The sequence below is a fragment of the Polypterus senegalus genome, chromosome 4 (genome assembly GCF_016835505.1).
Source record: "Polypterus senegalus isolate Bchr_013 chromosome 4, ASM1683550v1, whole genome shotgun sequence".
Lineage (NCBI taxonomy): Eukaryota > Metazoa > Chordata > Cladistia > Polypteriformes > Polypteridae > Polypterus > Polypterus senegalus.
This window is the reverse complement of record NC_053157.1, coordinates 249,700,380-249,772,468: the sequence shown is the minus strand read 5'-3', so window position 1 is coordinate 249,772,468 and position 72,089 is coordinate 249,700,380. Positions and strand designations below refer to the sequence as shown.

At 41.2% G+C, this 72,089-nt stretch overlaps 3 protein-coding genes and 1 long non-coding RNA gene across 4 annotated transcripts in view; 2 read left to right on the top strand and 2 right to left on the bottom strand.

The window, feature by feature from the left end:
• Positions 1-19,122: 19,122 nt before the first annotated feature.
• On the bottom strand, positions 19,123-49,944 carry LOC120529031 (tripartite motif-containing protein 16-like). The gene is made up of 6 exons (XM_039753092.1): positions 49,372-49,944; positions 36,108-36,209; positions 33,398-33,631; positions 32,348-32,374; positions 28,723-28,753; positions 19,123-19,664 (listed from the first exon to the last, which is right to left on the bottom strand). Exons 1-6 carry the CDS (start codon positions 49,942-49,944, stop codon positions 19,123-19,125), a joined length of 1,509 nt encoding a protein of 502 aa, XP_039609026.1.
• Positions 28,756-32,307, bottom strand: LOC120528454. The gene is made up of 3 exons (XR_005633528.1): positions 32,215-32,307; positions 29,567-29,755; positions 28,756-28,788 (listed from the first exon to the last, which is right to left on the bottom strand). It is a non-coding gene; the product is annotated as an uncharacterized LOC120528454 (long non-coding RNA).
• A 6,031-nt stretch (positions 49,945-55,975) lies between the features above and the next one.
• Positions 55,976-70,815, top strand: LOC120529030 (E3 ubiquitin/ISG15 ligase TRIM25-like). The gene is made up of 4 exons (XM_039753091.1): positions 55,976-56,554; positions 63,491-63,586; positions 68,858-69,014; positions 70,790-70,815. Exons 1-4 carry the CDS (start codon positions 55,976-55,978, stop codon positions 70,813-70,815), a joined length of 858 nt encoding a protein of 285 aa, XP_039609025.1.
• An 895-nt stretch (positions 70,816-71,710) lies between these two features.
• Positions 71,711-72,089, top strand: part of LOC120529029 (tripartite motif-containing protein 16-like) — an 8,872-nt gene continuing 8,493 nt past the window's right edge. The window contains exon 1 of the mRNA XM_039753090.1: positions 71,711-71,755. Within this exon, the coding sequence (XP_039609024.1) occupies positions 71,711-71,755 (45 nt within the window). The remainder of the gene's footprint in view (positions 71,756-72,089) is intronic.

Sequence of the window (72,089 nt, the reverse complement as noted above, 5' to 3'; positions counted from 1 at the left end):
TCGGGCTAGCACTACGCTCAGAATTTGAAAAAGCAACCACCTTAGTTAGTTGAGCCATTGACGGCGTCACTTCTTTGTAGCTAATTCGTTACTTTCGTGCTCCACAAAATATTGTGAAGTATTAATAAATGAAATATTTCAATACTTGATCGAATAATAACAACTGTTTTAAGGATTTCACCTTTTCTTTCTCAAATGTGCTTACCTATATCATGGCAAAGTACAGGGATAAACCTTTATTTTCCGTCTACTCCATTTTAATTAAGTCAAACCAAAGAAAACATTTAAGGCTATTAAATGTGATCTCAGGGAAAGATGAGGGTTAATTCTAATACTAATAACAGGAGCGATTATGATGATACAGTGCAAAAGTAAATACTAATTGAAAGAGCTGGGAATCCATGAGTGAGGCGTCTTATTTTGTTCAACTCTTGCTATCGTATAGTGCATTCTGCTTGTCGGCGTTAGTTATATATATATATATATTTATATTTTTAGACATCAGACACTAGAAGTTGCTGACGAACCCTTCTCTTCGTTGTCAGTCTGTAGCAGCGAAAAAATAAAAGCAATAAGAGTTATAACAGACGTCATTGAAGTGGATCATGAGTTTGTGTAATGTTAATGAAAATGGCCAGGAGGGGTCACTAAAGAGGTGAGTGTCAAATGCTTCGAAGCTTCGGTACGATTTCCGACACAATTGCTTCAAACGTTTTAATGCTTCATGAGGCTTCACTCCGCCCATCATACTTATTTCAAATGCGCTCGTCACGTGATTTTGGGACTCGCTAGCGTGATGACGTCATTGATATCTGCGCAGTCAGCAGTCGATTTGGTTAATCCTTCAACTGCTTAACTGCTTTGGCTCAAAGCGTAAAAGCAATTTTCCGTGCTATAATGGTAAGCTTACAGTAGGCCTGTTGCTCATGAAAGTGTTATTTTTTTTTCTTTTTAACCATATAAAGTGGTATGCACTGTCACTTAGTCAGTCAGTCAGATCGTTGTATTTTCATGTGGGATGCTCCTTTTAAAATATTATTTTAAACAATTGAGACTGCAATTAACATGAACAAGTGTTTTTATAACTGTAGCCGCTTTGCGTAAGGTGAAGTCAGGCACGGGTAAGACGCGTGTCGAAGAAATCTCTCAGTCCAAAAGTTCGTTTTAAAAATATTTAGTGAAAGTTAAAGGCAAATAATCCGTACAAGAATAGAAAGAAAAATAGTTACACACAAAGAATAAAGGCAAAAAAGGGAAAAATGTATCTTCTATAAACTTATTTTTATTAGTTTAGTCTTAGTTTTTCTTATGAAGCTTTGGTTACTTCTGTACTTAAATGTTATTTATTTCTTCTTCTTGTATGCTTTAAACATACGGTTCAAAACTTAGATCTTTTAATTTATGAGTTACTTCACACTCAAAAGACCCTTAGGCCGTTGGCACTTAGATATGCGGCAAGCTCACCGTGCATAAGCACGAACGCGAGCATAAAACGAATTCTTTCAAGGACACGGTTAAAAAACCGTATGCCTGTATACCTTACACAAAGTAAGGCTAAACACTTACTGAAGAACATTGTTTACTCAAAAACTGTTAAGAAATGACAGGAAAATACCAACTCAATTCTATTCACGGGGGTTTTAGGAACCTCCCATATTTTATGCATTATCATCTAATAAATATTCATACATTTTATAGAACTAGGAAAATGACTCTTACAATAACTGTTATTTTTAAAATCCATAAGACATAGAACCTGCATCTGGCCCAACTACCTCTTCTACTGAAGTATGTCAGGATTTCCTCGACTTTTTGCGTAACAAAATTAAAGATCTAAATAATTCAACCAACATTAATACATCATCTGTTTATATCTCTCCCTGTTCTCCCACTCCATCCAGCTCCTTCTCTAAGTTCTCACCAGTCACATCTGCGTTTGTTAATAACCTGCTTTGTAAGATGAGGCCTACTATTGGTGTACTGGACCCCATCCCCAGCACACTACTTAAATCCTGCCTTCAAGCCATAATCCCGACTGCTACAACAATAATAAACTCATCCCTTGACACTGGCTCTGTGCCGCTCACTTTTAAAATTGCTTCTGTAACCCCAATGTTAAAAAAGTCTGTTCTTGATGCTGACAATCTTAACAATTTCTGGCCTATTTCCCACTTACCTTTCTTGTTAAAAGCTCTTGCGCGTGTTGTAGCCCCCCAGCTCACCAATTACTTAACCACTAATAACTTGATGAAACCCTTTCAGTCTGGTTTCAGGACACAGCACTGCCGTGAAACTGCTCTGCTACGGGTAACCAATGATCTGCTTATGGCAGCAGACTCTGGACAAACCAGCATATTAATTCTTTTAGACCTCGGTGCAGCATTTGACACTCTGGTCAGACGTGACATTCTACTGTCCAGAATGGAGAACATGCTGGGTATCTCTGGCACTGCCCTCCACTGGTTCAAGTCCTATCTGACTGATAGGCAAGAGTTTGTTAGTCTTGGCAACAGCAGATCCAGCTCAGCGCCAGTCACACAAGGAGCTCCTCAGGGCTCTGTCCTCGGCCCTCTTCTCTTCTGTATTTATATGCTTCCCCTTGGCCATATTATTCGTAGCTATGGACTGGGCTATCAATTTTATGCAGGTGATACTCAACTCTACTTCAATGTTAAAAGTGGAACTTCATCAGAGCTTTCTCAGCTCACAACCTGCCTCAGTGAAATTAAAACCTGGATGGAGCAGAACTCTTTAAAATTAAACTGACCTCCTGCAAATTGGGACTAACTTGCAACTTAATAAAATGAGCTTCTTCCCAGTCCATCTTGGTGGTGATCTCACCAGACCTGCCTCTACTGCAAAGAATCTTGGTGTCATTTTTGATTCCTCCCTCTCTTATTCTGCCCACATAAATCACATTAAGAAACTTTCTTACTTTCACCTCCGTAACGTATCCCATGTTTGCTCCTTCCTCTTCTTTTCTAATGCTGAGAAACTTGTCCCTGCTTTTATCACATCCTGCATTGATTATTGTAACTCACTGTTGGCAGGTGCCCCTTCTAATCTTATATCACAGCTCCAGTTTATTCAAAACTCAGCTGCAAGAGTCCTCACTCAAACCAGCAGCAGCGAGCACATCACACCCATCCTGCTCCGTCTTCACTGGCTCCCTGTGTGTTAAGAATCGAATATAAAATCCTACTAATAACCTACAAAACCTTACATAACTTTGCGCCAAACTACATCAGTGACCTTCTCCATCATTATGTGCCTGTCTGCTCACTAAGGTCCTCTGATTCTGGTAATCTTGTTGTGCCCCACACTAATCTACACTCCATGGGTGACAGCAGGGCCTTCAGCTGTATAGCGAGTGCCCAGACTCTGGAATGACCTACCGAAATGAATCAGGTCAGCTGACTCCATGAATTCTTTTAAAAAACAACTCAAAACTCATCTGTTCAGGAAGGCTTTTAGCTTTACTTGACTTTATTACCCTTCTCTCAGTTTACCTCTCTGTCAAGATGCTCATGTAACCTGTGTGTGTGTGTGCGAGACCATCAATTATGTTGTCTGTTAGGCTTTCTCTGAATTTACTGTCTTAATCTTCTTTATTTATTTATCTGGTTTGTACAATGCTATATACTGTATACCCTGCCATTCTATCCTAAATTTTGTGAAGTGCCTTTAGCATGGGAAAGGCACTATATAAATAAAATTTATTATTAATATTGAACACTGACCTTAATTGAGGCAAGTGAGGCCTGCAGTTCTTTAGACGTTGTCCTGGGGTCTTTTGTGACCTCTCGGATGAGTCGTCTCTGCGCTCTTGGGGTAATTTTGGTCGGCCGGCCACTCCTGGGAAGGTTCACCACTGTTCCATGTTTTTGCCATTTGTGGATAATGGCTCTCACTGTGGTTCGCTGGAGTCCCAAAGCTTTAGAAATGGCTTTATAACCTTTACCAGACTGATAGATCTCAATTACTTCTGTTCTCATTTGTTCCTGAATTTCTTTGGATCTTGGCATGATGTCTAGCTTTTGAGGTGCTTTTGGTCTACTTCTCTGTGTCAGGCAGCTCCTATTTAAGTGATTTCTTGATTGAAACAGGTGTGGCAGTAATCAGGCCTGGGGTGGCTACGGAAATTGAACTCAGGTGTGATACACTACAGTTAGGTTATTTTTTAACAAGGGGGCAATTACTTTTTCACTCAGGGCCATGTAGGTTTGGATTTTTTTCTCCCTAAATAATAAAAACCATCATTTAAAAACTGCATTTTGTGTTTACTTGTGTTATATTTGACTAATGGTTAAATGTGTTTGATGATCAGAAACATTTTGTGTGACAAACATGCAAAAGAATAAGAAATCAGGAAGGGGGCAAATAGTTTTTCACACCACTGTATATAGGCTGAATAGGACCGGAGAAAGTACAGTCCCCTGCGGCGGTCCTGTGTTGCAGACCACAATGTCAGACCTGCAGTTCCCGAGACGCACATACTGGGGTCTGTCTGTAAGATAGTCCACAATCCATGCCATCAGGTGTGAATCTACTCCCATCTCTGTCAGCTTGTCCCTAAGGAGCAGAGGTTGGATGGTGATGAAGGTGCTAGAGAAGTCCAAAAACATAATTCTAACAGCACCACTGCCTCTGTCCAAGTGGGAGAGGGATCGGTGTAGCATATAGATGATGGCATCCTCCGCTCCCACCTTCTCCTGGTATGCAAATTGCAGAGGGTCGAGGGTGTGGCAGACCTGTGGCATCAGGTGGTGAAGCAGTAGCCGCTCCATGGTCTTCATCACATGTGACGTCAGAGCAACAGGCCATAAGTCATTCAACTCACTAGGACATGATACCTTTGGGACAGGGGTGATACAAGATGTTTTCCAAAGCTTCGAGACTCTCCCCTGTTCCAGGCTCAGATTGAAGATGCGCTGTAGAGGACTCCCCAGCTCCAGCGCACAGGCCTTCAGCAGTCGTGGCGATACACCATCTGGACCTACTGCTCTGCTGGCACGAAGTCTCCTCAGCTCTCTGCTCACCTGCGCTACTGTGGTTGTAATTGTGGGTGGGGATGTCTCTCCTATGCTGGTATCAGCAGAAGGATGGTTGGAGGATGCAGTACTCCGAGTTGAGAGTGGGTTAGGGTGGTGAAACCTATTAAAGAAGTTGTTCATCTGGTTTGCTCTCTCCACTTCTCTCTCGATGGTGGCACACCGCTTCGAGCTGCAGCCAGTGATGATCATCCCATTCCACACTTCCTTCATGCTGTTATTCTGCAACTTCTGCTCCAGCTTTCTCCTGTACTGCTCCTTCGCCGCCCTGAGCTGGACTCGGAGTTCCTTCTGCACGTGCTTGAGCTCTTGTTGATCACTGCCTTTAAAAGCCCTTTTCTTGTGGTTCAAAAGGCCATTGATGTCACTTGTAATAAATGGCTTGTTGTTAGCATAGCAGCATACTGTTCTTACTGGAACCACAATGTCCATACAGAAGTTGATGTAATCAGTTGTGCAGTCAACAGCCTCTTCAATATTCTCACTATGTGACCCCTGCAGGATATCACAGTCTGTAGTTCCAGTCTCTCAGCGCCTGCTGTTCCTCAGGGGAGCACTTCCTGAATGATCGTGTGGTTGTAGGTAGCTCCTTCACTCTTGGTTTGTAGTGAGGCTGAAGCAGAACCAGGTTATGATCTGCTTTCCCAAGAGCAGGCAGCGGGGTGGCACTGTATGTGTCTTTAACGTTTGCATACAGTAGGTCGATAGTCCTATTTCCCCGGCTGTTACAGTCCACATACTGGGAGAAGGCAGGTAATGTTTTGTCCAGCGCTACATGGTTAAAGTCTCAAGAGATTAGCACAAGTGCCTCAGGGTGCTGCGTTTGTAACTTAGCAACTGCGGAATGAATGATGTCACTGAGGGGGGATGTAAACAATGACAACAATCACGTGTCCAAACTTTCTGGGCAAGTAATAGGGACGCAGACTTACGGCCAACAGTTCGATGTCTCTGCAGCAAGTGAAGATTTTAACGTTTAGATGTCCTGAGTTGCACCACTTTGTATTGACATAGAGAGCAACTCCCTCTCCTTTATTCTTACCACTGGTATTTGCGTCTCTGTCCGCTGTAACTGTTCTAAACCCGGGTAGCTCCACGTTAGCATCTGGGATGGTAGTTGTTAGCCAAGTTTCACTAAAACAAAAAATTTTGTCAAAGTCACCCAAACCTGACTAACTTCAATCTCTATTAACATTTACACAATTGATACTTGTGAACACTTTTATCTTTCCACTGAAACACACATTCTGAGGATGAATTAACAATTCCTATATGTTGCATGTCAACTGACATCGGCCTGTATAAATAGGCAGTGTGAAATGATGAGCCAAGAAGTGATGTTGTCCTTAGGGCCAGGATAGGAAGTGATGTCGTCCTCGCGGCCAGGACAGGACATGACATCCTCAGAGCCAAGGTGGAAGTGACGTCTTTGTATTCAGGCAGGATTTCGTGTGTCTGGTCTGCGGGGACAAAATAAGAGGGTTGAATCCTCCTCGCCACCCCCTGGCTGGCATGGAATTCTCTTCTTTTGGTCCTTGTGGCTGGCTCTCATGCACACGAGTGTGACATTGCTATACCCCTCGGGTCAGGCGTATCTGGCCGTGAGGTCATGACACCTATAAAGGGCATTGACCTGCAGGAACCACAATGCTAAATGACCAAAAACTTGTATGGCTGTAGTTTCAGAAACCACCTTATGACACGAGGGTTCGACTCCTTGTGTAAGGCCATCCACTGTAGTGGTGCATGGTCTGTAACAAGGGTGAACTCCCAGCCCAAGAGGTAATACCTTAGCTGAGTTAATCTCCCATTTAACAGTCAGTGCTTTTCACTCCACTGCCGCATACCTGGTTTCTCGGTCCAGTTGTTTCGGTTCCGACTCAGGTACATGACAGGGTGTTCAATTCTATCGACACTCTGGCTCAGCACAGCACCTAGGCCTGTGTCCGAAGCATTAGTCTGGAGGATGAAAGGCAAGGAAAAGTTAGAAGCCTTCAATATCAGAGTTGACGTAAGAGCTTGTTTCAAGTCACAAAATGCAGTTTCCAATTTATCATCCCATACCACACAATTCCGCTCTCACGGAGAGATGGTGCACAATCCAGCGATAGAACCCTGCCAATCTGAGAAAGGCTTGGACCTGCCTCTTGGTTTTCAGAATGGGCTAATTTAAAATGTCATTGACTTTGGAACACTGTGACCTTACCGTACCCCGGCCCACCAGGTAGCCCAACTACTTGGCTTCGACCAACCCAAAAAAACATTTCCTTGGGTTAATTCATAGAACGGCTTCTCCTGGTACCCGCAATACCACTTGTACCTGCTGTAGGTGTTCCTTCCAGGTGCTGTAATAGATGACAACGTCATCCAGGTAGGCAGCACAGTATGCGTTATGGGGTCAGAGCACTTTCTCCACCAGACTTTGGAAAGTTGCAGGTGCCCCATGTAACCCAAATGGAAGGACACAATACTGCCAGTGTCCACTAGGGGCACTAAATGCTGTCTTTTCCTTTGCTGAATCTGTTAAGGGAGCCTGCCAATACCCCTTAGTCATATCAAGAGTGGTCAGAAATTTAGATTATTCTAGCTGCTCAAGGAGGTCATCCACTCATGACATTGGCTATGCATCATTTGGGAGACCTGGTTAGGTGTATTAAAGTCATTGCAGAACCTTCAACTCCCTTCAGGCTTTCCGACCAATGCGATGGAACTGGACCAGGGACTATGACTTTCCTCTTTTACACCTAGTTCCAGAATCCATTTGATCTCCAGCTCCACTTCTGCACGTTTTGCCTCAGGAATTCAGTACGGGCATTATCGGACGATTACCCCGGTTCTGTCATTATGTCATGTGCAATGAGGGAGGTCCATCCCGTGTTTTCACTCACTACCTCAGGGATAGACGAGACAACTCATTCCAGCTCTAATCTTTGACTGATGGTCAAATTAGGGCCAAAGTTAAAGTCTACTTTATGAGCAAAAAAAAAAAGAGCAGGGCTGTCCAGAGGAGAGATATGGATCCTTCCACGGTTTCAGCAGGTTGACATGATATACCCACACGTTTGGCCGACAATTTGGTTGTTTCACCAAAATATCGACAAGCCCCTTCCTCTTCTTAACTTTGTAGGGGTCTTGCCAATGTGCCAACAATTTAGAGTGTGAGGTAGAAACAAGTACCATGACATGATCTCCCCGCTGGAACTCCCAAAGAGATGTGCCATGGTCGCAACAACAGACCTGAGCTGCTTGCTCCTTTTCTAAGTGATCTTTTAATATAGGCCAGATTTTAGTGGACCTATTGCGTAACTGCACAATATACTCCATGATGTTAGTAGAAGGGAGGGCCTCACTCCCAACCTACCTTTAGGATGTCCAATATGCTCTGAGGTTATAATCCATATAATAATTCAAAGAGTGAGAACCCCATAGAAGCCTGTGGGACTTCCCAATAGGCAAAAATGATAAGTGGGAGGAGGATCCCAGTTCCTCCCATCCTCACTGACCACCTTGCGTAACATCTGTTTCAGAGTCTGGTTAAACCTCTCTACAAAACCATTGGTTTGAGGATGATACACCGAGGTTTTCAAATGTTTGATTTGCAGTTTCCCTGAACGTTTCTGAGGTGAATGGCATCCCTCCATTAGGACTTCTTTAATGATGCCACACACGTAAAGACCCCTACCAATTCCTGTGTGATAGTTTTGGAGTTAGCTGAGCGCAATGGAACAGCCTCGGGATATCGCATCGCGTAATTCACTAGGACCATTATATATTTATGTCTGCGTTCCGAGGGCTCTAAGGGTCCACCAGGTCGACCCCAATACGTTTGAAAGGGACATTGATCAGGGATAGGGGAATGAGAGGAACACGGTCCCTTCTGGGAATCTGCTGTAGATGGCATTCCAGACAAGATGCGCAAAAATGGCAGACCTCCTTCATTGATTCTCGGCCAAAAGAATCTGAGCTTGATACGCTTGTGTCTTTTCGGGGCCCAGATGGACTCCCATGAGACAGGTAAGTGCCAGTTCATAGACCTGATGCCGGTAAGTCTTGGGTATTAACAACAGGACCCATTCCTCCCCCTCACTACCCCATATAAAAGATCATTACTTAGCACAAAGTGTGGACCTTATGGCATAGGATACTCTGTATGATAGCTGTCTATCAGAACTACTACATTTTTAGCAAATTTGAGGGAGTCATCATTCCACTGCTCCCTTTTAAATGTGTCTGGGCTCTGTCTGAATTCAAAATGCACACCTGTGAGAGGGTCAGAGGTGACCTCAAGGGGCGTGGTTCCCCAGTGCTGTCGCGGCGCTTGGAGATGTTGTATCAGCGTGCGACGGACTGGGAGTCTCCATGTCAATGTTAGAAGCCACCGCCTGTCTCTCTAATGGGTGTAAACACGATGTGGAGCCAGCCAAAGATGTAGTTGCTGCATCCATTAGTAAACCCAATAAATGTTTAGGAGTGGTGAGGGTTATACCGCTTTTACTATTTGACCAGTCTCGACCAAGTATAATTGGGAACTGAGGATTTTCTATAACTGCAACCACCAGCTTTTTTACGCTTCCCCATGACTGATAAAGCAGGGAACTAATTTATATTGTCGGACGTCCCCATGTATACAGGTTAAACTCGTCTTTAAGCCATTGTCACGGTAAAACCAAGTGGCAAGCAACGATGGAAACGTTACTGCCTGAATCGAACAACAACTGGTGTTTTGAAACCATTTACAATCACATCTCCTGTATACAAGAATGCCAGAGGACTAGCAAGAGCACACTCACCCCCACTCTGTCTTACCACAGACCCCTTTGTCACTGCATGGAGACAGCCACTGCGTATCAGGAGGTCCCGAGGTCTGCTCCGTCGTGTGGCTATGGAGCTCAGGTATAGAGACACTAGCATGTCTAGGTTCACACAGGTTCTTTTCTGGTTCTCCCGGGTAGGTAGCCTCTCATGATGTCTCTATTATTTCTATTAGGTAGGCCATGTTTTTAATCAGCTGTTCCCAGGCCGGCTGGGCGATCTCACTGGGAAGTGCTCTGAGCAGTAATGCACAGGCTATTTGTTCCACAATCTTCCACAGGCTATTGTGACCTGGCCGTAACCAGCAGCCGACTTTAGTCCTTAATTTTATGGCCTGAGGAGCAGTCGGCAGGTGGGGTTTAAATTCTCACTGAATCATCCTCCTCGCCTGCCAACCTGGGGCACCCCCACAGTTATACAAGGATTTTCCTCCTGTGGAGCTCTGTTGAGCGGCCCCTCCTCCTGAGAGCCCATACTCTCCTTTCTGAGCCTGGCTCTAAACTGTGGGCCCTTCGTCCACCTGCCCAGGGCTTCAGATTAAAGCTCTGGGTTGAATCACCCCTCGGTTCCCCCCTACCCATGCCAATTGACTCCAACCCGGCAACTTAGGGATGGTACTTTCCTACCTGAGTCCTTAATGACTGGATCTTTAGATGTTGTGTCGAGGCTCTCTTGCATTTCTTCTCCTGTCTCTTTACAGAGGCCATCCTGCCGACTACGCCACTGTGAAATAAAGTGCCTTGACACAAAACAAAGGTTTGGGGCAGCAACCTGTGTACTTGACCTTGGCTGCAAAGCAGTCAACATATTAAGCACAACAATGTACAGAACAGAGTCAAAAACAGAACTGATAAACAGAGGAAGGGAGGTTTTTTTTTTTTAATTTTATTAATTTTATTGTAAGCATTCCATACAAATAAATCAATTTTTACAAAAAAAAATAGGATGAAAACAACAACCCTCACCCCTAAGAAAGAGAGCATGGCCAACGGAGTACAATTTAAAGCTTGTAAACATATCTAAGTTGATTAGTTTAAAAGGGCAATGGAGATGAATGGAGAAGAAAAAGAAATGCGGATAGAATTGCTTCTTCTGTGCTTTAAGAGCTTATTCTAAAATATTACTGATTAGATCCTGCCAGGTTCTGAAAAAATTCTGTACAGATTCTCTAACTGAAAATTAGATTTTTTCCAATTTCAAATAGTATAACATATCGGTTTCCCACTGACTTAAAGGAGGAGAGTTAGAATTCTTCCAGTTTAGCAAAATAAGTCTGCGTGCCAAAAGTGTAGTGAATGCCATCACAGTTTGTTTGTCCTTCTCCACTTTAAACCCATCTGGAAGAACCCCAAACACAGCTGTTAATGGGTTAGGAGGGATTGTGACCCCAAGGCTGTCTGAAAGATAATTAAAAATTTTGGTCCAAAATGATGTTAATTTGGTGCAGGCCTAGAACATGTGACCCAATGAGGCTGGGACTTGATTGCAGCGTTCACAGGTTGGATCTTGACCTGTGAACATTTTGGACAGTTTTAGGTGAGACAGATGTGCTTGATATATAATTTTGAGTTGAATAATTGTATGCTTTGCGCATATGGAGCTCGAGCGAACTCTCTGCATTGCTACCTTCCACTCCTTTTCTGATATATTGATTAAGAGATCTTTTCCCAGTGTCCTCTTGGATCGTAAAATAATTTTATATATTGCAGAGATGGTGTCCTTGAAATTGAGCAATATTTTTTCAAGCCTGGAGGAGAGTGCCAGATGAGGAAAATCGGGCATGTTCTGTTTAACAAAGTTCCTAATATGAAGATAGTGAAAGAAATGTGTAACTGGGAAGTTAAATTTGGATTGTAATTGTCCATAGGATGCAAAGATGTTGTCTATATAAAGATCTCTAAGCAATCTAATCCCAAATCTTTTCCAGATATTAAAAACTGCATATGTTTGTGAGGGTTGAAAGAGGTGATTCTCTTGCAGGGGTGCCACAGATAGAAGCTTCTCCGTCTTAAAATGCTTTCTATATTGGTTCATATTCTGAGTGAGTGGAGCACAATTGGATTATTAGTTTATTGGCGATAACTTGCATTTATTGGGGCACAGAGCAGGGAATATAAAGAAGTACTGCAGGATTTTACTTTTATTGCGGACCAAGCCTGTGTATGTTCATCTATTTGTGTCCAGGTTCTTATCGCTTGTATATTTGCTGCCCAGTAATAAAACTGGAAGTTAGGTAGAGCCATGCCGCCTTCTGCCTTCAGTCTTTGTAGGGTCGCTCTTTTGATGCGTGGATGTTTTGAATTCCAAATAAATGAGGTTATTGTTGAATCTAATTGCTTAAAATGATTTATTAATGTATACTGGAATGTTTTGAAATAAAAAAAGAAGCTTAGGAAGAATATTCATCTGAACAGTGTTAGTTTTTCCAACTAGAGTGAGATGAAGGGTTGGCCATCTATGCAAGGCTTGCTTAATTTGTTCCATACAGATAGCAACATTTTGTTGATAAAGAGCTTTGTGTTTATTTGTGATGTTTACCCCTAGGTATTTAAACTGATCTGCAATGATACAATAGAGTGTCTTATCTAATATTATATCCTTGTGAATTCACTGGAAAGAGTACACTTTTAGTCAAATTAATTCTGAGACCAGAGATCTTTTGAAATTCTGTGAGTGCTGTTAAGACTTCAGGCACAGAATTTTGTAGGTCTGATATATACAGTACCATATCATCTGCATATAATGAGATTTTCTGTTCCAGTCCTTCTCTGATAATCCCCAGTGGTTCAATGGCGATTGCAAACAGTAGCGGTGATAAGGGCCATCCTTGTCTGGTACCACATTCTAGTTTAAAGTAGTCTGAACAAATGTTGTTAATACAAACTGAAGCTTCTGGATTGGTATACAGTAATTTAATCCATGCACAAATGTTCGGGCCAAACCCAAATTTCTCCAATGTTGTGAAAAGGTATTTCCATTCAATCATATCAAATGCTTTTTCTGCATCCAATGATAATAATATTTCTGGGGTATTTGATTTAACTGGTGAGTATATTACATTAAACAGGCGTTGAAGATTGGAAGATAAGTGTCGACCCTTGATAAATCCAGTTTGATCTTGTAATATTATCGAAGGCAGCACTTATTCAGGTGGATCTACCCATGTCTGGTCCTCGGGGACAAAATAAGAGGGTTGAATGCACCCCACCACCCCTAGGCTGGGCATGGAATTCCTTTCTTTTGGTCTCTGTGACTGGCTCCCATGCGCACATTTGTGGGCCAATACCCCCAGGCCGCCAGAGGGAGCCCTCTCTGCGACAAGGAGATACCCCAAATTCCAGCAGGGCATAATGGACTATGTAGTTTTAATACACAACCCTGCTTGATAATGTCGGGGCCGCCAGGAGATGCTGCAGGGAGGCTCAGAGATGTTTATTTTCCCTATAACTCGGAAGTACATCTTAGGCACAGCATCAGAGGAAACGACGTACTTCCGGGATGAAAAAGAAGAGTTTTGAGCTGACCCGGAAGTGCTAGGATTTCACATGGACGGATGGTTCAGAAACACTTCCGGGTCAAGGACTATAAGAGACTGTGTGAGATCCCAGACGGGTGAGCTGAGTCGGGAGGAAGTGTGGCAAAGCGTCTGGGAGAGTGGAGAATTGATTATTATTGGTTATTATTGGAGTATTGTATGAGTATTGTGGAGTGGAGGGTGCTTTGTGCACATTATAGTTCAAATAAATATTATTATTGGTCTTTTATCTTGTGTCTGGCATCTGGTCTGAGGGTTCAAGGGGGCGACAGTGCCCCCATCTGTCGCAATATATATTTTTTATTTTTTTATTATGAAACTAGCTGTTCTACATATCTAAGATGGGTTGAATTCTAAGTAATCAATGAAGATCTCAGAGGTAATGTTTGCAGTGCACTATCTGTTGGAATGTGTTTTGAAATTCATGTTATATAAAATGCATTGCAATTCTCTTTCCAACTGAGTGTATCACAAATATTTGTAGTAGTACAATGAAATAGAACAAATGTTTGTGATATGCCATCAGTTGGAGTGACAAATACAATGCGTATGTCTACTCTATATGCCATTCTATTTCCAGAGCTGAATCCCAACATACTGCCACAGGTCTGGACCAACAGTTGTGTGCCAGCAGGGAGGTTTACAGGCCGGTATGGTGCACAGTAATCACACTCACCCTAACACACATTCTGTCATAAAACTGCTGGCCGATATCAGTGGTGACGTCTGGTGCTGCGGCTCTGCAATTGGATGATATTGATTTGTATGGGAGTCATAAAAGCAGTGCTAATGTTTGTGAGGCACCATCTGTTGGAAACACAGAGACAAAGCGACAGGATGGATACACAAACAGACTCACAGACACTTGTCCTTTTATTAAAGAGGTTTAATCATTAACAAGAAGTACTAATATCTTTAGAACATAGAAAACCTGAGATATGATCAGAGGAATTCACAAATCAAAAGTTATCAAATGAACAGATTTGACAAATAAAGGCTGTCCTTATTTTTTTTTTAATTAATTTATAAGGAATTCAAATTTTATGAACCCTGAATCAATAATGGCGCAGTGGTAGCGCTGCTGCCTCTCAGTTTGGAGACCCAGGTTCGCTTTCCAGGTCCTCCCTGTGTGGAGTTTGCATGTTCTCCCTGTGTCTGCATGGATTTTCTCCAGGTGCTCCGGTTTCCTCCCGCAGTCCAAAGACATGAAGTTTAGGTGCATTGGTGGTCGTAAATTGTCACCATTGTGTGCTTGGTGTGTGTATGTGTGTGTGCGCACACTGCGGTGGGCTGGCGCCCTGCCTGAGATTTGTTCCTGCCTTGCACCCTGTGCTGGCTGGGATTGGCTCCAGCAGACCCCTGTGACCCTGTAGTTAGGATATAGCTGGTTGGACAGTAACTGACTAACTGCCTGAATCAATAACAGGTGAATGTAATGCCTAATTACAAACCAGATGAACAACTTCTTTATCAGGTTTGACCACCCTAACCCACTTTCACCTCAGAGTACTGCATCCTTCACCCATCCTTCTGCTGATACCAGCATAGCAGAGACATCCCCACCCACAATTACAGCAGCCCAGGTAAGCAGAGAACTGAGGAGACTTCGTGCCAGTAAAGCAGCGGGTCCAGATGGAGTATCGCCACGACTGCTGAAGGCCTATGCATTGGAACTGGGAAGTCCTCTACAGCGCATCTTCAACCTGAGTCTGGAACAGGGGAGAGTCCCGAGGCTTTGGAAAACATCTTGTATCACCCCAGTCCCAAACGTATCACGTCCTAGTGAGCTGTATGACTTCCGGCCTGTTGCTCTAACGTCACATGTGATGAAGACCATGGAACAGCTGCTGCTTCACCACCTGAGACCACAGGTCCATCTCACTCTCGACCCTCTGCAGTTCGCATACCAGAAGGAGGTGGGAGCGGAGGATGCCATCATCTATATGCTACACCAAAACCTCTCCCACTTGGACAGTGGCAGTGGTGCTGTAAGAATTATGTTTCTGAACTTCTGTAGTGCCTTCAACACCATCCAACCTATGCTCCTCAGGGACAAGCTGACAGAGATGGGAGTAGACTCACACCTGGTGGCATGGATCGTGGAGTATTTTACAGACAGACCTCAGTATGTGTGTCTCGAAATGCAGGTCTGACATTGTGGTCAGCAACACAGAAGCGCCGCAGGGGACTGTACTTTCTCCGGTCCTGTTCAGCTAACATACATTGGACTTCCAATACAACTCGGAGTCCTGCCACGTGCAACAGTTCGCTGACGACACTGCTATCGTGAGCTGCATCAGGAGTGGGCAGGAAGAGGAATATAGGAAGCTAATCAAGGACTTTGAGAGTACAGACCTATAAATACCTAGGATTGCAGCTGGATGATAAATTGGACTGGACTGCAAATACTGATGCTCTCTGTAAGAAAGGACAGAGCCGACTATGCTTCCTTAGAAGGCTGGTGTCCTTCAACATCTGCAATAAAACGCTGCAGATGTTCTATAAGATGGTTGTGACGAGTCTCTTCTACGTGGTGGTGTGTAAAGAGTAAAGCATAAAGCATAAAGCATAAAGAAGAGGGACACCTCACGCCTGGACAAACTAGTGAGGAAGGCAGGCTCTATTGTAGGCACGGAGCTGGTCAGTTTGACATATGTGGCAGAGTGACGGGCGCTGAGTCAGGATCCTGTCAGTAATGGAGAATCCACTGCATCCACTGAGCAGGATCATCTCCAGACAGAGGAGCAGCTTCAGCGACAGACTTTTGTCACTGTCCTGCTCCACTAAAAGACTGAAGAGATTTTTCCTCCCCCACACTATGCGACTCTTCAATTCCACCCAGGGGAGTAAACGTTAACATTATTCAAAGTTATTGTCTGTTATACCTGTATTGTTGTCACTCTTTAATTTAATATTGTTTTTTTGTATCAGTATGCTGCTGGTGGATTATGTGAATTTCCCTTCCGGATTAATAAAGTATCTATCTATCTATCTATCTATCTATCTATCTATCTATCTATCTATCTATCTATCTATCTATCTATCTATCTATCTATCTATCTAATTATAATTAACAAAAGATTAATTTAAAATAAATATTATTATACATAATTAATTCTTATAAAACTGAATTGTCCTTCAAGATAATGTCCATTTTCAGAATATGTTTTTAGATCTCACCAAACACTTCACATCCTAACTTCTCATGTGTTTAATATGGACAGAGGCCACAAGAGGGAGCAGTTTGGCTACAGAAGAATCAGCTGATGTCACAGCCCTGAAAGTCACAGGAATGTCACTAAGGAGCAAGTCACATGACCAGCATCTGAGTTTACAGCACATTATGAGGGCCACAGGAGCTGACGTGGAGTCGATTATCAGTGACTGGTGATGTGTCCAGTGTGCTCATTGACTTTTAAATGACATTTTGCCCTGAATGTGCCAACCTGCTCACCTGCCCACAATGCTGACTGACATTTCCTTTTCCTGAAGGTCTGTTCATTAATCCTGAGCTCTAAAAGACCCCAAGGTCAGCAGGAGACGACCTCAACCAACACAAACATCCAGACGACAGGACAACATGGCTGTCAGCCTTGTAGAGTTTGAATGACTGCCAGTGTGTAGCTGTGATGAGGACCTGAGTAACCAGACAGACCAGTGGCTTTATGAGGTCACACAGTGGGACACTGAAGCAATGGCCGAGGTAACAGGAAAGAGAAGTGGGCAGCAGGGCTTAGGTCAGCAGTGAAGAGCTCATCAGATAACAACCTGTCTGATGAGAGAGTGCTTAAAGAATCAGAAGTCAGTCACCCATTAAGATACGGATTTGATAAATGAGGAATACAATCTGTGATCACAGGACATCCATCAGCATGTGACGAGTCAAAGAGGAGAAAATCAGGTGGAGGAACAAAACTCACAAACACACAAGTGACACACTCGTCTGACTCACTCTGTCTCAGGTCATTCATCTCACCCTTAATCCCCCTGACTCTCTTCTCTATCATCATCACCCCTCACTCTTTTTTAACCTTCTCCTCTTCCTTTTAACTAGGGAATCCATTCCCATGAATGAAACTGCTGTAATTCCCGGGAAACCGGAAACGGCCAAGCTCGCCGTATATAGCGTGTAAAACTGTCAAAATCAAACAAGGAATAACAGAGTTATAGTTAAAAATAATTAAGTGGCACAGTTTTTTGGCCCACGGCGTAGTGTGTTGCCGATTAATTCAGTCAACAACAGACCAGCAGTAGTCAGTCTACCGGCTCCCACTAAGACTGAGCACAGTGGACTGGGAGGAGTATGCACTCTACAGCTCGCAAATGCTGGGATTGGGCAGACTTCATTGATGTCTGTCAGACAACAGCTTTGAACAGCAACTTGAAATTGCAATGCGTCAGTCTGTTGCATCCTCATTATCTGTGCCAAGAAACTTGGCACCACAAAATGATGACAAGAAACTGGATGCATCTGTAAATGCTGAAATGGCGGTGTTTCAGAGCAACGGCAAGCGTGGATGTTGTTTAGAATAAGAGTATCAGCGCTCTCACCTGGACGACCGCACGCTAGACACGTTGTGCTTTCTATGCTCTTATTACCGCAACTAACTAGATACACGTACTTATATAACAGCATGAACTGCTTGTAGATAAGGGTAGTTTTTTGTTGGTGTCAACATATTGCAGTAGTTTTATTAAAATAAGTGTCTAAAACCATTCACATGTAAGATGCCCGTGCACTGTGTCATCCCCAGGAGCCCAGGATTCCCAGGAATGACATGTGGGATTCCCGAATTCCCGGGAATGGATTCCCTACATTTAACCCCTCAGGCTCCATGAAGATGACAGATTTAGAAGTCATAGTCACCATCTGCTGGTGAGGCCTGTAAAACACAGTGGAAGGTCTGTGAGCCTGGGCCTTCATTGGCTTCTTCACACAGACTGATGTAAGGTGACATGACATGCCACTCATTGAGGGTTCCTGAGGGAATTGTAAATTAATCTTGGGATTGTGTGTGTCAGTGGAAAGATAAAAGTGTCGCAAGTGTCAAATCTGATTGTCACTTTGAACACCGACAGTGAAGGTGAAATCAGTCAGCTGACTCGGGAACAACAAGGAGGAGGTGCAGTTTAATGTCTAACGTGACACCAAGTGACACAGTAAAACACCAAACTCCATCAGTATGGCCGACATGCGACTGACCGGTGAGTCCTCCTCTTTAGACATTCATTGTGAATTCATTCAGAGGTGACAGACCGTCTGAGTAACTAACAGAGGGGCAGACAATGTCTGTTAAGAGGCCAGCACTCCAGTCACTTCTGTCACTCTGTGCTACTAAATAGTCACTGGAATGTGGCTCTTTATACTTAGGCATCTAGTCCTGCAGTGACATTCAATGACACCCAGAGGCTTCTGTAGTTGTTGGGGTGTCAGCGTGAAGGACATGTGGCAGTGACTCAAGTGTGACCCCAGGTGATCAGTCTGGTATTTTTAGGTCTGAGGTGTCTCTGCCCCTCATTATGACACACACACCTGATTGGCTACTGAAACCCAACAATAATGGAGACCCTGACAGCCTCACTCGCCCCGTATTCTCAGCCAGAAATTCACTCACAGAGGTGCTGCCCCCCACCCATCCTGTAAAATTTAAATTTACCCCAAACTACAAACACAAAAAGGTCCTACACTTGTGGGGACATCAAGTGACTTGTGGAGGGTACTGGTCAGCAGTCACATGATGTCAGATGGCTGATTGTTACACTGGAGTAACCATTAAGACAAAACCCTGGATAGAGGGGCTCAGTGAAGGAGGTGTTGAACCTGTGCAGGAGGGTCATTGTGTGTGAGACGCTATAAAATGACAGAGAGCCAGAAGGCCTGTCCAGATACACACCTATTCTGGGGCTGTAGGGGGCACTGATTACAGTCTGCTTGTTATTGTGCCACACAGAGTACTGGGAATGAGAACACAGCAAACTCCAGGACTTGTCGTTGTATCCAAGGCGGCACTCGTCGCTCCCTCCTTTCCTGCTCAGTCCTTTATATGCGACTCCAATCACTATGAAGTGTCCACTGCACTCCACCTCCCAGTAACAGCGAGTCCCAGTCAGAGCCTCTCTGCAGAGAACTTGGGCCCAGTAGTCAAATCTGTCAGGATGATCAGGATATTCAGTCACTATCCACTCACATGTCACCTTCTTGTTCCCTTCAAACAGGCGGAGGTGTCTGTGTGCCGTGTTGATGTCCAGTGTGAGGGGACAGAAGTCTGAAAGGAGAGAAGAGAAAACGAGTGAGGAAATCTAGGAGTGTGTAACGGGACTGGGGGCGGAGCACAACACAGACAATTAACAAGAACCAATCAGGAGCTGCGCTGATAAGACACTAATAGTAAAGACTTTGTCTGATTTGACAGAATTTGTGGGGATGAAAATAAAATCATAAAAAGACGACAACAGGCAACAAAGTGAAAGGCAAGCAGGCCGGATATTTGGAAGTTGTCTCAGTCATCAGAAATTATGATAAACACCATAAGGTCACCATTGAGGTCAAAGTTCTAATGGAATGTCCACACTCTCTGCTGGCTTTATTAAATGACACTTTTCATTGTTAAAGTCTGTAATTTAAAATCAATCCACTGTCACACGTCACTACCACATTATTTTAATAAAAGTTGCAATCAGCAGAGTTGGTCTCGTTTGTTGCGGGAGATGGACGTCTAAAGCAGTACTCCATTAGCGGCGGCTTTAATTTTTATTTTATTGTTTTATTATCCCGAGGTATCCTGTATTTACCCAACTCGAGGAGGTTCTATTACAATATATGCAAGCATATATAAAAATGAGCGGTAGGAAAAGGGCTCATAAAGAAACAGAAAAGAAACCCAAAGATACACCCAAGCCTAGACAGGCATCAAGTCCAAGTTCAACTTCAAGGTATGGACTTACAAAGACTGACCCGGAGCAGATGGACGAAAGCACGGATCTCCCGGGACCACTGTCCGCTGCATTGTCTCCAGTTGAGAGTGAAAGTGGGAGCAAATGTGCGAGTGATGCAGGTCACGATAACTTGCCGATTCCAGAAGATCATTTGAAACTGGAAATGGCCTTGCTCTCTGCATTATCATCTACTCCTTGTGAGCCGGGAGCATCAGCTGTAAAGGGGCTTGCTTCACCTGCGGAGCGCAAAGGCCGAAATGATCTGCTCAAACTGAAGGGGATGATGGCTGAGCTCAAGCAAGAGATAAAGAAAGATATAAAGAAACAAATAAATGGTATGCTCAAGACAAGTGAGAAGCTGTGGGTGGAGCTGCGGCAGGATAATAAAGACTCAGAGAAACATGTGTATAATCTCTTTGAGGCAGCCTTTAAAGGTATGTTGGAAAAAAATGAGGTACACATTCAAGAAAATGCGTTAAAGTTTGAGGAAAAGCTGAGAGAACTTGGTGATCAGTTGAAAGACGTTAAGTAAACATTTAAGGCTCGAATTGAAGCAGCCAAACATCTGTAATCCACCGCCAATGGAAAAGCAATGGCTGTGAATTCTAAATGCAAAAAATTTGGAGACAGACTTGCTGCTCTGGAAGATGGATGCAGAAGGAATAATATTAGAATTGAAGGTGTACTTGAGAATCATGAAAGTCCAAGCCTGGTGAAATTCGTAGCTGAACTATTCTCAAAAATAATTGGAGAGAACTTTAAATCAGACATAGAGACAGCAGCAGCTTACTGCATACGGGGATCAAATACCGCTAAACCTAGGACTTTTGTTGTGCATTTCGAAAAGACACAATCTAAATTTAATGTAATGTCACTTCTCTGACAGAAACAAGGGGTTATATTTGAAAATAACCACTTTCGTATTTTCCCTGATTTCTCACCCTCAACATCTGCTAAATGTTTTGCTTTTTACAACATTAAACAGCGGTTACAGAAAGCCGATATCAGATATAGCCTCTTGTATCCTGCCAAACATTGTGGATATTGAAGGCAAGCATTACATCTATACCTCTATGGAGGAAGCAGATAAAGAACTAAGAAAACTGAGCAAAAGAAGATATTACCGGCTGTCTGATCCGCTTGCAATGATACTGGTACCGTAATTATACATCCCTTTCCCTTCTCGGCCACTTTCTGTTTATGTTTTAACTCTTTTAGGGCTAATTTTTTTTTTCTTATCTCCCAGGGCTGAATATTTTTCCAAACACTGACATTTTTTAAAAAAGAACACAAAGCAATTGTGTAACATATGAAATCAACAAAAAATATTTACTTTTGACAAATGTTACTGTCTTGCATGCACTGTCTTTGCAGCAGCACGTACCTATCACCATGCTGCATAACCTGTCCAAAGCCACCAGGGGACAAAGCACGTTTGGACCAATGCTCCCTGAAGTTATATCACCAGTTCTGTCCCATCTCTATTTGTAATACCACAGCACGCTTCATCTCGTCTTTAGTTGTGGGTTTACACTTTGAAAAACGAGAATGTGATGCAAACGCAGCCCGCGATTCAAATAATTTCTCTGCCTACCTGTTTATCTCATCTGACGATAGCTGAAAAGCAACATCAGGAGAGAGCAGCCTGAAGTACAGCAGCTGGTGATCTGTCGTGTCCAACAACAAGCCATGCCGTCTTGTGAAGTCCAGTAGCCAAATCGGCTCTCAACGGATCAATGTCTGTGTATTTATCCCACGCGAACCTTGCTGCAGATGCATCGGCTGCGCGAATCGCTCAACTGGCAGCAGATCTGCTGGCGCGGCATCGGCTGGTGTTTGATCAGCTGATGCCGGCTTCTCACTCTCTTGCTCGATCTCCTGATCCAATTCTGAAAAATCAGAGTCCGACTCCGCGATAATGCGCAAAACATTGTCTGCCAAGTGTTTTCTTTTCTGCACTCACTTCGCTCCCTTGTCACATGCCGATGCCATCTTGCCATTGTTTACATTTCGTAACTCACGCACACGCTAGGATTAGTTACCGAGTCAACGAGTCTAGCATTCCTCCAATCACAGAGAGAATGCCTGTGACATGACAGTGAGATTTGTCGCCATTAACAGCTGATTATTGCCCTCTATCCCTGGATGTCGACTTTAGTCGACATTTGCCCTCAACCCCTCCTGTCGACAAAAGTCGACATCCGCCCTAAAAGAGTTAATTACAGTTATACACGTATATGTATGTATGTGTGGAGTAAAGGAGACTGTTAAACATCATACCCTCGGTTTATTGTTGTTGTTATTATTGCATTAGGGTTTACTAGGCTTATCCAGGGCCACTTTTTAACACCATTCCCTGGGTTTACTATCTTAACATTTCAAGAATGTTGAAGATTATATTTTATGCTTACTAGGGGGCTTCGCCCCCTGCTCGCTTCGCTAGCCAACCCCCACTTTTGTTTTTCCGCATACACACTTTTAAGATTTTTTTTTTCTTTGAATTGTTGCTATTTCATTAGTTTCACTTTTATTTCAGAACTTCTGTAAAAACAATATTTGGAATCTTTCGAGTCCCAACGTGCTGAATCTTTTTAATGAGGTCAGTGAGACGTGTTAAATGACTTTGTACCATAATTTAGGATAGGTTTCTCTGTTTGGAATTTCAGCACAGACAAAACGATCAACATCATCAGCAGTTAATAGATTTTTTTGCAAAGTAACCAATAAATGCATGTGAAGTAAACTCCGTTTTTGAAATTCTCTTGACTAAAACTACAAAGCCTTACAATATTTACATACTTCTGACATATCACCAGTGTGCATATATTCAATCTCTATTCACCTTTTCGTTATTTCTCTGAGTAATAATTTGTCTCTTTTTGTGCTAATGCAATGTTTACTTTCTTTTTTTGACACATTCAGTTTTTTCTGCTTTCATATTCTGTATCTTGCTCAGCATATGTTTCGCGTCAACGTTTTTTTTGAGTCTTTTGAATTCCAGTTTTCATTTTCTCTAACCTGTTTTGCATGTGTTTGGCCCCCTTGTTTTTTAACATCTTTATGACGTTTTACTTTATTTTCTACTCTGTCTTTTATTTCTGACGTCGTTTTGCCCTGCTTTTTTTTCAATGACACCTGGTCCGTGGTGATTACTTTCCCTTTGTCGAGTAATAATTTCTGTTTGTTTGCGCTACTGTGATCTTTACTTTCTTTTTTTATATACTTTCTAATTTTCCTGCTTTCATATTCTTTAACTTTCTCCACATGTGCATCTCACCAACATTTTTTGTTTGAGCCTTTCGAATTCCACTGCTTTCATAATCTCTAACCTACTCTGCATGTGTATAGCGCCAACGTCCGGATTGGACGTGCTTTTTTTTCCATTCCACTTGTTCCGGGCTGATAATTACTTTTTTTATTACTTATTTTCTGAATTTGAACCTAGATTATTCTTTTTCTTTTTTGTCTCTCCAACGCTTTTGAGTCTCTTTTCTCCGTGGTGCTCTTTCTTCTTTATTGATTCGTTAATGTTTCATTTATAACGTATTGTCCTGTGTGTGCTCAAAGCCTTGACACGACTGAGTGTTTTGCTGCCCGGGGACTTATTTGGTTGTAAGTAGGGCATGTCTTGTAAGAATCTCATTTTCTGTGTCATCGCGAGATGGTCCTGAGTCAATCTCTTGGCACAAAGTCTCATGTTTAAGGTCCCCATGAGACACTCCGTGGCCAATCTATTTAGTCTCGCTGGTCTTTTAAGTGTCTTCCATGATCTTAAAGTGAAGATCACGTCTCGTCGCCCTACTGTTTCTCTCCAGGATTTGTTTTTATAATAGAGAGATAGTATTTAGACTTTATCGGCAATAGACACCTCAATTTTAATCCTCATATATCGCTGCTGGGGGGCTTGTTTTGTTATGGACGTGCTCTTTCTCTAGGTATGTCAGAGGACTGGGACTTTGTGAAGTGGGGTCCAGCCTCATTTGGGGAGGTAGGGGGACTGGGGGGGAGAGAAAGAGAGCAAGCTATCTCTAATCTATCATTTTAATCGTTAAAATTATAATTACCAACATAAGAATAGGCTGCATGGCAATAACTCCTTGGAAAATTGGAAATCAAGGTCAAAGCTGCTTCACTTCAGTGAAGACTACAAAATTACATTAAAAATTTAGAATCAATGTCTCCAAGACGGGACAGTTAACTTTGTGAGCTGGAATATTAAACGCCTGAATCACAAATTAAAGAGAAAGAAAATATTCTCTCACCTAACAGGTAAACGCTAAAATGGTATTTTTACAGGAGACCCATTTACTAAGCAAGGATCAGTTCCGGCTGCAAAATGACTGGACTGTCAAATGTTCCATTCTAGCTTTACGAAGAAAACTAGAGGCGTGGGAACTCTCATACATAGAACTGTACCATTTGTAGCATCAGATGTAGTATCTGATCCTGAAGGGAGATATGTGATGGTAATGGGCAACTTATCTAACTGTAAAATGATTCTGATAAATGTTTATACACCCAATGTGGATGATAGTGAATTCATCCAAAATGTATTTGCATCCATTCCCAATGTGAACACTCATAAAATTATAATGGCTGGGGACTTTAATTGTGTTTTAAATCCACTCTTAGATAGGATTTCTATCACAGGAGGGACAACATCTAACACTGCAAAGACAATTACACAGTTTGTAACTGACCACAACCTATCAGACCCCTGGAGGTTTCTAAACCCAAGTTTAAGAACATATTCTTTCTACTCACCAGTACATCATTGCTATTCAATAATTGATTATTTCTTTATAGATAATAATTTCTTGCCTACGATTTAATCTTGCAAGTATGACTCTATTGTTATTTCTGATCATGCCCCTCTGATCTTGGAGCTGAAATCACTATGCCCCACACACTCACCTCGCAGACAGCGTCTTAACCCACTTTTATTAGCAGGTGAGAATTATACAGAATTTATATCCAAACAAATCAATTATTTCTAGAGACAAATACATCCTCTCTGCAGGAATACTCTGGGAAACCCTGATGACCTTCTTAAGAGGACAGATTATCTCATATCTTTCCCACAGAAATAAATTAGAAACCAAGAAGGTATCGGAGCTAACCAGCAAAATTACTAGAATAGATCAAGAACAGATGTCCAAGTGAGGCTCTTCATAACTGATGTTTTATACTACTTGAAATTGGAAAAAAATTAAATTCTCACTTAGAGGATCAGTGCAGAACTTTTTCAAAACGTTGCAGGATCTGATCAATAAGATTTTAGAACAAGCTTTTAAAGGGAAGCAGATTCTCTTCCCCTTTCTATTTCTTCTCCATTTATCTTTATTCACTTATCAAGTCATCTATTTACTTATTTTTACTAGCTTTACGTTTTACTCTGCTGGCCATGCTCTCTTTCTCATGGGTAGGGGTTGATTTGTTTTTGATTCTATTTTTGTTAAAATTGATCTATTTGTATGGAATCTTGTGTGATTTCAAAAAAATCAATAAAGTTTAAAAAAAAGTTGCAATCTGCATTTGCTATTTTTTAATCTATCTATCTATCTATCTATCTATCTATCTATCTATCTATCTATCTATCTATCTATCTATCTATCTATCTATCTATCTATGCCTCTCCCATCTGTCATTTTCTTTCTATTTCTTTCTTTAGTGTGTTTCCTGTCATCTCTTATTACTATTTGACTGTTATTCTTATCCAAGGTGACTCTCATCATCTAAGAATTCATTGTTTCCTTTTCTTTTCTTTGTCCAATTGTAGCCTAGGCAGGAGAAGTGACTTGCTGAGGGTCACACAGTGGTGTCAGTAGTGGGATTTGACCCCACAACCTCAGAGTTTGAAGTTCAAAGTCTTAACCACTACACCACACTGCCCCTCAGTCAAACAACACTCAGACTTTCATATCCTAAGCCTGTCCAGGGGCCTCATGTATAAATGGTGCATAGGCACAGAAATGTTGCGTAAGAACTTTTCCACATTCAAATCGTGATGTATAAACCAAAACTTGGAGTAAAGCTACGCACATTTCCACGGTACCTCATACCTTGTCATACGCAAGTTCTCCGCTCGGTTTTGCAGAATGGCGGCACCCAGCGTCAAAGCAATGCTACTGTTCCTGTGCGGTTATCCTTTCTTTTCTTGACATGGCTTTATAAATACACTGAAAGTAACCTCATATTGTTTATTAGTGTAATGCATCTGATTGTAATTAACCAGTAACAATATAATGATCCATGGAACGGTCAAACTGTTCTAAATACCATAACTGCTTTAGCGTTGTTACTATCACTGTACCTTCTTTTTCTTCTTTCAGCTGCTCCCGTTAGGGGTTGCCACATCAGATCATCTTTTTCCATATTACTCTCACTGCACCACTCGGAGCAGCTGATCGGAAAGAGAATTATCGGTATACAGCATCAAGCACACGCTGCCTCAGCCATGCTTCCTATTTGAACTGCTTCTCATATGACAAACGCTTCAAACCTTTCCTATATGGACATCGCAGTTCAGTAACAGTTTCATCCGAATAGCACTAAACAAACTCAATCAGTCCATCAAGTGCTCCTTGTAGACCTGTTGGGTACTTATAAGTACAATCACCTCACTGTAAACTTGCACTACAGTTATAATATTGTACAACCTGAGCCACTTTATAAAGCGCGTATTTACATATGATGACAATATCATTTTTAAGATGAAATGCAGCAAAATATGTTTATTATATTATACAGGTAAAACTTTAACTTCATTTAAATAATCTATATTGTTAATAATTAAAGGACATGGTGTTGCTACGCTAGCAAGAATCTGGCGCTCCGCTCGCACTGTATGCTTCATTGGGACTGGCGTGAAGGATAGAATAATTAAACATGTATTATGAAGATATTTCAATGTTCCTTATAAATTTTGAAGAATCAGCGTTATTAGCTTACAGATGGCTTAACATCCATTACAGAGCAGATTGTGTGGCGATCGGTTACTTGGAGAAAGAAAAGGAAGGACAGGAATTGGAGGTTAATACGTTTGAAAGAGACAGTATTGCAGGGGTGGTCTTAGACATCTGCAAACTGTGCGCCTGCACAGGACTGCCAAATCCCAGGGGCCACTACACCAATACAAATTGAATATAAAGCAGAAAGAGAAAATGACGACACAGCTTTTCGGCAAAAGTTAAACGCTTGTGTCATGAGCACGAGGCGGCTATGCAGTGTCCGCAACGGAGGTGGCCATCCACCATGCATAAGATACCATATTGACATTGGTGGGCCAAGGGGCCACCGATCCTTCCTCTGCCCAGGGCTGCCACGAGCCTAGAGCCGCCCCTGAGTACTGCTGCAATAAACTATTTCATCGAAGGTCGCACACAATCACTGGGCCACCGTGTTCCCCTGTTAAATAACGTGCTTTAACTCCTATCATCATGAAAATGATATCACGTATACATCTCAGTATTTTAGTTATTCAGAAAGCTGTAATATCACGAATGTAATGGATTCTGTGTCCTGTCGGAGGAAGAGAGACGGTTTAAGAAGCAAGTAGTGATTCACACACACAGAGCACATAGAAGATCAAATACAAAACAAAGCATTTAACGTGTTACTTTAATTACGATGTGATTTGAGAAACTGGTTAATTAAACGATTTTAAGATGAAGTTTATGATGTTCTACTTTAATGACAAAATAAACTACGTGATTAAAGTGGACATTTCGAGATTGAAGTTGACATTTCGTGCTTTATCCTCACCGTGTGCCTTTTTTTTTCTCTGTACCGTAATAAGCTTTCATATGACACTCAGACAGTGGGCTGCGACGCGCCTTTTCATAGCGACTTTAATATCTGACATCTTTTTTATTTCGGGCACTGTGCGACTTTGTGAACTTGAGCTTTCGAGTTTCTCCGACATGCTATGTCACTCGATCAGCTTCCTTTTGTTGTTTATATCACTGTTAAAACCAACAAATAGTACGTTTTTCCTTGCCTCCACCTGGTATTCGCTGAAATTTTTCCATTTTCCCTTTTGCTTTTGTCATTGTTTTTTCACAGAACACTGAGCTTAAGGGCTATTTATATTGATTTGCATATTCAAAGAGGCGTAATTCTGGGAGGAGTTGGGGCGGGACAGCAGGCGCGTGAACGAGAGTTACTTTTCACGCTGACCAGGATTTATGTAGAGGAAGAACGCGGAAGTTGGCGAACGCACAGATTCCTGCATCTGGATTTTTCTGTGTGAAAGCACATTTCAGTTTTTGTGCTTACGTCATGTTATAGTGCGAATTCTACGCACGGCGTTATGCATGAGGCCCCTGCTCTATTAAAACTTAAATGATTTTTATTGTGGTGATCCATTCAGTCAAAGCACAAACTCACATTTTAAAAAGTCATCTCTGCTCTGAGGTTCAGGAGGCTGGAGGGCGAAAACTGGAGCTTCATGAGCTGAAAATAAAAAGAAAAGAGAAGAAGAATGGAAACTGTGAAGATGACATTGTGGGATCTTAGTTTAGTTCTTAAACACGGATTACAAATACAGAAGAGTTAAAATAGAACATTTATAAAATATACAAGGGCTGGCAAATTAGACCAAATGTCGATCTGAATATTCATATTAATAATAAATATACAGGGAGTCAGAGAGTATTGAGACCCTCTCACTTTCTGCACACTTTACCATGTTGTTGATTTAATTTTAAATGAATTAATGTGCCTTTTGTGCTCATCAGTCTACACTCGGTAACCCATAATGATAAAGTGAGCACACGTCTTCAGAAAGGTCTGCACATTTATTACAAATCAAAAACTAAAACGTCTTCTTCCAGGAAGTATTCAGACACTTAATTGAGGTCCTCTCTGTATTTGACTGCACTTCTCCTTCCCTCAATTCTGACCTGTCACTCTGTCCCCATAGCCTGATGCTGTCACCACCATCTTCACTGTAGAGATGGCATTAGGCAGGTGGTGAGCAGTGCCTGGTCCTCTCCACACATCCTGCTTGGGCTTCTGTCTAAAGAGTTCAATGTTTATCTCATCAGATCATTGAGTCTTTCAGTTGATGCTCTCAGGCTGTCATTTGTCTTTTACTCAAGAGTATCTTCTGCCTGATGTGGTAATGTCCAACATCGTGCATTGCAAAATTTTAAAAAGTCAATGAAGCCTTAAACCAATCAGCGTTATTAATAGGATTACATGTATGCCATCGCAAAGGAAGTGCGCTTACCGTTTGTGTGTTGAAGACGCTGTTGCGGTAACTCAGGGCCACCTAGCGGGTGAGCACTGTGAGGCGCAGTGAGTCTGGGCACACGTGGAGCTGTATAATGGCCAGTACAGGCTCCTCTGCTCGAGTTCAGTTTTACACGCTTGTGTCCTTGCATCCTGCCCAGTGCAGGTGGTTTAAGGTGCGGAGGTCCTGAAAGAAAAATCCAGCACTTTCAGAGTCAGAGATGAGAATCCCATATTGTAAATAACTGAATTTACTTACTCGTGAGTCGGCAACTGGTGTGCTTGAGCTTAGCATAGCCTTTGGGAGTTCATGGAGGGTTTTCACACGCACGACCGGCAGGGGTTCGAGTTTAAATAGAAAGTTTTTCGGGGCGTGTCATGGAGCGTGGCGTAAATGTGCCAGCATCTACCTGGTTAAGTGTGTGGGGTAAATGGGGTGGCAGATTGGCTGGATGATCTTGCCGGTGATATTTAAGGAGTTGCAGTCATCAGTCGATCTAAAGGTGAGGTAGGATTAAGAACTGCTGAGCTAATGGAGGAGCAGGTGTGATGTTGGCGGCTTTGTAGATATTCTTTTGTACATATAGTTATATATCTCCTGGTGATACTTTGTGGTGGAGGTATACTGTATATACTTATCTGGTGCTGGGATAGTTTTTGATTTTGGATTACTGTAATTGTTTTTTATTTTTTACACACACACTTGTTTTTTTTTTTTTTTTTGTGCGTATATTTTTTTCTCTTTATTTTTTTCCTATTGGATGAACTTCTTGAGCCAAAGATTAAGAAAGACCACCTTCATTGTTGGAGTGTGTGTGTAGTTTTGTAGGAGTGCACTGTTTATGTAAATATACCATATTTTTCTTTTATTTTTTATATTTATTTCTGAAGAAGTGCCAGTGCTGAATGACAATACATCAAAGCCCTGGATGAAACGACTGCATTTTTGTTTTACAGCATTCGTGTACAGTAAGTAAACTTGCACCTTTCACCCTTCAATTTTAGTCCGTGTCTCACCTCTCCACTGATCCTGTTCAGTTCATAAACTATCAGATGTCCAGAGTGTAGACTGGGGCCGCTTTCTTACTACACAGGATATCACACTGACCACTCTACCATAAATGCTTGATTTGTGGAGCGCTGCTGACATAGCCGTCCTTCTTACAGTTTCTCTCATCTCAGCAGAGAACTTCTGAAGTTCTGGGTTTTGTGACCATTAGGTTTTTGTTCACCTCTCTTGCCAAGGCCCTTCCTTCCCAGTTACTCAAACTGACAATCTCTAGAAAGCAAACTTGTGGTTCCAAACTTCTTCCATGTCACAATTCTTGAGGCAGGAGTGCTGCTGGGAACACTTGAAGCTTTACAAATGGCTTTATCCCTTTGCTCTGCTCTACTCCTCACCACTATTTGATCACAGAGGTCTACAGAGGGTCCCTTGAACCCCATGTCTTGGTGTTTGTGCTGACATACAATGTCATGAATATACTGTATTTTATACATATTGACAAGCAGGTGCAGTTGAGGACATCTTCAGGGCTCCATCTAGTTAAGAAATCCCACCCTGATTTGAGAGGGTGCTGCTACTGCTAATGTCATCACTTCAGTGAGTTCACAGGCCACAAGACGAATGACATCACTTCTTCAGTGTGCTAAGTAAGCTCCAGCTCTTCTGTGACACCACTATAAAATGTCACCAAAAGTGGGTGTTCATTACAGATCTGTGACTGAGGAAAACTGAGCTCCGACTCACAAGTGACTTTAACTTGACAGCTTTTTACTGCATCATTGTGCTCCGTCTTTGTGTTTTTTATTCAATCTTCATCATTAAACAGGGTATTTCAGGGTGGTACCCCAACTCTTTGTGCCCACTCTCTCTGCTTATTTTCACAATACACACATACAGTATATGTCTAATGTTCAAGTGGTCCTCAAGTAGTCAGAGTTCTGATGCAGTCCTCCAATTTGCTTATCTTCTCCATCAAAATATATCAAATAAAATGCTTTTGGTCCGTAAAATCCTTTTAAATGTCAGTGGGAGACACGACTTCTGACTAAGCAACAGCAGGCATATAAAACACGAGAGCTCAGGGGGAGCACAGCTAAAAATGGATGAACGTGAACTTTTAACGTGGACTCCATCCAGCAGAATGTAATGGACAGCGAAGACAGCAGGAGCAGATTCAGATGTTCTGATGTTATAAAGCACTGACGCTGAGCTCAATTTGATTCCATTAACGTCTTCTCTGTTCTCAAATAAACAATTCATTTGTGCACTGAGCCGGCTTAGCCATTTTAAAAACATTTCTGTTTATTAATCTTAAATTGAGCAAAGCAAAGGAAATGAAAAGAATCCCAAAGTTAAGTAAAAAAGGACATTTTAAGAGAGTATATGGAAAAAGTATAAGGAGTGTAACATTTCAAGTTAAAATTCTAAAACTTCTGATTAAGCACAGCTGACTATTTTGAGAGTTTGTTATCACTCAGCTAATCACTGTGAAAGGCACTATATAGTAAAAAATACTTAACAACAAAGGATGACAGATAAATGTTAAAGAGCAGGCCTTCTTCAGTGCCCTCTTATTGCCACTCTGGTCCTCCTCAAAGACTTCAATAGCAAACTCAATGTCACCAGACACTCACACTTACCTAATAGAGTCCTTGTCAAGATGATCGCCTGGCTGATCTTCTCCAGACTCTTTTTCAGACCTGACAGCTCCTTTCTCAGGTCCTCAGATGAGAAATCAGCAGTGACAGTGAAGCTCAGCGAGTCTCCAACAGCAGGAAGGACACAACGAGATGAGAAAGTCTGGATCAGGAGAGAAGAGGGGACGAGATTTTAGAAAGGAGACATTCAAAAGTAAGTAATGCTGATAAGAGGGGGCTCTTCTAATGTAAGGATCAGTGTGGTGGGCAGTCATTGTGGGATTAGATGGTGAGAACTCCTGTCATTGACTTGTTGCTCATTTATGAGAGAATATTTGGTGGAGTGTAGTAGAGCATCAGAGATTATCGACCTTAACTATCAATGAGCTTTTCACACATTGATTCCATAAGTGGAGAGTCAAGATAAAGAGATTGAGGGGGCAGGTGGGTCCAGAATTGACTTGGAACACAAAACAAGGCTTTGGGCTTTTAATGGTTCTGAGACAAACTTAATTGAATTAAATGTAAAGAGTAACAGTTGTTGGGAGAAAGCACTTCAGTATGATTATAAATTTGAAGGTCTGCAGTTCTAAAGTGGGACTTGTGAAAAAATCTTTGGAGCCTTTGTGTCTTCATCACCATCATCAGCCACACAAAGGAGAAAAAGCTACAGCAAGCTGAGTTATATAGTAACCACCATGTGTGGAGTGTAAATCAAGAAGAGAATCTCACCAACGTCTGCAAAACACAGTTGACATCAGGACTATTGTGTGAAGTGTGAGAGAAAAGTACACAAGTAGAACAAGAGACGAGACTGGACTGTGGTGTCTGAGCTATGAGGAAATGCTGAAGGATTTGAATCTCATCAGTTTAAGGATGGAGATATGGCAGAAGTGTAGGCACCATCCATTATTAGATGTCATCTTTTACATTTCATAAAAATTCACTTTTTCACACAGACAGCTGTAGATTCATCTGTCTGTCATGTACATGAATTTACCAACTTTGAGATATTTGTAAAGAAAATCTTTGAAATGTTAAGGATATATGAAAAGACAATATGTGCTGGGCTAAATGTCCTGTTCTTGTGATGTTGTACAAACTCCTCATATATTTTAAATTTCACTCTTTCTCAGGTTTCACACACCTCAGTCTGATCAGACTCCCTGTAAAGTGTCGTTCTCACCTGCAGGAAGTGGACGTGGTCCTTGGTCTCCGAAAGTTCCTTCAGCTCAGCTTCTCTCCTCTTCAGCTCCTCAATCTCCTTCTTCAGTTGCTTCATGACTTCTTCAGCCTTCCCAGTTTCTGTCTTTTCTTGTTTTCTGATCCTGTCAGTTAGTTTCCTGTGAACTTCCTCAATGCACTGTATCAGAGTAGTGAAGCTCTTCTCATTTTCTTCCACCTCTTTTTCCATAGACATCTGAATAAATAGAATAAAGATTTAGAATTGAGTCACCTGATAAGAATTACAATCATAAGACACATTTATTGCTATTTTGATGCATGAAGGACAGTTTGAATTGGCTGGATTGGTGATTGTTGGTACTGTTTTTGCAGAAGGAAGGAAATATGTCCCCCTATCTATTTATAGGGCGGAAGGGAAGCTCCTGGCGGTGATTGGCAGATGGTCCACCTCTTGGTGAAACACACACAAACCATATGGAATGTAACACTGGGAGCTTCTAGACAAAATCAAATACAAAGAAAAATGCCCATACTCAACCAAGTCAACATTAACATAAATAAATAAACAAAAAAGACATGAAACAAGACTTTGAACACCATTTAGGCGAAGGAACCCTGGCTGAAAAATATCACAGAGACTCACTGAGATACTGGAAGAAGTGGTAAACACCACATGGAAAGTGAATAGAGAACAGTGGATCTGAGATTCAGCAGACATGACCAGGAAAGGACAGGCTCTACAATCAGAATTTAGCATCTTTACAACAAAAGAAACTGAAAACAATCACCTTTAACTCACAATATCAACATAATGTCATCAGTATGATCATGGAGAGAAGGCTAAAAAGATCTTAACTCAACAAATCCACAAGCTGGAAGTTTGCAACACAATAACAAAGTTTATCAATGCAACTGGAGATAAAATCATTGACCATGAAAATATAACTCACACGTTTAGAGAGTACTATATGTCTTTATATTCCATTCAGTTTAAAGAAGACAAGACATAATCTAAGGAGTAATACAAATACAACAGCTGGACACTCTTAGTGCAGAGGAACTGGACAAACCTCTGATACTCTCAGAACTACTGGATGCTGTAAACTCACTCCAAAGTGGGAAAACAGAAGGCCCTGATGGCATCCAAGTTGAATTGTATACAGAAGTTTATAATAAGTTAGCTCCACTATTATGAGCAATGTTTACAGAAGCTAAAGACAACAACATTCTACCTCAAATTGTTCACCAAGCATTAATTCATATTTTCCCAAAGAAAAATAAGGATTTATTACAGTGTACATCATACAAACCAATTTCAATTCTGAATAATGTAACATCACAAGACTAAACCAAATTTATTAAAGAAGGTAAGCAATAATAGACGGTACAAAGTCCTGTAAATTGAAACAAATTGTTGAATTTACAGCTGTCTGGTCTGCAATTGAAATAATATCTTTGTGCCCCAGCAAATACTATTTTTCATCAATATACCAATAATCTAATTGTTCATCACTAACTCAGAATATGTAACCAATGGAGGGCCTACTTCAAGGCAGAGAAGCTTTTATCTGTTGCTCCTCCTCATAATAATCACCTTTGTAATCATCTCAAGCCTACATCATATGTAATCTTTGGAAAATATACCAGAATAAAACAGTCAGAGAACTCTATATAGGTAATAATTTGAACAATTACACTTCAAATTCAACTTTCCAGCAACACAATTTTTCCACTTCTTTCAAATCAGAAATTTTCCTAGAAGTAACCGACCCAGTTCTCCTCACCTTTGTCACATTTCTATTTCAGAAGAAATCTTGGTCAATCTTGAAGACTCTCAACAATATATAAAAACATCTCAAAAAATTTCCTCTTCAGAGATCTTGGGGTGTGGTGTATTGAGGACCTTTCAATTACCAACTATGAAAAGAAGTGAAACCAGCTCTGCACAAAATACACTCCAGCTCAATACTCATAAAACACTCAATCATTCAAGTTAAAATATTTCATTGATCATATGTATCTTATTTATAATTGTCCATAATGTATCTAGGACAAGATGAACCCTGCAAGTGTTGCCAGCCTTAGGCTCACAATCACTCCATACCCTTTAACAACCGTGATTAGGGGGCTCCCTGAGGGGCTTAGAGTGTCAAAGGACAAGTTAATTTTAACAGCCGACACCACACTATGAGCTCAAAGACTTGACTTGTTTAAATGGAAGAATCCCAGTCCACCTTTTATGCGTCAGTGGGTACCTGATGTTCTGTACCTTTTGAAATAGAAAAAAAACTCATTTTTAGTTACAGAATCTGCTCAAGACTTTTTAAAAAATATGTCAAACTTAATTAATAAAAATCTAGAGTAAGCATTCAAAAAACAGAAGAGACCATTAAGGAATGTTATGCTGACTGATCTAATTGAGAACATTAGCCCTGACCTGCAGTTTGAGTTACTGTTAGGGGGGAGTTAAGTCCCCTTTAAGAAGTCAAAGGAATGTCAGAGGACATTAGGGTGATGCTGTCTGAATCTCTAAAGAATAAAACATGGAATAATGTCAACTGTGAAATGCTATGAAGGACGCCACAACATGTCTTCTCTCCTTCTCTCTTTTCTGTCTCTACACGTCATCACCAGTGAAGCTTTGCTCGCTCATCTATTTTCAATTTACTTCTCCTCTCTTTGATATGAAGTGTCATGTTAAGTTCTCTCACCTTCATCTCCTCCACTGTCTTCCTCGTCTCCTTCAGTGTCTTCTCTTTCTCCTCAAGTCTCCTCTTGATGTTACTCAGTGTCACCCCCAGCTGTTTCTGTTTGGACACACAAGAGGACACGCATGGTCAGATCAGAATTCACTTTCAACTTTTGATTTCTTCATCTGTTTCTGTATCCTGATTTTTGTACAACACGTTTGTTTTTAACATCTCATGACACAACGTATTTCTTATGCCACATTTTCACACAGTAGGTGACATACAAAGATTTAACTCAACAAATATGAGTAACATAAAAGATTATAAGAAACATTTAATATTACTGATTCAAGATGGAGTTTGGGGTTATAGAGTGCATCAAATAATGAAGTCAGTTTGAAGACACACTGGTGTGTGAGTTAGTTCTTGATGTTTAGAAGACATCACATCAACGAGTGGGAAATCAGAACTTCATACAAAAAACTGGACTGCATAGATGCAGGATCTAATTAATTAATTAATAAAAATTAACGGTAAATCCAGTCTTTGGAAGTCTTTGTTTCACTTTACAGTCAGGACTACACCAGAACTATGAAGTGATCTGCTCAGTTTATGCCTGAATTTCATAAATTGTCAAAAACCCTCATAAATCAGCTTTCATTTTCTCTGTCTGTGACCCACTCATGGTGATGGACTAACAACTGACTCAAACAGTCTTACTGCAGTAAATGATCCATCCATTCATCCATCTTTACATGTTCTTAATCCATCTATCTAAGGCAAATTCAAAGGTCAATTGAAGGCTTATCACACCAAACATTGGATACAAGGTAGGGACAACACCTGGGCAGAGCACCAGTCCATCACAAAGCAAACAGACACACACACACACACACAATCAGTTCAGAGCTACTTATCAAGTTTCTAAAGCCAGCACCGTGACAGCGCTCACTTACAGCTCCTGTGTGTGTGTGTGTGTGTGTGTGTGTGTTGCTGTTCTGAACTGATACAAGCCCACTTTAATTTTCTCACTGAATTTATGATGAGACCCTTACAACACCTAAAGTCTTCTCCTTCACACAGTTATGGAGATGTCAATTCCCAGAATTCACCCCCTGGCTTTATCTTAACTACCAAGTTACAGTCAGAAGTTCTCAGACTCAGAACAGGTGAAGTCCTGACTTGGTTTATGGTCACTCGGGTGGAGGTGATGCTTTGTCCAGATTGCTGTAACCATGGAGAGATTCCTCTGGCACACATGGAAGAACATTCAGTTTGCTTTGTTTTTTTTCTAACAGATTCTTTGGTCTCTCTTGGCCCTTTCTCTTTGTGGCTGTGGTTTGTTCTGCAGGTTAAAGTCTTTGAGGTTTCACACTTACTAATTTTGTTTAGTGACTTACCAAATAAAGAAACAATCCTGTGTTGGATTTGAGAAATACTGGCTTGTGCGAGATCATTCGAGAGACGCATAACTGATATGGCAAAAAATGTAACGGTAAAACAGACAACAGGGTTACAACAAGCTGTATTTAGTGTTGCTCTTGGCGAAACAGTAGATGTGAATGATGTGACATACCTTTCACGATATTGTGACAACGACCATATTGATAAAGAGCTGTGCTACTTGATACCTCTTGGTGGTACAGCCAAGGGAGAGGACATCATAACTGCATTTCTAACCTATTTCAAAAATCAGAACATTAACATAAGCTGAATATTCTGTGTTACTACTGATGAGGCCCCTGCAATGGTCGGAAAGAGCAAAGGATTTGTTAAACATCTTCAGGATCGTATTGGACATCAAGTATTGAGGTTCAATTGCATTATACACGAGGAGAGTTTGTGTGAAGAGTTTGTCACTGTGCTTGAATTCTGTAATAGAAACTCTTATCAAGATAGTAAGCTTCATAGTTTCTCGCTCTTCATTGATCCACAGGCAAATCTCTTCTATCAGAAATGGAGAGCGCATATATGGACCTCCCGCTGTACAGCAATGTTCTTTGGCTTAGTTGAGGTAAAGTTTTGAACAGATTTTTATCAAGTATAGAAGCAATCAAGGTGTTTCTGATTAAAGAGAACAACATTTCCCAGAATTGAATGATGACGGCTGGCTGTGCAAGCTGATGTTTCTCGCTGACGTAACTAAACACCTGAAAGATTTAAACTTGAGTTTACAGGGTCAGAGTCAAACAGACATATCTTGCCATGATATTACCACTAACATCTATAAATACTTTCCAAACATAAAGGCTCATTCAAATTGATTTACTGTCAACAGAGATGAGCTTCAGAAGTACGTTGAACTGCTCAAAGGAGAGTTTGTTAAACAAGGGCAAGACTTCCAGATTCACAGGCCCATATTTTCTTACCTCATCAAGCCCACTTTAACTGATTTCATTACCACCACATTTGATTTCTCTTTTCAAGTGGATGGATGTTGACAATTTTGAAATGTCATCAGTCATCAGAGTTATGGATGATAAAATTTGCAGAACTGTGGAAAACTCTTGAAGGAAACTGCTTGGAAAATTCAGCTGCCATCCTCAGCTCCTGAACATCCCTGCCTGAAGTGTTCATCTGTTTGAAGAAAGTTGCATTTGCTTTGCTTTTGGGTTGACTTATACATGTGAACACATTTTCTCACACATGAAATTAGTTTTGAGTCCACAGAGAAGCTGCCTGATGTCTGTGCATTCAGACGCCTGTGTGATGCTGAAAGTCACCAAATACACACCTGATATTGAACAATTAGCTCAGGAGAAGGAAGAACAAGGATCACCGTAATTAATTAATGACTCAGGTCAGTAATAATCAATTATTAATTAGATGAAACATGTTAATAATGTGCTTTAGGTTTGATTTACTTAATTGTTTTGTTCTTCAAACTATTGGACTTTCTGTTTTAACAAAACATACATTTGACAATGTTATTAAAAATCCACAATAATGGTTTCAAAACTTAAATTTTGCAAAACATAGTTTTTATATTTGTTCCTATTTGAATTAAAATATTGAATAATCAACCAAGAATACAATAGTTATGTACTGGAAACACATTAATATAAGGTAAAGTTAATGTATTTCAGCGGTTGTTGTATATAATAATATGGTGGGCTTATGCTGGCACTCCGAGTGACTTTACAACATTATCTCGGCCAACCCCTGGGGAGTATTTTCCGTACGTCGCTTAAATCATCCGAAATCAGATGCCTCATCTTGGATGAGTTAATGCCGGTGAAACTTATCCAGGATAAGTCGGTTTTTCAAACGCAGCGGTGTAGTAGATTAGTCGAGCTGGATCTAATCATCAGAGATGAATGCACGCGCCCGCGCTGAGTGTAAAGCCTATATATATATTGAGTCTAGAAAACATGATCAGCAAGTCTTTGATAGGCTGCAACAAAATGACGAAAGAACGGGCGCATTTTTTTCACACAAGCTGTGCATGCGTGCGTGTGTGTGTATGCACAAGGGGTAACACTGCAAAAGCAGCCCAAACCATAAAAGACGGCTGGCAAAAAGTGGCCGACAGATTAAACGCATGTGTATTGAACTTACTAAAAGCAGAGTTTCATTTCCTATGTGTCAGATTAATTATTATTTAATATGTCATAATTCCAGATCAAACGTGAGCAGAAGGAGAACATGGAGACATGTTAAAGTGAAGTACAAGAATATACTTCAAACTAGTAAATATTGATATATAACTATTTAAAGAACTGTTGACATAAAGAATCATATATAATATAAAAAACATTCATTTTAAAGCTAATAAGAAGGCAGACAAGGAAAAAAAAGGTGGAGGTCCACACAGTCCAGACCTAACCCCTGCAGAAGAGTTGGCTCTCCAGCAAAATGCCCATCTCCCTGTTTCTGAGGGCATTCCAGTGGGAAGCACCTCCTCATAACCAGTGGCAGGATGCAGTGGTCACTTCATTTCAGGTAAAGGATGGTCATTGCATATATTTGTCCTCGATGTGTGCCATAGGTATGTTCCATATAGCCCTCTTTTTTTTTTTTTTTTTGTTGGGTCAGTTGCAGGGAATGTCATATCCCTAGAACTTGTGTCTGAACCAATGAGATATTGACGAATGTCAAATATTTGATGAAGACACTGTGTCTGATTATTCTTCAGGAGGAGATGTACATTTTCCTAATAATGTTTGGTCAAACTCCACTCTGATCAGTCCCATGTGCCCCAATCCTGGGTAATGTTAGGCTGATCGTGAGCTTCTTTATGGAACTGTGGGTGTTTTTGCCCGAGTACCTGCAATGGCATGAAATGCCTCTTTTATTATCTGCACACGCAGATGTCCAGGAAACACTATGAAAACCTGAAGGAAATATTTCAGAGCCAAACAGACTTTACGAATTACCTGGCAAATTGCACTTTTAGATAGATTTTCCGCATTGCCTACAGTATATAAAAAAAGTGCCGCTTGCAAAAAACCTCAAAGCAATGCATACTGTCTGTGTGGTTGTGAGAGCCCGACTTCACCGAGTTTGACTTCGAATATAAGGTGCTAATAAATCTTTGAGTTACAATATTCCCCCTAGGCTAAAGCGGTATCTTTCGAAAAGAATTTCCTCCAGGAGCAATAAATGATCTTGCTGATTGCGCAAAACCCTCTCTATATGAAATTCTCTTCTTATAATTTGCACACCGATATCAATTGGTTGCTCATTCATAAACGGTGAAGCCAAGACTGAATGAATTCCATGCACGGAAACTGATTAAGTGTGTGAGCTAATCCTTGTTTAAACAGAACAGACCTGCTCCAAGCAGGTTTGAGGATTTGGATCTGCTGCTATGACAGCACATCCAGCAAGAGTTTCAAAAAACCGACAGATCCAGGATGAGGCCAAATTGTCAACTATTACGTCCGGCTAAATGAGTAATCCACCTATGAAAAATACCCCCCTGGTCTTTGTCATAATCATACATGAAATTGAATCATCACTCCAGGGTTTGGAGATGCAAAATGACCTTACTGTCCAATAAATACATTTATCTCCAATCACTAATAAAATATACGATTACTTATTTAATTAAAATGAGGACATCTATACAGTAATACTATATTGAAATTTCTCAGCTGAATGTGTTGTAAGAATCTTAGACTTAACTCTGGAGTTCAATATAAAATGACATGTGACAATAATGTGTCATTCGTCCTACCAACTCGGGTCTATTGGGGATTTTGTTATACCTCACAGGTGCTTTTTTTGTCATTCCTGTTTTTTACGATTTTGTCAAGCAGTTTGTTCCTAATAATGTCACATCATTGTTTCCTATTTCTGCTTTGATTATTGCTTTTTAAAAATCCAAATGTCAAAAGAGCCAAAAAGCCCCCAATCAAAAGCCCCCAATCCCGCCTATTCAGTTTTAAGAAATGTAATAATTTACTCAGCCACTGTTTGTAAAGGGTCCTCAGTTTGAATGTCACACATTGTCATCGGTGTAGTGACACTCTGTTAGTCATTCAGCAGCAGCTCGAGATTTCCACAGCTCCTCTGTTCACTGACTGCTGTTCTGAGGTGAGATAAGTTCAGAGTCTGAAATACAATGCATAGCTTCATCATGAAGTGTTAGGTAACTATAACATGTAAAGTTTATGTTCTGTTATAACAGATAAAAATGTAAAATAGTTTGCCATGCAGTCAGAGCATGATGAAGACAGAGTGTGAGTGTGGAAAAAATGAAATTGTAATTCATTGGAAGGAGAGATGTGTAAGGGGAAGGAGGTTTCTCAGAACTTCACAATGTGTTTGGCTGTAATACATCTAGAATATAACTATATAATGTAGATTTTGATAACATCAGCTTTTGGTTTTTAGGGTAAAATGGCAAGCACATCAAAACAGGCCAGATTTGGAGTCTCTGAGACAAATTCTACATGGGGAGAGCTTTGAAGGGAGGGAAGATTCAGGCACCGATTATGAGGCTTATGTTACAGAGGCTGCTGAACACAGTGACACTGAAAATGAAGCTCACCCAGACACTGCAATGGCCACCACTGTAGGAACCTCAGGACTTAATAATACCATTGACATACTACTGGATAAATGGAGAAAAGAAAGAGGAAGCAAAAGATCCATGAGCTGGACTAGGTTGAAAAAGTAGTGCTCTAAACAGTGCACATAGGCAAAAGCAAGTAATGGGCCATAGTGAAGTAGCTGGCACAGAAGAGGATGCCAATGACAGACCATATCATGGCAAAAATGGGACAGTTTGACAAAGAAATCCTCCACCAGCAGGGCGAAGAGAGGCAGCTAACATCATCAGAGATCAACCAGAAATAACAAAGGCAGCAAAGTGAACAAACGTTGAAGAATCTTTTCATTTTTTCTGACCCCAGAGATGGTAAATGTCACAGTGCTGAAACCAACAGGGAGGCTGACCGCAGAATCAGGGAATAGAATGCAGCCATCCCAGCCACAGTACTGATAACTGGTAAGCAGTGGATGGCACAGAGATAACAGCAGTCATTGGCCTTTTCATAATAGCTGGGGTTTCTAGAGATAATCAGGATTCCCTTTGGCCTGTAACCCTGTGTTCACTGCAGACAAGATTTCAACAAATTTTGAGATACATGAGCTTTGACAATGAAGCAACAAGAGGAGAGCGAGTGGCAGCAGACAAGCTTACACCTTTCTGAGATATATGGACAATGTTTGTAGCTCAGCTCCCAAAGCACTTCATTCCAGGCACAGACATGTGTGTGGATGAGCAGCTCGTTGGTTTCTGAGGCAAGTGCAGTGGGGAAGGAGTGATAAGGAGAGTGAATAGAGGTAAGGAGAAGGAGAGGCTTCTCAGGGTCTCTCAGAGCTCCAAGATATGTCTGGTTGTAATAAACCTGGAATATAACTATATAATGGTAAACACCAGCATTTGTTTTTGAGGCAAAAGTGGCAAGAAGATGAATTTAAATTTTTAAATAAGGAGAGCATGGAGGGAGGGAATAAGGGGACTGAGAATGAGGATCATGTTTCCCAGGCTTCAGCAAACAGCGCAAATCAAAATATACCTTCATTATCCCTGTGACATGATAAGAAAGGTCACAGAGCTAAGGAAGGAATTTTGTTTGCCGTGTTTGCTGTTTGCTAATCCTGTTACAGGCCAGCTTGAGGCAAACTGTGTGCTCTAAAAAGTACTGAAGTTTGAATGGCTGTGTGTTTATTTCAATTATTTTATATACAAAATATGAAAATCAATTGTAAATTTGCCTAAAATAATAATCATCTATTTTTTTCTTTAGATGACATCATTTAAATTACTAATAATGCTTTGGTAAGAAATAAGTTTTGCTATTATGATTATTTTGCTATAATGATTGCTTCTTATATTAAACTAGCAAAATACCCGCCTTCGCAGCGGAGAAGTAGTGTGTTAAAGAAGTTATGAAAAAGAAAAGGAAACATTTTGAAAATAACGTAACATGATTGTCAATGTAATTGTTTTGTCACTGTTATGAGTGTTGCTGTCATATATATATATATATATATATATATATATATATATATATATATACACACACACATATAAACATATATACATATCTACATATACACATATCTATACTAATAAAAGGCAAAGCCCTCACTCACTCACTCACTCACTCACTCATCACTAATTCTCCAACTTCCCGTGTGGGTGGAAGGCTGAAATTTGGCAGGTTCATTCCTTACAGCTTCCTTACAAAAGTTGGGCAGGTTTTATATCGAAATTCTACGCGTAATGGTCATAACTGGAAGCAGTTTTCTCCATTTACTGTAATGGAGATGAGCTTCAACGCCGTGGGGAGTTTCGTGTGACATCATCACGCCTCCCGTAATCACGCAGTACATAGAAAACCAGGAAGACCTCAAAAAGCGCTGAAGAAAACATGCATTATATAATTGAGAAGGCAGCGAAACAATAAGAAGCAAGCGAGTGACATATACAACCATATTCATGAGTTCTGCTACTTCGGAAACAAAGCACGATGTAAACCTACACTTTAAATTAAGTTCATAGACAGGCTGCCGCTGGCTTTTGTAATTTAGTGCCTGCCCATATAAGGCCGTCCGTCAGCGGCAATCCAATAGCAAACTCCACTAAATATTCACGGGTGAAGGACTGTGCTTATGGAGAGGAAGATGAGATGGTCAGGGTGGTGTTTGACACAAACTCAGCAAACTGTGAGAGAAAGTTTTAAGTGCCAGGACTAAGGTAACATTAAATACAGCCATGGACATAGCACGAGATGGCACCAGCACAGCTGGGAAACTTCGATGCATGTACACCGAGTGGCTCACGTGAACTGGCGCAGTGCACAGATAAAAGCAACAGTTCCAAAGAGCTGAACAAAACCGAATTACACAATTGAAAAGGCAGCAAAAATATGAAGCGTCTGATAAGCATATTCATAAATCCAACTACTGTGGAAACAAAGCACACGTGGAAAAAGTCAATGTCCGCTAAAGGAAGACAGTGTAAAAAACCCGTGCATGCAGTGTGTCAGGTCTCAGATAAAGAAGAAGACGAGCTGTTTATTGATGCAGTAAGAAACGAATCGATGAATGAAACCTGTCATCTTTACAGCGATTGACAAACACGGAATGTAACTTGAACACAACACATCCTACAAATACGAACCTGATTGAAAGAAATAATGATAATCAAATCCTTGATGACAGCAACACTCAGTAACACTCACAAAACAAATACTGTATATTGACAGTCATGTTACGTTATTTTTAAAATGTTCCCTTTTCTTTTCTAGCTTTTTAACACACTACTTCTCCTGCGATCGCGGGTATATATATATATATATATATATATATCCCGATCTACATACTCGAATAATGGATACTTTATTAGCCATCAATGATTGTTTTGGTAAAGCCATACTCAGTGTATTCATTAGATGAGCGGTAAAAAGTAAGAGCGAGGGAGGATGACTTATTGAGGCATGCAGGCTGTAGTGCGCGTCAACTCTATCTGAATTGCGCAATCACATTTGAAAAAATATATCTTTTCAAGTTCTATTTAGTCCATATGTGTCAAACTCAAGGGCAGCGGGCCACATCCGGCCGGCGTGTAATTATATCCGGCCCGAGATCATTTTATATACTGTATTATTGTTATTAAAGCCCGGGTATATGAAGCGCTGGTAACACAATAAACTACAGATCCCATAATGCAGCGCTTCAGCTGCCTTGCCGAACACACGTTTAATCTAGTCTAGCTTATGATGCTGCAAGTTATTGCGAAGCTAGCTCACACGATGCTGAATAGAAAAGTTGATTCTGAAAATAGAGCCTTTAAAACCGATGGGAGGCTGAGTATATGTTTACTGAACCCGTGTGTCTCATTTGTGGAGCTAATGTGGCTGTAATTACAGAATTTAATCTAAGACGGCACTATGAGACAAAACATCAGGGTAACCTGAATGCAATGCAGAAGATACAGAAAGCAGCATAATTAAATAAGAATCTGACACTTCAGCGGACGTTTTACCGTGCACAATCACAAAGTGATTTCAAGTGAAGCTGCTTTTATGGGAGACACAAATGCACCAGTGCACCTTGCCCCACTTTCCCTGTTGCCAAGTAATGTTAAACCAAGTCGTCACTACGGTGTTCCCAAATCGCACTTTGCTGATAAACTGGCGCACTGCGCACTGAGTTTGCACGGCGCTTTGGTGACTTTGAAGAACAAAAAAAGTCCGTCTACATGCGGCTCGAACCTTGTGCATGTTTGGTAGCACATATCTGTGTGAGAAGCTCTTCTCAGTGATAAAGACTAACAAAACAGCACACAGGAGTCGCCTCACTGATGAGCACCTGCAATCCATCCTGAGAATCTCCACAACACAGAACCTCACACCAAACAGAAACGAACCTGTGGCCAAAAAAAGATGCCAGGCGTCCAGCTCTAAAATGACATATGAGCAAAGACAACTGAATGATTTGATTTGTTATTGCTGAAAGGAACACATTTTATTTATATTTCTAGGTTTTGTTATGCAGCATGTTCATATTTGAATTTGTATAATTTTGACAGGATATATTTTTATGGAGAGCAAAATCTTTTGGGATATTTAAAATCTAAGTTTATTTTTATATAAAATTACATAAGAGTAAAGAAATGAATTTGTTCTTTTAACGTTTACTTTATTTCTAACTTGTATAATTTAGACAGGATATATTTTTATGGAGAGCAAAATATTATAAGTTGTTTAAGGTTTGAGTTGATTTATTCACGAATAATATTCCTGTCTGTTTTTACCATTCCTACCAAAGATATTTCTGTCGACTAAATAAAAATTCCTTCTATTTAAAATTTAAATAGAACTTGAACAAATCTGATAGTTCATAATATCCACGCAGACTTGCACGTAAGAGCGGGAGTTATCCGTTTTAACAAGCAGCGTATTGCACTGATCTGAAATAGCTGTGTGTGTATATATGTAGATATGTATGTATATGTATATATATGTTTATATATGTGTGTGTGTATGTACAGTATGTATATATATATATATGTATTTGTGTGTATATATGTGTGTGTATGTATATATGTATGTGTGTATGTATTTATGTGTGTGTGTATATGTATGTGTATATATGTAGATATATATATATGTATGTATATATGTGTATATGTATAGATATGTATATATATATATGTTTATGTGTGTGTGTAAATATATATATATATATATATGACAACAACACTCATCACTCACAACAGTGACAAAACAATTACATTGACAATCATGTTACGTTATTTTCAAAATGTTTCCTTTTCTTTTTCATTGCTTCTTTAACACACTACTTCTCTGCTGCAAAGCTCGGGTGTTTTGCTAGTCTATATATATATATATATATATATATATATATATATACATATACACATCTACATATATATACATATATATACACATTCAACATATATACACACATACATACACACACACACACACATATATATATATATATATATATATACACACAGACACATATATACAGATCTACATATATACACACATATATATACATATGTACATATATATATATATATATATATATATATATATATATATATATATATATATATGTATATAGCAAAATCCCAGCCGAGGCGAAGTACTGCTTTTAAATTTTTATTAAGACGAAAAGAAAACCTTTTTAAACTGATTGAAAATATACCAATAACTATCTGTGAAGGATCTCTTTGTATACCACGTTGTCAGTTCAGCACTCCGGTTGTAATATGTCCAAGCTGTGCACTGAGATTACTTTTGAGAATGCAACGTATAGTTTTGTCCAGGAGAAAAGCAATGTTGCCTCAAATCAATGGCAACCTTTTGTAGAGTCTGTCCCCGAGACTTATTACTTGTCATCGCGAAGCAGAACCTTACTGGAAATTTGAGGCATTTGGATTGAAATGGGAGATCAGAGGGTATGACAGGGATGCGAGAAATACATTGAGTGTGGAGAAACTCTAGAGACAGCGTGTGTATTAACTTGTGGATTTTTCTGTGAGTATTTGGTGGTAGCGTGACGAAGTTGCCTCCGCAAGACCGCGTTAGCTGTGGAGCTCAGCTCGGAGCATATTGTTTTCCTACCTTGTCAATTGTGTAATGCGTTTTTTGAACAGGTTTGATGCATGGAAGTGATCACTCGTACTGCGTTCAGTCAGTTCACGTGAGCTGCTCTCTTGTGTGATATTGCGATGTCCACGGCTTCATTTAATGTTAGCTAAGACCTGGCACTTAAAAGTTTCTCGCTACAGCAATTTTAACTCCGTTACAAAGTGATCCAAAGTCTCGTTTATACCTCGTGTCTTCTCATTAAACTTGTACCTTGCGAATAAAGTATTCGACGAAGGCATGACAAACGGCAGCAGGAGTGTGTCCATAAACTTAATTTAAACTTACGGTTTACACCGTGCTTTGTTTCCGCAGTAGCTGCACTTATGAATAAGCTTGTATGCATTTTTCTTCAGCGCTCTTTGGGAGCTCTTCCTTCTTTTCTACGTACTGCATTCACAGTCAGTTCACGTGATTACGTGGGAGGCGTGATGATGTGACACGCAGCTCCGCCCCCACGGCCATCGAGCTAAAGTCCATTACAGTATATGGAGAAAAATAGGTTCCAGTTATGACCATTACGCGTAGAATTTCAAAATGAAACCTGCCCAACTTTTGTAGGTAAGCTGTAAGGAATGAGCCTGCCAAATTTCAGCCTTCTACCTACACGGGAAGTTGGAGAGAGAGAGAGAGAGAGAGAGAGAGAGTGAGTGAGTGAGTGAGGGCTTTGCCTTCTATTAGTATAGATTATCCTTGGGGTCTCCAGAGACTCCAGTTGGCATTTAATGTATGTAAAATATTTCATTAGGATGAGGTTTAAAAAACCCTGAGATCATCCCAAAGGCAAACTCAATTTTTTTAAAAATGGACAAACAAGACAAAGGCAGACCCATGAAACACACCGTGTAAGTGGCAGCACTACAGAGTGTCTCTATTCATGTGTCAAACTTACATTGAATTATGTTAACGATGACATTTCATGGTGACTTACTACACTTACATCAGACAACTGTAACATCACCTTGCTAAGATCACCTTATTAGTATCAGAATGTTTGATATTTTCAACAGTAGCCCATGTGACACTTGTACCCCTGTCAGTGGCCAGTTCCAGTCTGCAGGCTGTACTTGGCCAACCACTGCCTTAGATGCTCAAAAGAAAATCTGATTGGAGCACAAAGAAACTCCACTGGGTGTAATGAGGGCACTCAGGTCTTCATGGACAACATTGGGGATCTAATCCTGGACTGTTTCATGCCTTGCACCAACTCAACAGGATATGTTCAAAAATCAGGTTTATGAGATAGATGGACAGATATCTCTGTAAGACTACCAGACAGTCATGTCACACACAGCAGGTCCTCACTCCTCTCAGCTCCTTCACAGGTTTTCTACATTTTCTCGGTTATACAAGTCGTAGTATCACAGAATTGGGGTAGACTTAACCAGGTCTGTTCAGTAGGCCGGTCTACTCTCGTATCCTATGATTAACAAACACACACACACACACACACACACAGATCCTAGTCACACAACGATGAATTGGAGGAAGAAACCAAGCAGACCACAAACTCGCTGTAATGCCATACAAGTGGATTTGGCATTCCTTGGATCATCACTTGAAGCTGCAAAATAAGCTGACAGAAATTCCATAACCCAAAGTTGTCCAAATAAATTTAATTAAACACTAAACTCCACTCACCTGTTTTTTTCCCTCTCTGTCTCCACCTCAACCATTTTATGCCCATTATGTCCAGTCACCACACACATCATGCAGATACAGGAATCATCAGTTTTGCAAAATATCTCCAGACTTTTCTGATGTTTCTCACAGAGTTTCTCCTTTAGGTTTCCATCAGGATCAACCAGCTTGTGGTCCTTCCAGGCTGCCATTTCAAAGTGAGGCTGCAGATGAATCTGACAGTAGGAGGCCGGGCAGGTTAGACAGGACTTCACAGCTCTGAACTTCTTCCCAGTACAGAAGTCACACTCCACATCTCCAGGGCCAGCATAATTCTTAGATGGAGGAGAACTGAGTGTTGTCTTCTTTAATTTCTTGATGACTTCATTAAGCAGAGTGTTTCTGTTCAGCTCAGGCCTTGTGGTGAAGGTGTGTCTGCACTGAGGACAGCTGCACTTTTGGCTCTGATCCCAGTAGTTTGTGAGGCACTTCAGACAGAAACTGTGACCACAGGGGATTGAGACCGGGTCATTCAGGGTGTCCAGACACAATGCACAGGTGAACTCGTCCTGTGATACAAACAGCTGGGCTTCAGCCATCGTCAGTCTGAGGAGCGGCAGGCAGAGAGAATCAGTCAGAAAAACAAGGAAGTGACTTGTGAAGACATGCAAGTGAAAGTTTGTCTGTGCTCAGTGAGGAGGTGGAGGAGATTTAAAGAGAAAGCTGAGAGTTCACAGAGAGAACATCTGAGGAGACACTGAGGGTGAACAGTTAATGTGAGACAGGAGCCCAGAGAGTGAAGACCACAAAGATGAGAGAAGAGATGGCCTGTCACAGGGGGCCTGCTAAAGTGTAATTCATGTCAGTATTTCTTACTTATTTTTTATATACTACAGTTCACCTGAGACCGACTCAGTGCACATTTAAAAATAGAATAAAATCAAAATGCAGTAAAACACAGCACATCAATTAGTAGAAACAGATTTGCATGTCACCATGCTGGTTCTTTTTATTATTTAAATTGTCCATCTTATAGTAAGTTCTTGACTGTTAATCAACATAGATGTGTCAATGGTGTGGGTGATCAGAATCGATTGATGGATGTTAATCCATTAAATAATTAATTTTATTTGTCAGTAATTTATCAGATTATTCAATAAAGCCCCCAGCTGTTAGATTCTGTCAAGGTAACTAAAGCCAACTCAGTCTAACAAACAGAATAATATGATTTATTGATAAACACAAGGATTGTAGAAACATGAAAACTTCAAAAATGACATAACTGACAGGACACAAGACAGACAGACAGACAGACAGAACAGGACAGACAGACACGTAACACACAGCAGGTGCTTGCCGCTCTCGGCTCCTTCACTAGTTTTCTTCATTTTCTTAGTTACACAAACCATATTATCACAGGGTTTGTGAGACTTAACCAAGTCTGTTCAGTAGGCCGGGCTCCTCTCGCACCCTATGATTAACACACACACACATAGATCCTAGTCACAAAACAACACACCGGAGGAAGAAACGAGGCAGACTACAAACCCACAGGGATGATGTCACACAAGTGGATTTGGCTTTCCTCGGATCATCACTTGAAGCTGCTTAACAGAAAGAACAATGGCGGCGTTTCATCGTATTGGCTGTCAGTGCAACAATGCACACGGATTGAGGAGGATGATAATGATGATTCCCTACTGCCAGTCCCTCTGTAATATTTTTTTTTTTTATCATCAAACTATATAGTCACATAGGTGACATATTTCAAATTAAAATCCAGGTAATAAAATATACGTAAAATTCAAGCATTTCTTTGGTTTTTCATTAAATTTCATGAAATTTGTTAGTAATTTTGATAATTCCACATTTTAAACTATTCCATTCTATAATAATACAAATCAAATTACAAATATTTTAAATACTCCTAAGAATACTATCACGTCTTATTTCTAAAACAATAAGTGACATATTAGCAATTACAGAAGTGCTGCACTTGAATTCTGATGTCTGCTGATGGCGGACAGGCCTCTCCACGTAACATACAGTATATATACTGTAACACCCCACGCCACTGGGTCGTCTACTTGTCACTCTGTTGTCACTCTCAGCAGCTCCTCTGCCAGGTTTTCAGCAATACATCTCTCAGTAAACTCAGAACAGCCAAGATGTCATCTTAAAGTTTCCAATAAAGTGACAAGTGACAGACTTGTATGAGCAGGTCGTTCTGGATGTCCGGCAGTCAGTTGTCAGGCAAACTGCTGAAGCTTTTTGACCCTGTCTTGACACAATGCACGCGCCATGTTATATAGTCGTGGAATAATTGTTTGAGCTGAGGTTTTTCTACTGGGGCAACCATACATGGGGTTTAAGGCCTGATCAAACGTTTTAAATCCTTTGTCCTCCACAATGAAGTCACGGGCCATCATTTTCGTCAGCTCCTCATCGACACTTGCTGTCCGGCTGCGGTCATTTGTTTAAGAATTGAATGTGCTTATTGGGGTTTGAGTGGCAGAAAGCTGTGATATACCTGCAGTTTTAGGCAAGACAGTGGATACTGCAGCAGACGTTCGTGGCTCAAAACAGGACACTTTCCCAGGGTCAGTGGATGGCAGCCTGAAGAGAGAGGGCGAGCTGGACGGACGGCTGAGCGCTTCTTAGATGTCTGTGCAGGTTTGTTGTTGACCCTGCGCTGCTCTGACGGATAGTTTCATTTTACAAATTCTTCACTTTTTCAATCCGACTCCCTGTCTCTCTGTCGTTCCGTGTACCTGGCCTGTACCACTACACTCACTTTCTTCGGAGCGTCTGCCCCCCTTCCTTCTTTCACATAATGGTATGATCCGAGTCTGTCTTAACTTGTGATTGGCCTCATGGTGTGCCCATCAAAATAAAGTCCCGCCTCTGTCTCCATGTATTCTCTGCGGCTGCACATTCGGCTTTCCCAGACGGCAGTCGGGTCTCCTTCATTACAAAGAATCGGCTCTTAGAGGCAAACGACATATCATGTCATGCGGTCATTACACGAATATCACAGAGCCGATAGTCCACATACTGGGTGTGATTTTACTACCATAAACAGTTGTAATAAACGAGTTTGTTTTAATAAATCGCTTCTTCTTCGCGACCCCCTTGTAGATATCTCGCTCCACAGGTTGAGCCACACTGCTGTAAGGCTAAAATAAATGGCAACTGTGCCGGTAAGCGGCAGCGCACAGCTTCACTGATGAGGGCCAAACTGCGGACAGCCTCGACACGGAGCTTCGGGCTTGAAAGAAGGAAAAAAGACGAACCTTTAACAACTGATTAAATAAGCTAACTAATATGTACTGCTGTAACTCTATTTATTATCGTTAGGGCACACAAAGAAGCACTGGCATATAAACCTAAGTGCTAATCTAACATATATCTGCGTGTGCTCATATAAAAGCCTCACTCGCCTGTCAGGGCTAAGCTGCTGCTAACTTCACGGACATCGATGTGCAGTGAAAGGTCCGTAACCTTCAATAATCAGCTCTTAACCCCTATATACAGTAGCTCAGACTAGGTAGATATCACAATGCGTTTTATTTTAACGTTAATGCCCAGAGTATTACTGAGCCCTAATAAATCTAAATGCCATTAAGTGCTTATGTGTTTGATGTGCCAGCCTAAGAGCCTGCCCAGTACTCACACTGGCAAAGGCCCTGCCTGCAGTTTGTTTGTCTTCTGTCAGTGAGCGGCTCAGCACCGGCGTTCACAAAAGAAGATCTGTCTGTGAAAAGGCTGGCAGGCCAGGGCCCTTCTGCTGACATAAATGGTGTCCTTTTAAAGTTACCTCAGGACTACACTTTTCGTAGCTAATAGCACTAAAACTAATAATGAAGCGTATTGACCCCAAATCAAAATTTCTCAACATTATCCACCTTAATAAAATTAAAAGTGTCTCTGTGTCTGTGTATCTGTGTGTCAATTCGGTTTGTATGTCTCTCACATTCCAACAGATGGCACAACACAATTGTAGTAATAAAATTAATTGCATTTGTCACTCCAGCAAATGGTACATCACAAATATTAACACTGCTTTCGCAAATCCAACACCAAATGGAGACATCGTGTTAAATTCATCATTCCAACAGATGACACATCTCAAACATTAACATGGATTTTACAAATCTCATACTAAATTGTATATAACAGAGACATACACATTGCATTTGTCATTCCAACTTTCTACACATTCTACAACAACAACTTTTATTTATATAGCACATTTTCATATAAACAGTAGCTCAAAGTGCTTTACATAATAAAGAATAGAAAAATAAAAGACACAGTAAGAAAACAAAATAAATCAACATTAATTAACATCAAATAAGAGTAAGGTTCAATGGCCAGGGGGGACAGAAAAAAAAAACTCCAGACGGCTGGAGAAAAAATAAAATCTGTAGGGATTCCAGACCATGAGACCGCCCAGTCCCCTCTGTTACTACAAATGTTTGTAATGTGCCATCTGTTGGAATGGTAAATATAATGCATTTTATTAATACATGAATTACATTCCAATAGAAAATGATCACTTATATTTCATCCCAGCTTATTAAATGACACATTCCTTTGATATTTATATACTTCGTCTTTTTTTCTTGAGTGACTGAAGTTAATATTAGGGTAACGAATGTTGGAAGTGACTGCTTTCTTGCCCAGGGTGTTATCAACTCTGAGAGGTTGCACTTGAATAATAATAATGATAATAATAATAATAATAATAATAATAATAATAATTCTTTATATTTTTATTGTTTTTCTCACTACTCAAAGCTCTTCTACACAGTGAGTGGGGAGCCACTTCAACCCCCGCTAATGTGCAGCATCCACCTGATCATGTGACGGCAGCCATTTTTGTGCCAGTATGCTCACCACACATGAGCTATTAGAAGGTGAAGTGGTGAGAGAAACAGTTAGCTAATGAGAGAGAGGGGACGATTAAGGGGGCACAATGACAAGGCCTTGGAGGGCAATTTAGCCAAGACATCTTTATGGAGGATACACAGGGATCTTTGATAACCACAGATAGTCGGGACTTCAGTTTTACGTCTCATCCAAAGGACAGCACCATTTATACAGCACAGTGTCCTCGTCACTGCACTGGGGCATTGGGATCCACATTCAGACCACCGGATAAGCCCCCTATTGGCCTCACCAATACCTCTTCAGCACCAGCAGACACCCAAGCTTTTACTAGATGTGCTCCAATCCAAGTACTGGCCAGGCCTGAATATGCTTAGGTTGAGGTAGATGATCTGATCTGAAGTGCATGTGGTGTGTCTGCTGGCTACAGAAGAGCAAGGGTGGCAGAAGTAAGACCCCCTTGGTTGAGAACACCAAATGGTATACGAGTCTACATGTGTCTCAGTGACATCTGTACATTTGTTAGTGCTGGTGACAGCGAGTCCCAGTGTGTACTTAAGTGGAATGAGTCTGAGGTGGGCTATTACAGAGGGACTGGCATCAGGGCATCACTTATACCCAATTGTGTGACTAGGATCTGTGTATGTTAATCATTGGGTGCAGGAGTAGACGAGCCTGTTCAACAGACTTGATTAAGTCTCACAAAACTTGAGATAAAATGACTTGAATAATCAAGAAAATCTAAAAAACTGTGAAGGAGCCGAGAGCAGCGAGCGTTGTGTTATGTGTGTGTCTGTCTGTCTGTCTGTCTGTCTGGTATCATGTTAGTGCTGGTGACAGCGAGTCCCAGTGTGGGGTACTGAGAGGTGACAGGCTGGAGGAGTCACTTATGTACTTAAGTGGAATGAGACTGAGGTGGGCTATTACAGCGGGTCTGGCATTAGGACATCACTTATACCCAATTGTGTGACTAGGATCTGTGTGTGTTAATCGTAGGGTGCAGGAGTAGACGAGCCTGTTCAACAGACTTGATTACGTCTCACAAATCCTGAGATAAAACGACTTGAATAACCAAGAAAATCTAAAAACCTGTGAAGGAGCCGAGAGTGGTGAGTGCCTGCTGTGTCTGTCTGTCGGTCGGTCGGTCTGTCGGTCTGTCTGTCTGTCTGTCTGTCTGTCTGTCTGTCTACCTGCCTGCCTGTCTGTTATCAGTTTTTAAGATGTTTTCAAATTTCTACTGTTCTTGTGTTTATTAATGTATCATATTATTCTTTTTCTTAAACTGACTGGGATTCATTTGGGATCTTTACTGAATAATCTGATAAATTCCTGGCATGGACAAAGAAAAACACAAAAATTCATTATTGATAAGCAGGAGACGAGAATTTATTATGGGATGGATAATTTGTTTAATAAAGAGGACTAATATGGAGTCTGATGTGGACTTCAGTGTGTAATAAATAACTAAGAAATACTGACGTGAATTAAACTTTAGCAGACCCCCTGTGACAGCTCATCTCTTCTGTCACTTGGTGGTCTTCACTCTCTGAGCTCCTGTCTCACATTAACTGTTCACCCTCAGTGTCTCCTCAGATGTCCTCTCTGTGAGCTCTCAGCTTTCTCTTTAAATCTCCTCCTCCTCCTCACTGAGCACAGACAAACTTTCACTTTCGTTTCTTCACAAGTCACTTCCTTGTTTGTCTGACTGATTCTCTCTGCCTGCCGCTCCTCAGACTAACGATGGCTGAAGCCCAGCTGCGTGGATTACTTGACGAGTTCACCTGCTCGGTGTGTCTGGACACCCTGACTGACCCCGTCACCATCCCCTGTGGTCACAGTTTCTGTCTGAAGTGCCTCATGGACTGCTGGGATCAGAGCCAAGTGTGCAGCTGCCCTCAGTGCAGAGAAAACTTCACCACGAGGCCTGCTCTGCAAAGAAATAGTCTGCTGAATGATGTCATCATGAAATTTAAGAGACCAAGAATCAGTCCTCCTCCTCCTCAGAATTATGCCAGCTTTGGAGAAGTGGAGTGTGACTTCTGTACTGGGAAGAAGTTCAGAGCGGTGAAGTCCTGTCTAACCTGCCTGGCCTCCTACTGTCAGACTCACCTGCAGCCTCACTATGAAGGAGACGCCCTGAAGCATCACAAGCTGGTTGATCCTGATAGCAATCTGAAGGAGAAACTCTGTGAGATACATCAGAAAAGTCTGGAGATGTTCTGTAAAACTGATGATTCCTGTATCTGCATGATGTGTGTGGTGACTGGACATGATGGGCATAAAATGGTCAAGCTGGAGACGGAAAGGGAAGAAAAGCAGGTGAGTGGAGTTTAGTTTTTAATGGAAACTGTTTGAATAACTTTGAGTTAAGGAATTTGTCCATTTAATGTGACAGAGAAATCTATTCATCTACAGTAAAACTCGATTATCTGTCACTTGATTACCTGTCAGGACTAAATAATTAAAACCCAACCTTGTGCACACCAGCGTGTCCCGATTACTACTGCGAGTTCTGCACATCGGAACAACAGAAATCCCAGTGTCCGTTACGTGCCTTCAGCTTTAATAGCGGTTTGTAGCTTTTCTCTTTTGTTATAATTAAACTAAACTACTGTACATTGTTATGGCCTATCAACATATGTGTGTGGTGTTTGAACTTATTAAACGTTTACGAAACAACAAAAGCTCTTCAAGTATTGCTTTAATGGCGGACTAGGAAGGCCAACAGAGAAAGATATAAAGGGGGTTGCTGAAATAATTAAAAAATGTGTTGAAAATGGAAACCAGTGACGGTAATGTTATTCTATATTAATGTTAATGGTCTTCTGCATTGTCATTTTCTTTATATATTCTGTTAAATCAGGCGGTGTTAATATATTGTGGTGTTCAGACAGCTTGTGATGCTCTGTTTGGGGGCAGAATGGACAGAAAGCTGTAAGTGAGGGGACTGGCTGAGGGGCTTCTGTTCTGTGAGGGGCGGACAGGAGAAGTGAGGAGAGAAGGGAAGGTGTGGAGCAGGGAGTCAGGAGACAATAAGCAGGAGTGTTTGTGGGATCAGAAATACACAACGTGAGTGGCAGTGTGGTGTTATGGGTCCACAGCTCGTTGAGCAAAGGCCATTCATTTTAAATAAATAATCACCGCACCCGAGGCGGCTTCGTGAGGGGGGGGCGATGTTGTAGCGAGCCGCGGGGCGGTCGTCAATGTGGGCGTTTCTCACCGTGTGCACAGGTGAGGAACTGCCCACATTCGTGATTGCTCCCGTGGCTAATGCTACAGCTGTAATGGCCCCTCACGTTATTTATAAAGAAGCGCGAGTCGGTTGTGGGGGGAAAAGAAACGATCGGAGAGGAGAAAGGAGATAAGGAAAGGAAAAAAGATGGAAAGATAAGAAAAGGAAAGAAAGGAAGAAGACGGAGGTTACTGGGAGCGAGGAAGCATGAGGTGTAAAAGAAAAAATGGAGAGAGAAAAAGGAAAGGAGAGGACGGAGGTTACCGGGAGCAGGAGAGGAAGCAGGCGGTGCGTGAGTGTGGTGAGCGCGCGATCGAGCGCTCGTGGACAGCTGCGTGGAAGCTGGGTGTTAGGCCGACACCCAAGTGTTTGTGTTGATGTCGCTCCCGCTGAGCGATCAGGTAGCGGGAGTGACCAAGGGAAGGCGACTGGCCGCAGAGAGGCCATGGAAAGGCAGCGGAAGTCGGGAGACTTGGTGGTTGGAATCCCCAACGTGGGCGACCTGGCCGTTGGTGGAAACCAAGTTCTCCGAGGCTGGGATGAGTGCCATACCGGAGCCAGGGTTTGGGAGGTCTCCAGTCTCATGCGTGTGTTTCAGGAGGGCAGCTGCAGAGAGCGTCTTGCCTGCTGCTAAGCCCTAACGGGATAGGCAGGTGAGACGCTAATAGAAACGATACACCGGATTTGTTGTTGTTTTAAAGACTGCTTCCTAGAGAAGATTTTAACCTCTGGTTTTTAAAGGATTGTTTTTTCTTGTTATTTTAACCTCCACGTGTTCTTTTTATGGATTATTTATTTGATGAAGATAGAACTGCACTTCATGAACACTTTTTTTTGTTGACTGTTTTTAATAAAAGCACTGTTGCACTTTCAACCATTCCCTTGCTCAGATGCTCAATTTGCCTCCATTGACTAGCTCTCTCGGTTTCATTATCGACGGTGTTGGGTTCAAGTGCTTCCTAAATCAAAGGGAGTGTGGAGCCAGAACCCACATCGTCACAGGCAGGAGATCAACTGATCGGTAGAGAAAGCTTTCTTTGATTGTTTAGGAGGTGAGCTCTGTAAGCCAAATAACGGAGTGTAAGACAGGACACCGCTTGTGAGGCAACAAAGACTCCAAATAATACATAAAAAACTCCAGGACAGCTGAGATGTATTTGCTTATTACGCTGGTCATTACAATATTATATAAATTAATTCATTTTGTTAATATAGTTGTTTTACGACTGTTCGCTACACTAATCTACTGTATGTCATTTTTAAAGTAGCTGCTCCGTTATCCGTCTTTTCTCTTATCGGTCACAGCCTTGGTTCTGACTCCTGACTGATATTGAGGTTTTACTGGACCTTATAAACCTGATTTTTCAAGTTCAGAGCATTGGCTGCTGGAGTCCATCCTGGTGAGACTGTGTGCAAGTCATGAAGCAGCTCAAGATAAGATCCCCAATATGGCCCACAAACAACTGAGTTCTCTCCTTACAGCCAGCTGAGTTTCTTTCTGCTCTGATCAGTTTTTCTTTTGAGTACCTAAGGCAGTGGTAGGCCAACTATTGCCTGCTGTCTAGAAATGTCCACTGGCAGGGGTGTGAGCGTCATGTGGGTTACGCGTAGAAATGTCTGACATTCGGACCCTCCTGAGGTGTTCTTAACAAGAAGATGTTACAGTTGGCTGATGTAAGCGTAGTAAGTGACCATGGAGTGTCATCCTAAACATAATTCAATAGAAGGTCTGACACATCAATTGAGACACTTTGGACTGCTGACACTTACACGCTGAGTGTGCTTAGCTGCTTGTCTGCCTTTGTGGTATTTGTCCATTTTTAAAGAAATTGAGTTTGTATTTGGCTGATTTCATGGCTGCGTAAGAAATACAGTATTGTCACATGTCAATCTATATTGTACTCCAGAGTTAAGTCTATGATTCTTACAATAATTTCAGCTCAAAAATTTCAATATATTATTGCTGTGTAGATTTTCTGTTTTTAATGATACAGTATAACATGGCATTGACCAGAAAGCAGAAGACAGAGCTGGAGGTGGCAGAGTTAAAGATGTTAAGATTTGCATTGGGTGTGATGAGGATGGACAAGATTAGAAATGAGGACATTAGAGGGTTAAGAGGAGAAGAGGAAGGCCTAAGAGAAGGTTTATGGATGTGGTGAGAGAGGACATGAAGGTGATAGGTGTGACAGAGCAAGATGACAAGGCCAGGAAGATATGGAAGAAGATGATCCAATGTGGCGAAGAAGAAGAAGAAGCCGCCGCCATTTGGTGCTTCTTCAAACAAAGAGTGTCACATTGGCTCTGGAAGTAAGTGACACAAATGTGGCTGAATATTAAAAGAGCTCACATCACAGGTGAAGACGTGTTGAGAAGCCAACACCATAAACAACAATGAAGTCTATGAAGTGTCCTGATATTTTTCAGTTAAATACGAATCAGATCACTAATACCAACACCTAATTCTTGATCTATTGATGTTTTCAATTGTTTGGCTATCACTTGATTTGGATTGCTTTACATAAATCAGTTCTTCAGATGTCCCTGAAAGCAGACATGTAATTGTAAGACAGACTGGCCCTGCTTAGTCAGAAGTCTTTTTCTTAAGCTGCCACTGCCTGCCCCTCTTTTATTGACTCATAACTTCAGCTCAGATGCCAGTTCACTTCATCAGGACTCTCCTTGTCAGTTCTGGGTGTCATCTGTTTAGTCTGATCAAACACAGCAAATGACTCCCAGCAATATCTCAACTTGATGGACAAGACTTAGTAGGAATTAACAGTAAAAAGGTTGGATTTCTGTTCATCCAAGACACTTACAGCAGCAAGTCCATTCATTCCTTTATAACCCTTTCCAAGCACTAGAACTCTGATCTCTGCCCCTGGATTTGATTCTGCCCTGTAGTAAGACCCTTATTGTGGCCAGCACAAAGGCTAAATGATCTTTTCTGCTCCAAAGGGTAGCATAGTGCCAGAGGGTAAGAGCTGAAGAGCCCTGTAATGGAGTTGAATGTGGGGGTCTCATTCAGCCCTGACTTGATAAAGGAAAGCAAGGTTCACAAGTAAGGGAGACCACATATAAAATCTGTAGAATTACTGAAGGAGGAAATCAACCAGCAGTTGTGCATTTTTTTGCCACTTAAAGATAACCAGTGTGGTCGTTGCCCCGGACACAGACAGGCAGACACGCTCATGTCACCAAACTCACGTTTATTTTCCATTGCTATTTACAAAAGTCAGTGCTCACAAGCCCCCAATACCCCTCAGTCCAGGCCAACACAATGCCTTCTCTCTCTTTTCTTCTTCAGGCCACCTCCTGCCTCCTCCAGAGACCTTGTCCACTCTTCCACCCGACTCAAGTCCAACTCCGAAGGGAGGCAGCCCCTTTAAATAAGCACCTGGATGTGCTCCAGGTGTGTTCCCGGCAATCTCCCACTGACATGCCCCAGTGTGACGGAAGTGCCGGCTGTCTCCCTGGAAGCACTCCGGGTGTCCCTGTTCCTCTTCCCCCCAGCAATTCCTGATGTGGCGGAAGTATTGAGGTCCAGGGTCTTCCAGGTATTGGGGTCCCCCTGGTGGTAACCACGGGTCCCTACAGGGTCGAGCTTCCCAGCTCTTTACCCGCAGCCCCCAGGGCAGACACCCCCTCAAGGTCTGGAGGAGGCACAAGCCCTCCTTCGGTCTTCTCGAGCATCCTGGCTGGGTACCACCCTCATCTGGGTACCACACCAGTAATTGTGAAACCTCAAGGACTTTAAACTGCAGTACAACTCACAGTCACAGGGAGAAAAGGCCAAGAAAGAGAAAATAATCTGTTAGAAGAAAGACAAAGCAAACTGAATGTTCTTCCACGTGTGCCAGAGGAAGCTCTCCATGGATATCACAATCTGGACAAAGCATCATGTCCACCTGAGTGACCATAAACCAAGTCAGGCGTTCACCTGCTCGGAGTAAGAGAACTTCTGACTGTAACTTGGTAGTTAAGATAAAGCCAGTGGATGAATTCTAGGAGTTGACATCACCATAACTATGTGAAGGAGAAAGCTTAGCTGTTGTGAGGGTCTCTTCATAAAATTAGTAAGAAAACTAAAGTGGACTTGAATCAGTTCAGAAGAGCATCACACACACACACACACACAGACAGAGGAGCTATAAGGGAGTGTAGGCAACCTGTGAGGAAAACCAAACTGCCATCAGAGTGCTGACTCTAGAAACTTAATAAGTAGCTAAGAACTGAAGTAGAACTGAGACGAGAATATTTAAAAGCTGGTTCTGAAAGAATGAGATTAGGTGGACTGGGGCTTTGAAAAATTAGCTCTATTGTGTGTGTATTCAACCTCGATCTTCTTGTTTTTCCTCTCTTCTTAGAGAATCTGGAGTAGGGGGCTCTCAAAAACATGGCCTGTTAAAGCTGTTGAGAAAGTCCTTGGTTGATTTTTGGATATACAAGAAAAGAAAAATTTTATCCTTTCCAGTGTGAGGTGCGCAGAGTGAAGAGTAAAGCAGACAGGCCTGTTCCTTGTGCTGCTCCAGTGTTACTCACACAGTCCTTGAGTCTGCCTGACAGATAGTCCATCATCAGGACACCACAGGCTCACCCACCTGCGCATCTCTGAGCTGACCCCTTAACAGGGATGGCTGGGTGGTCTTGAAGGCTCTGGAAAAACCAAAAACATAAATATAATAAACATCTCTCTATTATAATAAAAACATCTTGGGAGACAAGATGTGATCTTTATGAAGGGACTTTTTGGAAGCTCAGAGAGATGGAAGCAAGATCCGTGAGACAGAGACTTTGCCCATTTCGAAAGTCTACAAAAAATAATGGTAAAGATCGCATTCGCACAAACAAATGGAAATTATTACTAATGGAACAGTGAAAAGAGATCGAATATATTGTTTGCATTGAAACTTTAAGTCTGAGACTTGTACATCGTCTAATTCATGTTGCCATCAGGGAAAAGTAGTGTTTCTTCCCAATGAAGAAGCCTCTCCATGAGAGTGAAAAGATTTGTGGTTTGGTGAAAGTGAAATCCACATATGTGGTCACGCTTGGGTCACAGAGTGGCACAGATACACAGGAGATTTTGGAGACAAACGTTATTCAGACACTTCAAACAAACATAAGTCTCTTTCAGGAGTGAATCGAGCCCCGTATGTAGTCGGAGGGGACAGTTCCGTCTCTCAATTAGAAGAATAGAAAATCTTCCTGTTCATAGGGGCGTGCATCAGGGGCGAGACCCCCCACAGGAGTAGAGGATGTCTGGGGGAGAAGAGAGACAAGGCAGTGAGACAAAAGGACAGGTGCTGTACAGGCTTTTAAACGTTCGAAGTGCCGCACGAACCAAACCTGGGGGTGGGCGAGCAAAGTGAGCAGGGGGCGGAGCTTCCTAGTTTTATTTAAAAAAAAAAAATCTGTTACGTAAACAAAACACCTGAGCTAAGTAACATACAAAAAATATCATTTCTGAGTTTTAGAATTTCTTTAAGTTGCCTTCTTCCTCAATTCAACAGAATCGTTTGTATATTTCGGTATCTTACTTGACTCCATAAAATGACAACGGCAGACAATGTCCTCACATAAACAGGATATCAAATGACCTTATAGATCCTATAATTACTGACATGATGTCTTTAAGTCTTCCTGGCCTTTCACCAGTTTCTTTACTTACACACTCCAGTTTGTTTTTAATTATTTTTGGTGTTGTGTGAACTTCACATTTCCCATTTTGTCGATGTGATGTCTTCTAAACGTCAAGAACTAACTCATACAGCAGTGTGCCTTCAAACTGTCTTCTGTATTTGACATACACTTCAAGTCCAAACTCATTCATGCGTCGATAAATTAAACCATTCGTTTAATCTTTATTGTCATTTATGTTTATTAAATCAAATCTAAGTTGTGTCATGAAATGTCAAACAAATGTGATGTGAAAATATCAGGACTTAGAAAGAGAACAAGAAATCACAAAGTGAACGTGAATTCTGATCTGACCACGCGTGTCCTCTTGTGTGTCCAAACAGAAACAGCTGGGGGCGACATTGAGTGACATCAAGAGGGGACTTGAGGAGAGAGAGAAGATAATGAAGGAGACGAGGAAGGCGATGGAGGAGATGAAGGTGAGTGGAATAGTAAGACAACACTTCATATCAAAGAGAGGAGAAATAAATGAGAACTTGAAGAGCAGCAGAGCTTCACTGGTGATGATGTGTAGAGACACAAGAAAGGGAGAGTTAGAGAAGACGTTGTGTGGTGTCCTTCATGACCTTTCACTGTTGACAGAATTCCATGTGTTATTCAGAGTAGATTCAGACAACATCACCCTAAAGTCCTCTGATATTCCATCAGGTGCTAAAAGGAGACTTAACTCTACTGACAGAAACTCACACTGAAGGTCGACGCTGATGTTCTGAATTAGATCAGCTGGCACAACATTCCTAATGGTCTACATTTTTTTTTTATTTTAAAAATATCATTGCATACAATCAAATTCAAATTATACAACAAATGACTTTCAAAGCCAAAATAAAAACTAATTTAAAAAAATCAGAAAGTTAAAATAGAAATCTAAACAAAAAAAAATGGAAAAAATAAAAAACTACCAAACAGGATTCACCCTGCAACCCAGAAAAAGAGTGAAGAGCCAAGAGCTGGGCCAAAATTACTGATAATTTAAGAAAATGAATAAATAAATAATTAAATAAAAAGGCAGAATTTCCTTTTCCTCTGCTCTGGGTGCTTATTTTAAAGTTTCATTAATTAGATCTTGCCATATTTTAAAAAGGTTTTGAACACATCTTCTAAGTGAGAATTTGTTTTTTAAATGTCAAACATCAGTGACCCAGTGGGGCCGGGGGTCTTCAAGTTAAGCAGGACAAGTCTACGAGCTCACAAGGTGGTAAAGGCAGTTACAGTCAATGTGTCCTCCTCCACTTTAAGCCCGTCAGGTAGCCCACCAACCACAGCTGTTAATGAGTTAGAAGTGATTGTGACCCCAAGGCTGTCTGATGAAACATTCAAACATTTTGGCCCTAAATGATGTTACTTTGTTTTCCTCCCAAAACATGTGGCCCAGTGAGGCTGGAGCTGATTGCCACACTCGCAAGTTGTATTCTTACCCAATTTTAAATGAGATAAATGTGATTGATGAAAGAGTCTAAGTCAAATGGTTGAATACTTTGCACAACTGAACACAAGGAAAACCAAGGAGCTGGTGGTGGATTTTAGGAGGCCCAGGCCCCTCATGGACCGCATGATCATCAGAGGTGACTGTGTGCAGAGGGTGCAGACCTTTAAATACCTGGGAGTGCAGCTGGATGATAAATTGGACTGGACTTCCAATACTGATGTTCTGTGTAAGAAAAGACAGAGCCGGCTATACTTCATTAGAAGGCTGGCGTCTTTCAACATCTGCAATAAGATACTGCAGATGTTCTATCAGGCAGGTGTGGCGAGCACCCTCTTCTATGCAGTGGTGTGCTGGGGAGGCAGCATAAAGAAGAGGGATGCCTCACGCCTGGACAAACTGGTGAGGAAGGCAGGCTCTATTGTAGACACAGAGCTGGACAGTTTGATATCTGTGGCAGAGCGACGGGCACTGAACAGGCTCCTGTCAATAATGAAGAATCCACTGAACAGGATCATCTCCAGACAGAGGAGTAGCTTCAGCGACAGACTGCTGTCACTGTCCTGCTCCACTGATAGACTGAGGAGATCGTTCCTCCCCCAAACTATTCGACTCTTCAATTCCACCCGGGGGGGTAAACGTTAATATTATACAAAATTATTGTCTGTCTGTTATACCTTCATTGTTCTTATCAGTATGCTGCTGCTGGAGTATGTGAATTTCCCCTTGGGATTAATAAAGTATCTATCTATCTATCTATCTATCTATCTATCTATCTATCTATCTATCTATCTATCTATCTATCTATCTGTGTGTATTCTATGCATGACTGACTTTTACTCCTTTTCTGAGATATTCATTAAAAGGTCCTTTTCCCACGGTATCCTAGGGGAGATTTTTTTAAATGTTTTTATATGTTGCTGAGATGCTGTCTGACTCCTCAAGACTGATAGGGATTTGTTCTGGAAAAGAAATGGGTGGGATGTGGGGAAAATTAGGTAGGTTTTTTGGGTAGATTTTTGTTGTCTGTATCTTCTGTAAACTTTGCTAATAATAGTGGAGTTTACTTACTTGAAAACATCTTTATAAAATTCCACTTGGTTGCCATCAGGGCCTGCTGTTTTCCCTCTTTGGAGTGAGTTTACAGCATTCAGTAGTTCTGAGAGTGTCTGAGGTTTGTCCATTTCCTCTGTACTAAGAGTGTCCATCTGTTGTGTTTGCATTACATCGAAGAACTCCTCAGATTGTGTCTCATCTTTGTTAATGTGAGTAGAATATAAAGACTTATAGTACTGGCTAAATCTCTGAGTTATATTTTTATGCTTCATGACTTTATCTCCAGTTGTGATTCTAATTTCTGTTACTGCATTGCAAGCTTCCTGCTTGTTGATTGCTGAGCTAAGATCTTATTAGCCTTCTCTCCGTGTTCACCGTAATGATGTGGTGATTTAAAGATGAGTTGTTTAGGTTCTTTTGTTATCAAGAGGTTAAATTCTGATTGGGGAGCATGTCTTTTCCTGTAAAATGCCTCATTTGGAGAGATGGGATATTCTTGATTTATTCTGGAGGTCACAATGGGCTTCTCTTGTTCATTTTGGTATTTCTCAGATTTATTAAACTCCACAGGTTAAGGATCTCCACTGTTTGACTGAGTGCAGGCTTTACATAACGTAAACATCCAAATGTTTTACTTAAGCTTTAATATTTTATCACAAAGGACAGTAAGGTTGTCCAGTGGTGGCATCTGCTGAATCTCAGATCCACTGTCCTCTATTTACTTTCCATGTGGAGTTTATCCCATCTTCTAGTATCTCAATGGATTTCTTCCAGTTATTCCAGATCTTCCACCACATCCTCTCATTTCCGTTTGGTTAATTGGCAGAAACACTAAATTAGTTCATTGTGATCACTAGTGTAGCTCTGACCCTGTAATGAGCTGGCAGACTGCCCAAGGTAGCACACTCTCTGATGCCCAGTTCTGCCAGGATTCGTTTATGTGAAAGTTCTCATCCAGCAGAGACAGAACTCTTCACATACATTTCTGTGCCCAGACAGATCAAACTTCCAACCTAATTTATTTAACACAGACTCACATTAAACAGACCAACACAATCAAGTGTACTAAAGTACTAAATACAGCTGGTCCAGACCACTGGGGTGTGTGTTTAGTTCAAAGAAAGTAGGTGGGGCACAATGTGTCACTCAACACTGTGTAGTCCAATCCAGATAAAGAGGTGACAGTTGAAGAAGTACAAAGGTGAGCCAATCTCACAGACTGACCTTCACTTTGGTTTATGGTTCTATGCTCATCTGCTTTTGTTGTTTCCTCCTAGAATTCCTGCTTATTAGTGATGCATGAAATCCCCCCTCTACACCCATGATGACCGTGACATTTTTCAGCCAGGATTCCTTCCACTAGATGTTGTTCAAAGTCTTGTTTCATGTCTTTTTTGTTTATTTGTTTATGTTAATGTTGATTTGGTTGAGTATGTGCTTTATTCTTTGTTTTTGATTTTGTCTATAAGCTGCCTGTGTTATGTTCCATGTGTTTTGTGTGTGGCTCACCAATAGGTGGACCATCTGCCTATCACCACCTGGAGCTTCCCTTTGGCCTATAAACCGTGAGGGTCTCCCACAGTTTAATTGTGAATGTGCTCTGTGTGTTTGTCAAGTTCTTGTGTTCTTTTGGCTGTGCCTTATGCTTTTGTCATTTTCTATGATTTTTCAACCTGTGCTTTGTTTTTAAACAGCTCTCTTTGGATTCTGTTTGGAAACTTTGTTTGTTTTGAATTGCCTTGTTTGGCTCAACAAAGAGTGTCTTTGTATGTGGAATACTACTTTATGAAGAATAAATCTTTAATTATATAAAGATTTTATGAGGGTCATTTTCTATCTATCTATCTATGTGTATAATTTCTTCAGTCTTATGTAGACTAGTGTGTGGCATAGTCTGAACTTTTGATCACAATATCACTACTGCTCCTCAGCTTTGTACCTAAGTCTTTAAATTGTTCTGCAGTACTGGTGGTCTGATCCAAACTCTTATAATTGTTCACTTAGAACTGGGCACATGTGACAATGACAACTGGATCCTTCCTTCCCTGCTCTGGCCAGGAGCCTATCCACCCAACCAGGGAGGTTTTCCACATGTGCACCAAAAGGCAAAACACTATGAGACTCTCTGTATTTTATGTACAGCTTCATCTAAATTCCCTAATAAATAAATCTCATATTATCATTTCTTCCTCATTCTAGTGGCTGGTTAGGAGGTGACTTTTTAGGGCTTCTTATCCTTGCCATGTATCACAGAGTTATTTGTGTCTGAAAAGTTCTGAAAACAGCAGAACACCTCCAGTTTTGGGGTTGATGACCCTGGACAGCAGGCCCCTTTAACTTCACATTTACTTCCCACATAGAACACCCCACCAGGTGTCATCATATAAGTATGAGCCATAGTTACAATAGCATTAGTAATAATGCAAAGTTCATAAATGAAGTAGAAATACACCAAACATGGAAATAAAAATACAACTCTGAGCTTTACAATGAAAAACAGATGGAAGAAGGTAAATATGCAAAGAGTTCATGAAATTAAAGGAAATCTGAAGCGCCTTGGCCAACACCTAGACCCTCTTGTTTAATATCTCCATCTCACAGGTCTGACATGGTGACATCTGACACCCCAAACTAGAATACAACTAATATACACAAGTCTCTAGTCCAGAAGTACTTTTATTTTAACACAATTACCTTCTAACACACAAGTTAACTCCTCTTTACAAATACTTCTTCTTCTTCTTCTTCTTCTTCTTCTTCTTCTTCTTCTTCTTTATTCCTGGTGTGTTGTCCTACTTCACTCCTAACCTCAGGCTGAGCAGGAGATACCCATTTTAAAGGCAGACTTTTATACAAACTACCAGGTCAAATGGGGTCCTTACAAGATAGTAGAACTATCCCACAACAACTCCTGCCAATGGCTCTCAAGATCCTTCACAAGGAAGCCTTTTATGACTGCGTATCTCATAAAGTCCTGCAGTTCCCTTAATAACAGCATCAGGAGAGTGATGATGTTATTTGGCATAATGGGGGGAACATAATGTATGGGAGGCAGTCCAATTGATCTTCCTTCTGCAAATAAAGTACCACCAGTCACTCCAGACAATTCAAACAGTCCTTCACAGCTTCAAAATATCAACAAATGTGTATTGTGATTGGTTATTCTTATCAGGTGACTCAATTCTAAATCTTTAATCTGTTTCTTCAGATGTCCGTGGTAAGAGAGGTGGAGGAAAATGAGAAGAGCTTCACTGATCTGATACAGTGCATCGAGAAAGCCCACAAGAAACTGACTGAGAGGATCAGGGAACAAGAAAAGAGAGAGATGGAGAAGGCTGAAGGAGTCATGGAGCAACTGGAGAAGGAGATCGAGGAGCTGAAGAGGAGAGAAGCTGAGCTGAAGGAGCTTTCAGAGACCAAGGACCATCTCCACTTCCTGCAGGTGAGAGTGACACTTCACAGTGAGTCTGATCAGACTGGAGTGTGTGGGACCAGAGAACATTTAGAGAGAAATTTAAAAGATCTGAGGAGTTTATACAACATGACAAGAACAGGACATTCAGCCCAACACAGATCGCCTTTTCATGTTTCCTTAACATTTCAAATATTCTTTTTACAAATATCTCAAAGTTTGTAACAAAAATGTACATGACAGACAGATGAATCTACAGCTGGCTGCGTGAAAAAGTTAATTTTTTATGAAGTGTAAAAGATAACATCTAATAAAGGATGGTGCCAACTCTTGTACAAGGCCACCTTCTAATTTCTCCTTCCTTAAACTGATGAGATTCAAATCCTTCAGCATTTCCTCACAGCTCAGACCACACAGTCCAGTTTCGTCTCTCTTCTCTCATCTTTCTCATTTGCTTTTCTCTCACACTTCACACAATAGTCCTGATGCCTGCTGTATTTTGCAGACGTTAGGGAGATTCTCTTCTTGATTTACACTCCACACATGATGGTCGCTACATAACTCAGCTTACCGTAGCTTTCTCTGCTTTGTGTGGTTGATGATGGTGATGAAGACACAAAGGCTCCCAAGATTTCCTCACAACTCTCACTTCTGAGCTGAAGACCTTCAAATCTATAATCATTTTGTAAAGCTTTCTCCCTAGATGTGTTGTCTTTACATTTAACTTAATTTCATTAAGATTGTATCAGAACCATAAAAAGCCCAACGCCTTGTTTTGTGGGCCAAGTCACTTCTGGACCCACCTGCCTTTCATGGAGTCCTGTGTCAAAAGCTTATTGATAGTTAAGGTCGATAATCTCTGATGCTCCATTACACTCCGCCAAATATTCTCTCATTAACAACCAGCAAGTCAATGACAGGCATTCTCACCATCTAAACCCACGCTGACTGCCTCCCACACTGATCCTTAATTCAGAAGAGCCCCCTCTTATCAGTATTACTTATTTTTTAATGTCTCCTTTCTGAAATCTCATCCCCTATTCTCTCCTGATGCAGACTTTCTCATCTCGCTGTGTCCTTCCTGCTGATGGAGACTCGCTGAGCTTCACAGTCACCGCTGATTTCTCATTTGAGGACCTGAGAAAGGAGCTGTCAGGTCTGACAAAGAGTCTGGAGAAGATCAGCCAGGAGGACATCATGGCAAGGACTCCATCAGGTACAGCGTCTGGTGACATTGTGTTTGTTATTGAAGTCAATTAGGAGGACCGGAGTGACAATAAGAGGACACTGAAGAAGATCTACTCTTAAACATTTATCTGCCATCCTTTGCTGTTTATTATTTTTTACTTTATAGTGCCTTTCACAGTCATTAGCTGAGTGATAACAAACTTGGTAAATAATCAGCTGTGTTTAATCAGATGTTTTGGAATTTTAACTTGAAATGTTATACTCCTTATACTTTTTCGATATACTCTCTTAGAACAGAAATGTGCTTTAAAATGGCTAAACCGTCTCAGAGCACAAATGAATTGTTTATTTGAGAACAGAATCAAATTGAGCTCAGCGTCAGTGCTTTATAATATCAGAACATCTCAATCTGCTCCTGCTGTCTTCGCTGTCCATTACATTCTGCTGGATTGAGTCCACATTAAAAGTTCACGTTCATCCATTTTCAGCTCTGCTTCCTCTGGGCTCTCGTGTTTTATATGCCTGCTGTTGTTTGCTCAGAAGTCATGTCTCCCACCGACATTTAAATGGATTTTACACACCAAAAGCATTTTATTTGATATATTTTGGTGGTGAAGATAAGCAAAATGGAGGATTGTGTTAAAACTCTGACAACTTGAGGACCACCTGAACATTTCAGTGAGTGCGGTCTCAGAGTAAAACACACTTTATAAATTATGAATTACAAACGTTTACACATAAAGATAGCGATGTGTTTAAACACAAACTAAGGTCAAGCAGCCAAGAGCACAGAATCCATCCCAGCCGTCCACCACATTAGACATATACTGTATGTGTGTAATGTAAAATAACGAGAGAGTGGGCACAAAGAGTTGGGGTACCACCCTGAAATACCCCCTTTTAATGATGAAGATGAAGTAAAAAGCACAAAGACTTAGCACGATGATGATGTCTGCAGGAATAAAAGGCTGTCAAGTTAAAGTCACTTGTGAGTCGGAGCTCCGTCTTCCTTAGTCACAGATCCATAATGAACACCCACTTCTGGTGACATTTTAAAGTGGTGTCATTGAAGAGGCGGAGCTTAATTAGCGGGCTGTGGAAGTGACGTCACTCATCTTGTGGCCTGTGAACTCACTGACGTGAAGACATTAGCAGGAGCAGCACCCTCTCGACTCAGGGTGGGATTTTTTAACTAGATGGAGCCATGAAGATGTCCCCAACTGTACCTGCTTGTCAATATGTATAAAATACAGTATATTCATGACACTGTATGTCAGGACAAAAACCAAGCCATCGAGTTCAATGGACCCTCTGTAGACCTCTGTGATCAAATTGTGGTGAGGAGTAGAGCAGAGCAAGGTGATAAAGCCTTTTGTAAAGCTTTGAGTGTTCCCAGCAGCACAGTGGCATCAAGAATTGTAAAATGGAAGATGTTTGGCGCCACCAGGACACTTGCTAGAGATGGCCAGTCTGAGTAACTGGGAAGGAAGGGCCTTGGCCAGGGAGGTGACCGAAAACCTAATGGCCGCTACAAGAGAACTTCAGTAGTTCTCTGCTGTGATAAGAGAAACTGTAAGAAGGACAGCCATCTCAGCAGCACTCCACAAATCAAGTGTTTATGGTAGAGTGGTTAGGCAGAAGATACTCTCGAGTAAAAGACAAATGACAGCCTCAGAGCATCAAGGAAAAGATTCAATGATCTGATGAGACAAACATTGAACTCTTTAGACAGAAGTCCAAGCAGGATGTGTGGAGAGGACCAGGCACTGCTCACTACCCACCTAATTCCATCCCCAGAGTGAAGATTGTGGTGACAGCATCAGGTTATGGGGACAGAGTG

Coding starts and splice junctions, on each gene's coding strand:
- LOC120529031 (XM_039753092.1), bottom strand. CDS start 49,944: ATGGCTGAAGCCCAGCTGTTTGTATCACAGGACGAGTTCACCTGTGCA. Junction 32,375..33,397: donor ACCACGTCCACTTCCTGCAG/GTGAGAACGACA, acceptor CTCCTGATCCAG/ACTTTCTCATCTCGTTGTGT. Junction 19,665..28,722: donor CAGAGATGACTTTTTAAAAT/GTGAGTTTGTGC, acceptor CTCTCCTTTCAG/ACTTCTGTCCCCTCACACTG.
- LOC120529030 (XM_039753091.1), top strand. CDS start 55,976: ATGGCTGAAGCCCAGCTGCGTGGATTACTTGACGAGTTCACCTGCTCG. Junction 56,555..63,490: donor CGGAAAGGGAAGAAAAGCAG/GTGAGTGGAGTT, acceptor GTGTCCAAACAG/AAACAGCTGGGGGCGACATT. Junction 63,587..68,857: donor AGGCGATGGAGGAGATGAAG/GTGAGTGGAATA, acceptor CTGTTTCTTCAG/ATGTCCGTGGTAAGAGAGGT.